This window comes from Nelumbo nucifera, chromosome 5, assembly GCF_055504915.1.
Source record: "Nelumbo nucifera cultivar China Antique chromosome 5, China Antique-T2T, whole genome shotgun sequence".
Lineage (NCBI taxonomy): Eukaryota > Viridiplantae > Streptophyta > Magnoliopsida > Proteales > Nelumbonaceae > Nelumbo > Nelumbo nucifera.
In genome coordinates, this window is record NC_142653.1 from 25,574,700 (window position 1) to 25,646,788 (window position 72,089).

The 72,089-nt window shown below is 37.8% G+C and overlaps 2 protein-coding genes and 1 long non-coding RNA gene across 4 annotated transcripts; 1 reads left to right on the top strand and 2 right to left on the bottom strand.

Annotated features, from left to right (window-relative positions):
- Positions 1-7,091: 7,091 nt before the first annotated feature.
- On the bottom strand, positions 7,092-16,197 carry LOC104607470 (filament-like plant protein 4). 2 transcript variants are annotated; one of them, XM_010273106.3, is made up of 6 exons: positions 15,862-16,197; positions 13,659-13,781; positions 12,529-12,727; positions 9,922-12,334; positions 9,707-9,770; positions 7,092-8,148 (listed from the first exon to the last, which is right to left on the bottom strand). In XM_010273106.3, exons 2-6 carry the CDS (start codon positions 13,764-13,766, stop codon positions 7,684-7,686), a joined length of 3,249 nt encoding a protein of 1,082 aa, XP_010271408.1. In that variant the 5' UTR covers positions 13,767-13,781; positions 15,862-16,197; the 3' UTR covers positions 7,092-7,683. The 2 variants fall into 2 exon arrangements, with proteins under 2 accessions (XP_010271408.1, XP_010271409.1); XM_010273107.3 differs by lacking the exon at positions 15,862-16,197 and adding an exon at positions 15,050-15,240.
- A 26,040-nt stretch (positions 16,198-42,237) lies between these two features.
- On the top strand, positions 42,238-46,792 carry LOC104607472 (uncharacterized). The gene is made up of 4 exons (XR_736970.3): positions 42,238-43,223; positions 45,349-45,453; positions 45,642-45,838; positions 46,552-46,792. It is a non-coding gene; the product is annotated as an uncharacterized LOC104607472 (long non-coding RNA).
- Positions 46,793-53,270: 6,478 nt separating this feature from the next.
- On the bottom strand, positions 53,271-54,503 carry LOC104607473 (auxin-induced protein 6B-like). The gene has a single exon (XM_010273108.3). The coding sequence runs from the start codon at positions 54,382-54,384 to the stop codon at positions 53,908-53,910; it is 477 nt and encodes a 158-aa protein (XP_010271410.1). The 5' UTR covers positions 54,385-54,503; the 3' UTR covers positions 53,271-53,907.
- Between the last annotated feature and the right edge of the window lie 17,586 nt (positions 54,504-72,089).

The following is a 72,089-nucleotide window of genomic DNA, read 5'->3' on the forward strand; positions in this document are numbered from 1 at the left end:
ATTCGATCTAAATTGAGCTTCAAATCAAATTCAACCCTAATATAGTGACATGCCAAACCAATAGGGTTAAAATGGTCATTTTCCTCTCGCGGTTAATACCAATTACATGTGAATGTTTGGGAGGGTATCTGCAACTTCACATAGTTTAAGTAGTGGCACATCCCCCATTCTTTACCCTTATAATTATTTCAAACAAGTTCAAAGATTAATTAATTAATATAATTCATTATTAGGTATTAATAAATAATTAACATTAATTTAATAATAATAATAATTATTATTATTATTATTATTATTAAATTAATTAATTAATTAATTACAAGGTACCTCGATTTATAGAAAGAGAGACGGAAGAGGAGGAGAGAAATTTAGAAAAAAAAAATTAAAAGATTATGTTTTCTTACGGGTAAAGTTCGTATGTTAAGTTTGAATATTTACTTTGAGCGGATTAATCTAAAGAGCTTTGAAAATGTAGGTACGGGAGATTTTTAGCTTTCAGAAATAAAAGGTATCAAACGAGGCCTGTGGTTGTTATAGTAATGTTTTAATGAGGCTGCTTGGTTGCAGAATTGGCATGAAACTTTAAACTTAATTAAGTAGAAGCCTTACGGGTTATGGACGTAATTTGTCCTTGTTTAGCATGAACATAGGAGAAGTAAATTATATATATCTATATATATATAGAGAGAGAGAGAGAGGCATTTTGTGGTTTATTAATTATTGTAAGGTAATGGATTTGGACTCTGACGAAATAGGGCTGTAAGACACAATTCTATAGAGATTCCAAAATAGTTAGTTTTGACATCAATTTCATGTATAAATTCAAATACAAGAAAAATGAAGACAAATTCAAATAAAATTGATTTTTTTGTATATTTGAAACAAAAGGAATTCAAACTCTTTGTATTTGAAACTCTTACAAAAGAGATAAAACCTCACATTCTCTCTTGATTGTGCTTCTTGAAATTTAAGGATTTGAATTGAGTTAAAACCGATGGTCAAATGATGTGTTCCCGTATTTTAAAAAATGACGAAGATTGCTTCCTCCAATTGGGCTTTGAAGCTTGATCAAAAGAAGGATTCTACAAAAACTTTGAATGTATTATAGCTTTGCTTTTCAGAAAGTTGTGGATGTATTTCCTCCTTTTCCAAGAGTTTTCTAACTTCACTTAGTTTCTTCTTGACTCCCCAAAAAGTACCCTCCCTTTTGATGGGACCCCTTATTTATAGATTTCTTGGTCTCTTCTCTCAGTCCCTTTGATTAAGAATTTGATTAGCTCTCTTTACCTTTTTGGAGAGTGAAAGGTTGTAATTATTGCCATTATTGGAGAGAATAATTTATCATACATTATTCTCTCTTCAATCATTAACTAGTTTCCATCTATAAGAAGATGCGTTTTGATTGTCTAGAGATTTGATTGGCTCTAGTTATCTTTCATAAAGAAAAAGAATTGGTAATTTATCATTTATAGAGAGAATGGTTTTTAATCAATTATTCTCTCTTTAATTATTGACTAGATTTTTCATCTTTTGGACTTGAGATGGGTTCTAATTGGATTATTTCCATAAACCAATAGGATTTATAATTTATATTTGAATTTGAACTCGACTTCATAGTGGGTTCCAGATAGACCATTCCATTATACTAATGAATTTACGAAGGCAAAACCCAAGTATTAAGGCCCATGCACATATTTGAGAGTATGAGACATAGTCCAAATAGAAAAACTCATATTAGGGCCCATAAGCAAATTTGAGTTTATGGGGGTAGGGCCCATTTAATGTCTATAGGTAGTGAACAGAACGTGTAGAAGTGAGAGAATGTGAAGAATGAATGGTGGGGAACAATTGATAGGTATTATCTAATACAACTCCTAGCTTATAAAGATAGGTACTATAGTGTATTCTTCTTCTTCTTCCTCTTCTCTTTAACCATTTGTTATTAGAATTCTGGTAATTTATTATGTGATAGCTTTTAAAAAAATATCATACCATAATATGGCTTTGATCTCAAAATTAAATATATATATATATATATATATATATATATTTCAATTCATGCAATTATTGTTTTGCTTTTTTGCTCAATTTGTTGGACACAATTGCATCGTATAGGACAATAATCAAATGAAGGGAGAATATCTGCTTGAAAGTGATTTTCTTGTCATTATTTTGATATTTATGCTTAGCTAGTAATAATTTAATATGCCAGGAGTAAGTTATGTACTAATATTGAATCATTGATTAGGAGAGGACTTACATTTTGGCAGGATATGTTTCCAGAAGTATATGTTTTACGGTGTCCTTCCCATACTAGGACAAACTTAAAAGAAAATTGTAAACTTATTTTGTGTTTTACTAAGTAGCTTGTGATTAGCTTGATTGGCTTTTCTCTGGAGAAAGTTGGTGATTGGTGAATGCCGGTTATGGGCCAGAGTGGACCCATTTGAAATATAATACTAAATCAAGCAAATCCAGAACAGGCGGGGAGCTTTGAATGATTCACAATCCACCATTACCCATGAAGGACTGTTCTAGCCAGTGTAAATGGGCCGGTCCACCTTTGCCCCCACCCATATACACTCTCTCCATCTATATATTATGAATTAATAAGAGTAACAGCCTATTGGTAGTCACCAATCACCATGACAATGGATCATCTAGTAAAGCTACAAACTATGACATGAAAATCCCTGTCTATATATGCTCTTAACCAGTGTTTTGGTTGTCACTATCAACGGCGGTTTGAAAACAATGCTCTGCTCTCAGTATGTAATTAATTATCTTGAAAAAAACAAAAAGACACTTAGCACTGGGTGATAAAGGCTTGTTTGGGAGTTCTTCAACATTGATTGGGCTGTGTTGACTGAAGGTCCCAGAAGCTACAGAAAATAGTTTTTCTAGCTCATGTAAACTTATTTTTGGGTTTCTGTGTGAGGCCTACCTACCTTATAATGCTAAAAGCCACTGCATTAAAGCCCTCCTAAACGGGCATTCCAAATGCGATGCAGCAATAGTAATTAGATGTTAATTAGATTAGCATTCCATAACCTGTATAGGTATAAATATTTTTTCTAGTATTTTTTATGATCACCATGTTGTTATTGATAGATTCATGAGACAATAACATCCAGCTGCACACTGAAACAGTGAAATTCAGAGATTTCTGCTTGATGAATAGTTTATCCCAACCTTTCCACATGGTATGCTAATATAACCAATCAATAACAAAACCAGCTGTGATTGATTAAATTTATTCATTATAGGTGAATCCATCAATCAAATCAAGGGAATTCAAGAAGACTTATCCCAACTAATTCTTCTCCATGCAAGGCCGCCGGGCCACTCTTTCATCTTTATCATCAAGCAAAAGAAAAAAAAAAAAAATAGTGCAAATCAGGAGGATGCTGAAGTGTGAAAGAAACATAGAGGAGACACTGCGAGGCTGGGAAAGCAAGTAAGGCAATTAATTAGATGATGAAGGATAGAAACAGCAACCACCGAAAGACCAGTTCGTAGATTAATTTAATTAGTAATATTATTATAGATAAAAAGAGGGAGGGGTTGAAGAGAAGAAGACATTGGCCTGGTCGGGCGTTGGGGCCCTTGGAACTTGGAAGGCAGAGACAACCTCTCGTGAAGAGGTCGGGTTCTTTTACATATACATCCAACCACAGGTCCTAGTTTCAATTTACATGCATTGAGCCGGTTGATTAATTAATACGTAGCAGTTGGATTTGGTCTCATTCCTTGTTCCCACCCTAACTAACCCCCACTACTCTTTATTATTATTCCCAAACTCTCAACCATTACTTTATATCAAAGCTTTTGTATCTTCTAATTAAACCAAAAGCAATAGCAATAGTGACAATTTGAATGTAGGAATAAATTAATAAATACATAATCAAACCCAGTGGCATGAAGAACAGTCTTTGTTTATAGTTATGTTCCTTTCTATTTGGGTAAGTACATTTATCTATTTGGGCAAGTATTTTTAATAAAATTTGTCTAAATAAATGAGACTAGGGTATTATTTATTTGGGTAAATACATTTACCACCTTATAATAGGGTATCAGTTATCCAAATTGTTTACCCACCTTCTCGTATATTTACTTATCGTGAGACCCAATATAATACTAAATGAACGCATGGATCATTATCTATCCAGTGTTTTGGCACTTTTTTCGGACCATCTTCTTTTAGTGGGGACGTGGCCTTTTTCTTGTCGCATGCTTTGGAAGGAGTTTACTTTTGCAAGATGACTGTTATGTTCAAGCCTGGGTGAGACAATGGTTGGCTTTGCCATGGAAGGGGTGAGACAACTTTCAAATCTGAAATTTTTAGTTGCATTTGCCATGAAAGGGGTGATTTTGGCAATTTTTTCTGTGTATCCCCGTTTTTGAGAGTTTCTTGTGGAGTTTTGACTCTGTTAGAGGTTGGTCCTCCTTTATTGGTGTTTCCTTCTTTTTGCGCTGTTTGCAGAGCGCTTACAAGAATTTCCTGGTGCTCAGGATTTGTTGCAATCTGTATTGGGTTTATCTTTTATTTTTTTTGTTTGTTGATTGTACACTCTCATGGATTGTATTTGAGATTCTGAGTATTGTTAATGAAATTAGCCTTCCGGCTCCGCTAAATATTACAAAACAAACAGGGCCTAAATGTCACAGAATTCCTGGTTCCAGTCTTTTACTGGTCTTTGAAAGGATGGGAATGAACTTGGTTCAATATAAACATGAACATATGCGGACTTAAAAATGAATAAAGAAGCTAGTGTCCAATTTTCAAATCAAAGCAATAGGTGAAGCTTTAATATAATTGGGGGGGATTTGTGATTTATCCACTAACTAAAACCAATGAGGATATATATGGAGTGCTGATAATGCATGTCCCTCACGGAAATGCAATTTAAGCTTTCGTTTCGTGTTTATATATGTTATCACCTAAACATATATATATATATATATATAAGTAGTAAAGACTAAAATACATACAGTTGACAACAGCAATAGCAATGATTTCCAAACATTGAAAACCAAACACGAGTAGTGTTGCAGCTGCATGCACACAGACAAGGGAGTCTGAATTTATTCATATATATCAAAGTAAACAACATGACTCAAAAAAATAAAATGAAGATGAACTCACATATGCATTAATTTATACTATTAAAATAGTCTTTTTAATTTTTCTTTGAATTCTATACAATATTTGATACGAAAAATAATATGCATCTTAGCTTGTATATTAGTTGTTCATTTATGTCAACTAAACCAAGAAATAAAAAGAAAATATTACGTGCAAGTGTCATTCAACAGTCCAGAATCCAACGCATGTCTGATGCGAATATTTTATTTTTTATATATGTTTAATATGACTTAAAAAAGAAAAAAAGAAGAAGAAAATGGGGAAGGGGTTTACAAACTCCTAGGCTCGATTTCCAAGAAGTATAAATACAAATATTTAAAGTGCAAAATCTTGTATTTTATGTTATTTTATATATACTTGTATTATACATATTTGTATTTGCATTCTTTTCAAATTGAGCCTTAGGCTCAGTTTGGAAGGAGTACAATTACAAATATATAAAGTATAAAACCTTGTATTTTATATGTATTTATACTTTACACATCTGTATTTGTATTCCTTCCAAACTGAGCTTTTAATTCTTCCTTTTCTCACCAAAAAATAAGGCCATTACAAGATGTGGAAATGATCGAACAAAGCATTCCCATTCGCAAACATGGGCTTCAAAATTAGACGAGATGCTGTTAGAACAAGCCCAAGATCCGTTGTTGATGAGATGATACATAGTAAACTAATAAGAAATCGGGATTCAACTAATATAGTATAGATATTGATTTCTTTTATTTTACTAGTAAAGTGAAAATGTGAAAATGTTAATAATTCTATTACCACCAGTTCCTACATGCACGATACAACCTCTGTGCGTACATATACATAAATAAGTAGAACCACAGAAAAGAAGCACTACTTTAATCAAAGTTCTGCTTGCAATTTTCTTTGAACACAATAATAAACGGCAATTTTACAAAGTATACTATCATGGAAATGGAGAATACATAAATTCCAACAGGAGAAAAACCTGAAACGAAGACAAAAGTCTAGCCAAAGAAACACAAACAAACAAAAAAAAAGGGTATAATACCCTATCTGGTTGGTTCTACATAGAATGAAGTGAACTGAACAACTTCCTGAAATTGCTATTTTATGATGCACATAAAATGACTGGAAAATGAACATTTTGCAAAAAGTGGTAACTAATTGTAGGAGAATGGTGGAAACTGGAAAGACAGTTCACCAAGTCCCTATTGATATTAGCACCAGTGTAAATTAGATTCATCAATGACAGACAGCGAATTCGATACAGCAATGATTCAGCTGGTAATACCCAATGTATAAAATATTCACCGAGCAAGAAAAAAGATGTATTAATTTCCAAAATTTGCGAGGAAACTACTGTAGCAAAATGGCCTTGGGATAGAAGAAACTTTCTCAATGCAGTAAACTAGCATAAAAAATTTTCAGTTGCTGAATTCTCCCGACATTTCTCTTGCAGCCTTTACAGCGGATCGATACTCGCTTTAACATTGAACTAAAGAGATATTCTCACTGGCACATAGTTGCATACAACTGTTTCTGTTTGAACACTGAACAAAGACAATCTTTTTAGTTCTTGGATACAGAAAAAGAAATTCCTCTACACATTTCTGGCCTGATTCTTTATAAAAACCGCAATGAAAACTGAAAAGAGAATAGCCACCCTGTTCATAGTTTATACTTTATACTTTATGATGATGATAAAGGTTAAGGTACCTTTTGGTAAAACTATGTACTTCTCTTTGTATCAAAAAAAAAAAAACTATGTACTTCTCCAAGGGTACCAACTTTAATTTAATTATGAAAATTGGGGATGTGCCCAAATCAACCTCCTACCTCCCAAATCCCAATTGGTTTCATAGAAACAGCATAGCATAATATATACATAGCGGAAATACCAAACCAGAGGGTAGTTTGCAGTTGGCACACTCGCATCTGCGTTCATCTCCCAGTGAAAACTGAAAAGTCGGCCTTGAACAAAGAACAAATTCGGTAAATAGATTTAGATCTTAATATCTTATGTCAAATAGAACAAACCATTACACCAAAAAGAAAAAAGAAAACCCAATGGAATGATATGGTGATCAAGTGAAAACCATTCCTAAAACAAAAAAAGAACACCCTAACCTTAACCCTATGGCTATGAAACGTCATCGTCTATGCTACTAGTACACGACCGACTTCCGAGGTTGGTTGGCCTCACCATCCTCAAAACAAAGTGAGAAAACCCAAGAGTTTTTACGAGATACCATGAATGATTTTTAATGTCACAAATCCCACCTCCCAATGGAAGTACAGTAAAAAGTGATGAGGAATGCTTTACATGCAAATAATTAAACTATACATCTCCCACATGTAACTGTGTATCAAAGATGATTGATCAATGATCAGCCAATGTCATCTTATGTCTGTGCACCCATATATCTACTTCCAGGATAAAAAGCATCAAAACTTAGACCAGGTTGATCCGTCAGTAGGTTTGTCAAAAACGGCACAAATCCCCTATCTACAAAAATCTCCACCACTGTTTGCCATGAGGACCTATTAATTGGCCTTGTTGCTGGCTAATGGTTGTTCTTTGGTTTTGAGGAAAAAAATCTGCTGAATCCACGTGAATGTCTCTCTGGCGTCAGGGCAGATGAAGAAGAGGAAGCTGACCTGGTAGGCCTGTGCTTTGGACGCCTGGAGCTGATTGGCGATCTCATGAGCATATTAGCTTCAGTGTCAGATGGACTAAATATGGAATTATATGCATCTGATGGGGACTCTCCACCCAATCTGCTTATGTTAGAAACAGATGTTTCCATTTCAGTGTGATCAAAGTCTTGTGAACTATGCATGCCTCGCCGGTTCAAGCCACTAGAAATTGACCCATCTTCAATGAAACCTTCATCTCTCTGATGCATTTCGTTGTATGGAGAACCTGCAAATTCCACTGAAGGCCGCATAGATTTCAGCTGCCTGCCTAGGAGAAATATGGTCTCTTGACACTCTGCTAGCTTTTCTGCTGCAGCTGCTATCTCTCTCTCCTATGATGACAAAGCAAAAGAATAGTTCAAGTTCATACATCTCTTTATCAGCCTTAAGGATAGAATCGAGATGCAAAAGTGTGCAACAACAATGAACACAAGAAAAAAACCATAGTTGCATGCGAGCATCTGTGCATGTTATTTTTCATAGCTTTCTTTTTATTTTTTACCAATTGTTGGGTAAACATTAACCCCGGCAAACCTTCCAGAAAACAAAAACCCTAATACAAACAATCACATTGTGGAATACAAGCAATAGTGCAGTAAATACAATGTGCAGTCATGTACCTTGGTAGTTTTCCTACAGCAGCACTCAGATTGATAACCAACCAAATAGTTCCTTATATATTAATGTTAAACAATTCCAAAAAAAAAAAAATCAACAACAAGAAACCCATAATATGCTCTGAACAGAAAGAATTGGTTCCAACCAAAAGCTAATTTGATGGTCCCAACTAACAAGTGCATACATCAATGGGGAAAAATGTAAGATAAAAAAATGTGTTAGAAGTGGAAAAATAAATGATAAAAAAGGGGCATGGAGGAACCCTAGTAGAACTTAGAATTCATGCCATCTCATTTGTCCTCTATCAGTATTTACCATGGTGATTAAAGAGTGTCAATTTCCTAATCCTAATTAGGCTCAATTAATCTAATTTATTAGATTCACCACAGCTATATCTGTTTGCATTCCATATGCATAACCCTATTAAGATGCTAATTGTTATTTGCAGCAGTGCTTTCAGAAAACTGCATCAAACAGTTGAATTGTTCAATGCATCAACTCTTCCCAAGAAAGGTTCAGTTTAAACCAGGTCAATCACCAATAATTTTATGTCAAAACCATCTAGAATTGAGGAAACTTATTCATACTGATTTTTTTAATTGCATTTATGTCTATTTAAATATGTCTCTCATTTTATTTTTACTTTTTAATGTTCATTTCTGTCCATAGTTTTGTATAGTTGAAACAAGAACATTAGATCAGATGATCATGTCTACCAGTCCCAGCAGTTTGACATATGACCAGATTTATAAAATATTGACTTTAACATGACTTCATGGAAAATCCAACACAACACATGTCAAATTTAGGCATATGGGCATAGAAAGAAAATGACTACAACAGGCTCTAATTGGCACGTTAGGATGTCAGTAATATGATGCCCATATGTGGTCAACCAGATTTATAGACAAAGCTTAATATCCACCAAGAAAATGTGTATTGCGTGGGACAAAGAATTTTTCCATGCTTGCACTCACTTATGGTTCATGAAATGTACAATTCTGAAGTATGGACAATCTATGACCTTCATTGCATGAATTAATTTTCTATGAATTGAAGTATAATGGTCAGGTAAATAGATTTCCTAATGACTAGTACATGTGGAATCAATATGGATTGATAACTAAGAAGCGAGTGCATCACCAGTCCAGATGGTTTCCTCTCTGATCAATAGTCTGGATTGGGCAGTTCACCCATCTATGTGTATGCAATAGCCATTTCAAACACTCAGATGCACTACTACAAATATGTGTGATACATTATACTCCATACCTGTTTGGTCTTGATATCAATATCAACAGCAGAATTTGATGAACACTTGGAGCAGGTCTCATTCCTTAAAGAAATAGAATAGAGTATGTCAGAAACAAAACAAAATGAATCAAGCATCAGCTAGCTATTATATAGAGGAAACATGGCCAAAGCCTAGTTGAATTGGCTAGAATAAGACAAAAGAAAATGCTCCAAGAAGCAATTCTGTGACTCACCGTTTTAATTGCTCTTCAAGATCCTTGCATTTAGCCAAAGCATCCTGATGATTCATCTTTTCTTCTTGAAGTTCATTTTCTAAAGTCTCTGCTTTGGCATGCAGAAGATTAACTTCAGCTTCTAACTCCTCTGCACGTGTTTCAAGTGACTTGTAAGATTCAGCCATACATTTCAACTGTGTATCTGCCAAACTGTTCATTTTTTGAGAAGAAGCCAATTGTGATTTAAGTTCAGCAAGAAGTTGTTCTGTTTCCTGCAACTGGAATTTTGTATGTTCCAGATTCTCAGTACACCTCTGGAGATCCATTCTCATACTGTCTTTTTCTGATTTCAATTGTTCCAACTCCTCAAATGAGCATTTGCATGATGTGGACCTCAATCCAAAGCCTGGGATAAAGCTTCCTTCTTGAAGAACCTCAGGATCAGAAGTAGAGTGAGGAATGTCAGAACAACCATTAGGAAGCCTCTCTCTCACTGTGTCATCCTGAACTACCTTGTTTTCTAGTAAAGTTACCTTGTCTATACAATCAGAGTTGTTGCTTTCTCCTTCATTTCCCTTGTAACCCAGGACACTAAAGCTTAATTCACTTGCTTTGGCTAAAACATGAGAAAGATCAAGAATGAAGTTGACCAAACTCAATTTGTTGCATAGAACCTTGTCAACAGAGGCAGAGAATTCCTCAATTTTTTGACACAATCCTTGCCCATCAGGAGACCTGTCCTGCACGGCCATAATAGCTTCTTTGCCCAGTGATGTTACAAAATCATGAATCTTAGAAACAGCAGTTGCCAATTCATGTTCTATAGTATGCTCAGTATCTTTGACCAGTTCTTTGTCTTCAATAAGAGAGATCTCACTCTCCACACTTTCCCCAATATCTTGAGGGCAGGGCTCTTTGTTGCAAATACAATCTGCAGACTGGGATTCCTTCAATCTACAACTAAGAGATTTCTGAGGTAGAGACTCTTGAATATCCTGCACAACATTCTTTATATCCTCTAAAATCTTCTTGACATTTGCATCCTTAGGTTGAGACTCAAGAATCATCAAAATTCTTGATTGGAGCTGTGAAAATGGAACTTGAACGGCAGAAGATTCAATCTCCACTACTGGCATTTCCACATTAGATGAATCCTGATCTCCTGATGCATCAGCACCTGTCTGCTGTTCCGTGTTAAGATCCCCACCCTTCATACTATCAACAATAGCATTATCCTCTGTGTTTTCAGCCTTCTTATCAGTAAAACCATCACGAATGGAGATGCCACCATTGGACTCAGTTGATAGACATGCTAACCTCTCCATCTCAAGAAAGTCATCCATAAGCTCCAAGTGATTTGTACTGTCAGCCTTGTTAATCTTGTCAACATTCCTTTCCTTCTTGAAATGGGAGAGTTCAGAAATCAGTGCTGTAGCCCAAGACTCAGCACAACTTCCATCCTCATCAATTCCATCTTCGGACATGGATGTCAAACTAGGAGGGTTGCTTGCATTTTGACATAAGGAGCCTTCGATAGGAATTTTGGCTACCTGCAACTGTGCTTCTAAGCTTCGAAGCCGGCTGGTGGTTTTAGCACACGTGTTTCTTGAAGCTTGCAACTCACTGTTACGCTTGGCAAGAGCTTCTTTCAGCATCTTTGTCTCTTCCTCCATTGCCAATAAACGTGCTGTGAGAAATTCAGTCTCTTTCTGGGATTGATGAACATTGTCCAGGGAAAACTCGGAGAGTTGGCTAGGACTTTTTACAGGAGATCTCCGTAATCGGGTTTCCCCATGGTCCCTGCCCAAATTCTCAACTTCCAGCTTCATTTGAGCTAATGCAGCAGGGCCAGGCAACTTCTTTCGAACAAGGCCACGCAATCTTTGGCATTCTGCTTCGAGCTTAGCAATTTTCTTCACACCTTCTAAATGCTGCTTGTTAGCTACCTCTGCAGACCTCATACTCATATTCTTTTCTTCATTCCGAATTTCAAGCTCCTTGGAAACTATATGGTGCTCATACTTAAGTGAACTTATCTCTTTTTCACATGACTGTATGTTGGCCTTTAAAAGTTCAATCTCAGCCTCCGCTTGGGATTTTTCCTCACTGATCTTCATCAGCATGTTGGAACGCTCTTGCAGTGACCTTGAAATTGCAGCATTCTCAGCAGAGGACCTACGAAGTTCTTGCTCTAAATCCACAATCTTTGATTCAAGATCAAGCTTGATCTTGTCCCACAACTTTGTTTTTGCAAGAACAACATCATGTAATTTCTGCTCATGTTCTTCCTTCAAATTTCTTATCTGCCTCATGCACTCTTTGAGAGCGCCATCTAGATGAGATGCTTTATCTTCAGCAGTAAGCTTCAGAAGGGTAACAGATTCAAGTTGATGTTTCAATGCTGAAGCTTCAGCTTCAGCCTTTTCCCAGCCTGCATTAACCAGAGAGGCTCAGTTTTGGAAACCATTAAGAGGTAAACATGACATGAAAATAGTAAGACCAATTGAATACTACCAAGTAAAAAAAAAGGTATCCAATTGCAGGAACTTTTCCCCAAAGAAAAGCTGCATACATTCAGGCAATAAGCATTTTCTACATTGCAAAAAGCATGTTTGTAGTTCGTACCTGAGACAGCTTCTTCAGCAACTTTGGCATGCTGCTTGACCAGATTGTCCTTGGTAGTCATCTCTGATTGTGCTGAGGACAGATTCTCATTCAATATCTTAATTTGACCCTCCATCACCTTAACTTGATTCTCCAATCCAGTCAGATGATTATATGACTCCACAGGAAGTTGGACATAATTTACTTTCTTGGGATTATCCTGACAACAGAGAAAAAAAAACCATTAATCCTAAAAAGGCACAAAAGGTGACAGTTTACAGCAACGATTAACAACCAGCATTACACTTGCAGCAAAAGACCTAGTTCAAAGCATCATATTTCATCATAGATAACAAAGATCTGAAGAAAAACAATTACAACCTAGAAAAATAGGAAAACAGCAAGAGAAAGAAATAGAACTCAAATTCAACTCATAACAGCAGAACGTTAGAACTCAAGCATCATATGTAAGATGAGCATGAACTCTTCAAGACTTTATTGCCATGTAGATCATACTTCTAGAATCAACGGAACAAATAGATAGATGTCTACCATGCAAAGAAAATAAGAATCAAAAAGAGGTTGGACCATACATCCCAGATAGGTAAACCATACAAAAGCTTGGGAAATATGAGCAAGCTACCAAACCATAAGAGAGGATTAACATTTTCATTTCCCAAAAGCAGGACATTTGATAGTTCTATCAAAATGCAACATACAAATCCTGCAAAATTATAACTTATAAGGCTCCTCAAAAAACCATAACATCATAGTACAATCTACTATTAACCATGTGTTTACATCATCAAACTCCGAAATTTTTAATTAAGACCTTTTGCTGCCTCCTAAGGCTTGTATTAACAGGATATGAGTAAAACATGAAGAGGGAGATCAATTTCAAAATTAGGGCCATTCCAAAGGCTCGCAGGTCTGATCAATGGTCTGGAATTCACCCAACATTGTGCAACAAAAATGCCAAAGGTTAGGACCATATCCAGTCCACCCCACCCAAGACCACAGATAGCTGGGGACTAAGATAGGGTAATGGCCTTTTATAAATATTTTTGCAAAAACAACAAAAAAGAAGTAAAAAGTGCAACCCAAAGCATACTCCATAAATGAATAAAATTATAGCTTCAATTTTAGCAAACCTGCTCTGCTTGAGATCCAGCTGAAGCACCAGCAGTATCTGATACAGTAGCTGCTTTTTCAGTTTTGTCTGATGATTTTTTCTTCCAGGGCCAACTGCGGCGGTCCATCTCAAATTATAAAGCCTGCATGTAGATGGAATTAGCAATGCTACCAAGCCTTCTTTTGAGGGAGGCAATATGGAAAGAATATGATAAAAATGGAAGAACAAAAAAGGCATTCAAAAAATGAAAAAAAAAATTAATGCAGAACAAGGCAGCATTTCATAGAACTGTAGTTTGCTAAAAATGCCATCTCCATTCAGAACAAGGCAAAAAAAATAATAATAATAATGCAGTAATAATTTGTCAAACCATATGACAAGGCAACATTTCATAGAACTGTAGTCGTGAAAAACCCATCAAATGTTGCAAAAGTCTTTGAAAATTCTAGCACCACTACCATAAGCTTCTAACTCCCATCGATGTTGCAACAAAAAAAAATGTGGAAATACACCATCCCTGATCAGATTGCAGCTGATTTCTAGACTGGAACCCCAATCCCCCTATTTTCCACCCACTGTTTGTTAGCTAAAAATGGTCTGCAACCAGAACTGAGGAACTGAAGTCCATGTATCTGTACAAGCAACATCATCTGCATGACCATGCAACTTAGAGGGCCATGATGCAAGTCTTCTTCAAATTCTTTATGCCTGGTAAGAACATGGGTATACTTTTCCTGTCTATGAAATTTATGGCCACACATAATCAGTCCTCATGGCTCACGGTAGTGTATCCTAACCCCAACTTATCAATCAGAGTCCGCTTTGGTAACAAAGACCAAAGAATGAATTCCTAAAAGGTAAGACAACTAGACTGAATTGAGATGCAATCCAACAGCCATTCACCCTTCATGTCAACATAAAAATACACTGAAAATGTTACCTAGATGTCTAAGCCCTTTGGATTCTTCTAGTGTAATTTTCTTTTTTCCCCTTTATTTCAGGCAGCAGTGCGGCCAATAACAGCATTCTTCACCTTATTACTGCTTGTCAAATATCAACCGTGCAACATGATAACCAGGCCAAACACTGGCGGTGGAAAGAAAATAAACCCAAAACATATTTGCAGGAAATGCGGGCAAGAGAAGAACTCAAACAAATAAAAATGAAGCATAAAATCTCTGTTATAAAAGAATAAAAAAAGGTATAAACATATCAAGAGAATCTGAAGCTCAAACAACCAAGAAAATTCACAAATAACAAGCTACCGACACCCTTCCCCTGGATGACGGGATAAGCATAGATAAAGACATGCATTACCAGGAAAAATATTCTCCCACTAAAATTCTTGTTATGCAGACACTAATCTTTTGTCTGCAGATTGCATGATACTTTTTTTATCAATTGAGATACCTGAATCAAACGTCTGTGCATGTTAATGAAATGAGAAAGTCCAGCCAATGCCGGGCAGAAATATCCACGGATCTAATCTGACTATCTAAGAGCCTCTCAAACTATAAAGGATCTCTATTTTGAATGACTATTAGAAATCCAATCGATACTTCAGACCAGGAAAAAAAACAACATAACCACATAAATATATTTATAGGCATGTAAAAGAAATAATCATACACATATAAAGAATTAGAAAAAGTAATGTTTTTATCTGAAAATCACCTAATGTCTCTGATTAATGTAAAAAGAAAAGGTATAAATTGGCTTGTCATAAATGAAATGCAAAATAAAATCCTCAAATAAGTAGAGACACACTGTAAGCAACAGTACTAGAGTACAACGGTTGAAAAGGATTTCATACAATAAAAATAAAACAGAAGCTAAATCCCGGCTTCAGACTCCAAATCAGGGGAAAACCAGGAAAAGGAGGAAAAAAAACATTTCTTTCATCCGCATTTACGGCCAACCTCCTCCTTCATCCGCTAATTCGAACAAAAAAGCAAAGAGGATACAGAATAAAATCTATATTGCTGAGGCTTAAAACAAAGCAACCAATGTGGACTGGAGAACCAAAAGGATATCTTCATAAGATAAGCAAGAAATGCCAAAGAACGAAAAACATCACCCTCAAAACAAACTCGAAACACAAACAAAAGCAAAGAAAAAGAGTCGAGCTAGGATGATTAACCATAGAACAACATTGACGAACCAGATTAGAAAGAGTGAAAAAGAAGTGCAAGGCGAGACGATGGACTAAAAATCCACCATACCTGAAGAAATGGCGCTTTAACAGAGAGAAAGGTAGAGGAACGGAGAAAATTTGGAAGTTCAAAGCAGATCTGAAGAACAAATTCTATAGTTGCAGAGAGGAAGTTCTTAGAGATTCAAAGAAGAAAAAATTTTCAAGTCGAAAACTTAGAAGCTCTTTTTAATTTCATTTTTTTTTTTACTTTCTGCTTTCTTCTTCTTCGGTTGCAGAGAGAGAGAGAGAGAGAGTAGGAGATGGTGGTGGGTGGTGGGTGTTGGGTGCGCTAAAATATTCGCGGTAGGTGCCACTCGAAGCAAGACGTTGCAAAAGCCTCCAAAATATGGTTCTTTTGATTCTTATTATTATTATGTTATCACAAAATATTAATAACTAAAAACCATTTCCAATTTTTTATTTTAATATGACCAAAGTACCCCCAATAACAGAGAAATGTACGATAAACTCCTGCTACTTAGTGGCAGTGACTGGATCTGAGCTGTACGCTACTCTACACTGTATTCTTTGTATACACACAAACAAGACACAGGCGTTATCCGTTATGTAAAGCTCATAGTCCCATAAAAGAAAGGAAGATATACATGCATTAACTACCATAAAAAAATGGGGGAGGGCTGGACCAGGACCACAGCACCACTCGATGGGTGAGTGTACTCACTTTAGTTTTGGGTAGTTTTCTTGTATGAGCCGTTTCCTAAATGAACTTCTTTAATTGGACTGCCTTCAACCTATTTTGCTTGATTGGGTGTTGAGATGGCATGCTTGATTGATTATGGTGTCTGTACCTTCCTTCATCTCATGACTCGTCTACGCTCCTGATTTAAAGCTGGCCCTTTTATCTTATTCTTGCCTACCTAAAATATGCTTTTTTTTCCTATTCATTCACTCCTTCCCCACTTTTATTAAACAAACAAAAATAAATAATAGATTAGAAAATGACATATTGACATTATTGTTTTTTTTTTTTAATGTCAATTTAATACAGAGGAAGAAGATTATAAGGGTCGGATGCTTGCTTGGTCGAAACTCTATATATGGATCTGACTTTATTATTATTATTATTAAATTAACCCAAAAAGCGTGTGCATGGGTCAGAGTTAACATCAAAGTAAGAAGAGAGGTGTGAGGAGGGGCAGGTCAATCCCAGTGACAGCCGGTTTAATGGATAAAATCATTAACGTAATATAGGGAAAATGGTATGTTTGGATGGGTCAAGGTAAGGGGCTTCTTATTGCACAACCAACCCTTATTTATACCACATCAAAGCAAGGAATGAAGCGCCCCAATCCAGGCTGTCCCCCTTTGGGCTTTGGGTGAGAAACCCCTGCTGTCCATGTCCATGTCCCTCTCTAGTCTCTACCCAATTTTCTTTTCTTCTTTTCTCTAACTTCGAGTCCAAACTCACAAAGTTTAATGTGTTTAAAGAAAAAAGAAAAAGAAAAATAATAATGGAACTCACTCCACCCACCGACCCAACACATGGAGACGTCTATGTGTCGAATCAAGTGGTTGAACCACTGAACCCGTCCAAATTCCAAACAGGCTGCTTAATTTCCGGGTCAGTCATGAAACGGGTCGAGAGGATCAATTTCCTCAACTCTTCTACCAGGTACATATGTTTTAAATAAACTCCAAGCGACTACAAAACATGTGGAATGGGAAATTGGTTCTTATTTGTAGACATTTACCCTCTTTTTATATATGCTTTTTCATGTGGTAATTCTAAATGATGATAATGATAATAATAATAATGTATTTAATTTTTTTATATATTTTTATTTTTTTACTTTTATATTTTTATATTTTTTTATTATTAATCGAATGTGAATTGAAAATCTAAATCTGATTAGTGATTATAGAAATACCTCATCCAAATATGTGATAATCGGAATGAGTTTTGAAGTTTCAAGTATCATTGTTACGCCTACTTGCTTGACTAGATTATTCTTTTTGTAATATTTAATCTTTTGTGTATTATTTTGTTCATATATTATAAAAAATGTAAGATTTAAATAAAGGAAATTGAATAGGGTGAAAAGTAGTAGTTCAATATATAATTTAAACCTCATAATTAAATAGAGACTAAATTCAAAAATGAGTATTTTAGTCAAAATAAAGTTTTACAATCTTATTCATATTTTTAATATTAGTGTAAATATAGAATTATAGAAGTGTTCACTTTTTTTACAACTTTTTTGTATTATTGTGTGTAAAAATAATTTTAATATGTCACACTTACTTTTTGTTTAAAATGATAAATATATGACATTATACATGTGCCTAAATGTTTTGTTTTGGCAAAATTTATATATTTTTATATTTTATTCTTTTATTATTTATATATGACATTAAAGGTAGGAATGGCAATTTTCCCCATTTCCCCGATCCCCATGGGGATCTATCCTGAATGGGGCAGGGGATGGGGATGGGAAAATTTTCATCCCTATTAGCGGGACAGGGCAAGGATGAGGACGATGAGAGCACTCCTCGCCTCGTGGGGACCCCGATCCCCATCCCGTGGGATCCCCACTAATATATATGTATGTATGCATACGTTATATATGTATATATGTACACATACATCTATATATTAATATTTTAAAAATATGGTTTAATATGTTTGAATCTTTTCTAATAGGATTGTAAATTTTAATTATTTTGTTTTTATTTTTAAATAAAATAAAAAACAAAAACAAAATGGTTAACATTATAAAAAATCACAGGGAATGGGGATCCCCGTGGAGATGGGGATGGGGATAAACTGGTCCACGTTAGTTGGGACGGTCCCCACCCCACCCCGTTGCCATTCCTAATTAAAGGTTAACATGTTTGACCAAAAATTTGAACTATTGATTTTTGCCAAATAGTAAAATAATTTTATTTTTGGTCAATTCTAAATTATGTATTTCATTTTCTTTACCAATAAAAATAATTTTTGTTTATCACACTTATTTTTTTTAATTTGATTAACAAAAATATCATAAATGTGCTAATTTTTTATACATTTTTTTGTAAGTTTCTATATTTATTTCTTATTTTAAAAAGTTTATTACCTAACTATGGCTTGGAACTAATCAAGTTGATTTGAATGGTTGAATTGCTTAGCCACTACGTGGATTAAAAATGGTTTTGTTTTTCAGTCAATTTTAAAATATATAGATTTATCTTGCTAAAAATATTGACACAAATCTAATTTAATAATAAAAAATGGGAATTAATAATTCAAGTATAAGATTTAATGAAAGAGTATTAAATGAGGTGAAAAGTAATAATTGAAGTTATATTTTCAACTGAAATTAAAACTATAATAAAATTTGAAGGACATCTATTGAATGTTCACCATCTGAAGCAGAGGTATGTTAATAAATAAACAAGAAAACAATTTTAGAATTTTAAGTAATCAATTTCCAATGCTCTGCAGCAATTAGGGTATGTGGGCATATTCGTTTTCATTAATTTGTTCTTATTATTAGTACAAAATAAAACAAGAGCTTCCAATGGTCCTAGAAAGATAATGCACACCTGGTGTTCAACACTCGATCCCAATGGCCATGTGAACTAAACTCAACAGCATAGGTTGGCCGGTTCTAAGAAATGAAAGTGACCAGATCAGTCCGTTTGACTGTATTTGTGCAGATTTTACACAAGTCCTTCCACCAACTCAACACTTGTTCTTTTTGCCGTCAGTCCGAATCATCCTAGTGTGACAATTTACCTATCGTAATTCACCAGCCAATCAGAAAGATATGGCTTGATCTGACGATCTTAACCGTCCAATGGATTAGTTTTGGGTCGTGTTCTTTGCCATTTTTGTTAATCCAACGACCTACCCTACAACAATCCGCTTGGCCCTTTGTTTGTTTAATTATTTGCTAACTAATAATCTATTGGGCATATATATTATACGTCAGAGAGAAAGATTCGGGTCCGGGTACCAAAGTCCAAAGAGGTGAGGGGGCATTTTGGTCGTTTTAGACATTTACGATTGCCGAAATTGTGAAGTCATCATTTCACCTTTTTTCTTTTCTTTTTTATCCTGTTCTGTTCTGGGTAAAGCCGTTATTTTACCTTGCATCGCAAACATTCTACCTTGGATTCCAGTTGAATACGAACAAGAGAAGTAATAAAGAGCACTGGGCATTTTCGTCATCTGGAAAAGGCGCATGCGTGTATTCTCAGGTTTCGGTTCCCCATGGCCCAGTAAAGAAACCGATAAATGGGACCCACAGATTTCGGATTTCAAAAAGGTTAATTGATAAAATTCTCGAAACTTTCCAAACCCAAATGACGAAGTTACCCCCCCCCCAATAACATTAAACATCATGAATGAAAACCCAGTGACAGTTAAACATTAAAAGTGACCACCTTTGTATACTTTTTCTTCAAATGACGAAAATAACCTCAAATTTTACCAAACTCCTCATCATCCCTCGCCTTTTCGCTTCGGTCATTCGGTGTCAAGTGTGAACTGTGAAGTGACCGGAGAAAAAGGTTGCCCACCTAAAATTTCTTTCGCTTACAGAATAACCCCTATTGTCTACCTTAATAGCTGCCACCGATAATTGTACCATCTTCCCGTTTCAAGGGCAAATAAGGGCATTCCTGATCCCGACATTTAAAAATCTTGACTTTGTGAATGTGATGTCAGAGAGCAACGACTATTCCAACGCTCGAGAGAGAGAGTACGCTCTCTGTAGAACCAGACAGCGGTGACCGTATTTCGCAACCCAACGTCGCAAAACGCAAAACACACAGCGAGATAAGATAGGTAGTAGCTACATCTTTTAAGTTAAAAGTCAATTTCATCTGAGGATCTGACCCTTTAATTTGACTTTTGTAGGTTTCTTCATATTATTGCGTGCCGTATTGGACGGTTTTGATCATCAGAAAAAGGCAAGTGTCTGGTCATGGTCGTAGGCATGGGATCAAAGAGTGAGAATAACCCTGTAACCGTAAGGCAAGGCAGCAAGTATTTCATCGGATGAATGTTGACGGTTAACCATTCGATAAGCATATATATTATTAGCTTTAATAGAGTTTTAACTTTTAATCCTGTCGCTAATCCTGTTTAAGTTTAACCATCCGATGATCAGAAACGGAAAGGAAGAAAGAATACGATAGAATTACTTGGAAGTTGGAGGGAGTGGTCACATGATCGATGTTTTGTTTTTGCCACGTCAGGCTACCTATGTTCACTTTATGTGTAGTACAGGTGGACCGCATCAGCAAGTATGCTTTTAGTGGTGAGACTAATCATCGTGCACGTGATCTCTCAGTGACCGAGGCCTGAGGGTGAACCGTGCACTGAGTGTAGTACTGGGCCTTTTGTTCGCACTTGACACCCAAACGAATTACATGTTTTCTCGCAGGCCATAAGGGTGTTTTGGTAATTCTAAGAACCTGTAATCACAGTAATGCTTTTCGCAACATTCGAGGGTTTGAACTTTGAAATCCGGATCCTCTTATTCAGCTCTGTTTTTATGCGGGTGGGAGTGAGACCCACAGCCCACGGCCCCCAGGCCACAGATAAGTGACAGAGTGAGTCATGACATGAATAAGCGAGTCTGCTTTCAGGACAGAGTAAGAATTTGGAGCTCGCCTTATTCGAGAACATGACTGTGGACGGTAGAGGGGGAGAGAGAGAGAGAGGATCCAAGGAGGTGGAGACACGTGGTCCCCAGTTATGCTCCACGTTCGTGTTACCCACTTTCTTTTATGGGATGGGTCATGGGGACCACAACGCTTCCCCGACTCAACGCACATCAGCCAGGTGCTACGTGTCATGCGAAAAAGATCATTTTGCTAAAACACGGGATCCTTCTGATTTTTAATTAGATACACGACAAATGAAGCCACCGTCGGCAGAGAGAACACTATATACTTATAGAACAGAAAGCCTGCTAGTAGTGTTAAAAAGAAAGGGACAAATTCGGAAAGCAAGTCATAATATAATATCACCAGGTAGAAAACCATCAGATTGGCATCTTTAAATTCTGCCCGAAGCCGATCGACAACTACTACCGAATGGGCGAATACCTCGATTTAGAGCCTCTTTAGGAAGTGATCTTGTTACTAATTAACATGACGACTGTTTGTCTTTATCGAAGGTAGCAAAAGATGTCAATCAAACGGTTTCATCACGCTGTCGTGTCTTGATGGTGGGCCCAGATCAATGACATCAAACTCGAACGTGGAAAGGAGTTCAACGAGGTTTTCGGACGTGTGATCCAAGGTTGAACGTGGCATGTATGCCACACGGGTTTAATTTTTATTTATTCATTTTTTCCAAGAATTGGCTGAGAATGGGATATCAGACAGACAGTTGGGTCGGGATTCAGGACTCAGGACTCAGGGTGTGCGTCTCTGCGAAGCCCAGAGCAGAGAGCATCTCCTTCTCCCAGTTTTTTATTTATTTGTTTTTTCACTTTTTTAACTAACTAATTATAATAGTGGGTATATGAGAATTGAATTATCCGATTATGTGGGGATCGGACTCTGATGAGATTAGAGGCCCACGGTGAGATTCAAGCAAGGCAAAGAAGAGTACTAATTGAGCTAGTCAGTTGGAATCTAGCTTCATGACTACTACTACTACAAAAGAACAAGACTGAAGCTCATAAAATTATTGAACAAAAATGGCGTCTATGAATATAGGATCTGTGAAGTGTAGGGCCCCAAATTTAGGCTTCCAAGTTTCTGTGGGTCACGTACATCATCGCATACTTAGTGTTGTCCGGGTCAGGGTAGACCCGCTACTAACCCAATAAATAAATGTGCATAATCAGCTCCGAAAACAGACCACCTACGATCTGTAATAATAAACTCATAATGACTTTCAAAAAACAAACCCAGAACCCACCTAATTATCAATCAAGGTATCGGGTTGACCCAAGAAGGCCCAATTATAATCATGGTTCAAAATACCGTTATATTTCGTTTTTTTTTTTTTTTTTTTTTTTTACTTTGCCAATACACTAAATGCAAAAAATTACCAAGTATACTCAATTTTATACGATAATTAATTAATTATCAGCGCTAAGTATCAACTTTTGTAATAGAAGTTGACACATGTTGTGTAAAAACAATGAGTATATATATTGACGATTTTTTTTATTAGGCTGAGTTTGGAAGGAGTATAAATGTAAATATGTAGACTGCAAAACCTTATATTTTATATATATTTATGCTGTATATATTTGCATTTGTATTCTATTAAGCTCAGTTTGGAACAAGTATAAATACAAATATGTATTGTATAAATACATATTAATATAAAATACAAAGTTTTGCGCTCATACACATTTGTATTTGTACTCTTCCAAATGGAGCCTTTGGTACATAAAAAAATGATATCAACTATGTAGTGATTATAATTGGCAGTTATACTTTTAACATGTAATTTAAAAAATAAACCCGTTTAAAACCTGACCCAATTATAACTTGGACATGTAATGCAGACCCAGATCCTATATAGCTGGGTGAAATCAATTTGATACTGTTGTATCTGCCCAACCCATTAACAGCCTTATTCATACTAGGATAAATAAATGGGCATTTAATTGTAAATAAAAAAAGTTTATGTGCTATAATAATAATAATTTCCTTTTACTCTTATTAATATAAGATCCAAATTGTGAAAAAAAAAGAAAGATTCCGACCAATTTCATGTGACAAACCATGTATAGGGTCGGGATATTTGAAAAATTTTCAAGAGAAAGGGTGAGATAGGATTTCGCTTTCAGAGTGCGACATAGGAATTGGAATATATATTACTCCACAATTCGTGAGATCAAGAGTTTTAAAAGAATCAAGTGCCAAACAGTGAGCAGTTGAAATAAAGTGTCGGTATTGCAGCTAAAAAAAAAGGAATAGAGTGTCGGTAAGATGCAAGATTGAGATTAATAAGTACCCAAACATTAATACATGTGAATTACCAATCAGAAATCAGAACCATGGCATGTTACGTACAGCAACTAATTGTTTAGCTTAAAGTCAAACTCTGTTAATGTAGCAATCAAGATCCCAACTGATGATGTACCCCTCGCACTTGCAACGTGACAAATACTTAATTTGTAATTAACTAAGACAGACAATGACCACAACTATGCTTCGAAAGAAGGTCAGGTAGCTGAAACGCTTATAATCTAGACACCAAGTAGTGACACTGTATATAAATGCATTGCGTTAAATAGATGATGGGAGTCTTATATTCTGTATATACATATTGATCCAATTGCATAGAGAAATGGGTTTGAGCTGAATTCGGCTCAGTTTGGAAGGAGTATAAATAAAAATATATATAGAGTGTAAAACCTTGTATTTTATATTATTTTGTTTGTATTTGCACTGTACATATTTGTATTTGTACTCCTTCCAAACTGAGCCAAAATGACAAATGTGATAAATTTATTGATCAGAGCTGGCCCCGAATTCCTTTAGACTTAAGATCAATTGCCCCTTTGAACAATATATAGTTAGACTGTTAGAGTAAAACCACAGAACCCAGATAATGCAAAGATGGAATTAATCATTTAATTGGTTCCAAGGGATACTGGCCGATGTCAGCAATGGGCCTTGTTTGTTGAAGCCCAATTGATCCTGTTGTATGTAATTAAATATATCTGCATCTACATATGTGTGTTGTGTGTTGTTGTACGTACATTAACCGAAGACGGATGCTAACAATAGATGGTGATTGGTGACTGGTGACTGGTGAGTGAGTTGGTTTGTTTTTGGCCTGAAAACTCAAATCTTGTTGGGGGTTAAAACTTAGAAATTAATCCGGTCTAAAGTTTAATTAAGCTGGGCAGATTATTGTGTCAACGGATCAGTAAACCATAAATCTAGCTAGTTGGGGGTCGTATAGCATCAGTCGCAGATAGAGACAGTTGCATTAAACACACATACTTAAATATGTAGCAAAGTTGTAAAGAAAGCATCAAATGGGCAAAAAAGCCCACGTCGCAAATCCCATAGGTTTGTCCGTTTCTCAATCAGCCCAAAGCCCAAAAACCCCCCACTCCATCAATTCATGCTGATGTATTACTAATACCTAATAAGTAACATAAAAGAAATAATATTCAAATATAAATGAAGGATAGTAGCTAGCTTAGCTAGGGTGTAAAGACAATATAATAAGAGAGGAAATGGGGGTAGGGTACAAAGAAGGTTCTCCCATGTGTCTAACTGTTGTAAAGAGAAATTCCATTGCCAGCTTGTACCATGGCACCTCCTATTATTTAACATGATTTTGACGGAATAACTGGACCACATTCTGGAGGTCACCATGTGTCTGGCCTGCCTCTCTAAAGAGAGAGAGAGAGAGGATATTAAAAAGACAGTGAGGTTCTTGTGAGCAGAATCCACCTCGTAAGTAAGAACCAGGTTAAAAAAAGGTAAAAACTTATATATATATATATATATATATATATACCTTCGATCCCTCTCTATCTCTCTCTCACACTTTTGAGGGGTGGGTGAGTGACTGGGTCTAGCCGTCTGGGTGGGTAAGAATGATTGCTTCATGAATTCCCATTCTATTATTTATTATATTAAATGCTCTGAACTGCTTCCTCTTCCCCTTTTAGTATTTCTTTTTAGCTTTTTAGCTTTTATTATTAACCTTTGCTTTGCTTTCCTGGTACGAAAGCATTTACAGGGACAGAGAAGATATTGAAAATATTATTAATTTAAAAATGAGGGTAGCCAAATGGGTCCCTCCCACAATACCATGCTTTATTATTTCTTCTCTCTTTTGTCTCTCACCCTTTGGCCTTTTTTCCTTTCCGGGCTAAACCGCAAACCTAGGCGTTCTTTGGGAATCTTGATTCCAATACAATAGCCATGGTTTTTTCATCTCATCTTAACATCTTTTGGGCTGGTTAGAAGTTAGAACCCAAACTAATTAACCAAGTAAAAATGGTCCAGCCCATTTCCTATTTTGTTCCGCTCAAAGGCCAAAGCCTCATACTTCAACCCTATAGGCTATAGCAGCTTTTGGTTTGTGTCGGTGCGGTTTATGTTCGCCCTCTCATCGCTGGACCACTCATTTTAAGAAGCAGAGTGAATGGTGAGTGGTTACCATTTTATCTTGTTTGATGGCTCATGGTCTAGGGTTGCCGTTGTCGTTGTGACTCGTTACAAACAATAAATGTTAGCCGGGGGCATACAACAAAAGATTTTATGTTTGGGTCGGTTTGGTCCCTCCATGTCCATGGACCTTAGTTTGATCCCTGGCCCGACCTCGTGATTGATTTTGATTAGTTAGGGAGAAGAGAAGGGTTCCCATTAAAATTTAGTTTTAAGTGAACAAACCCGCGGCCCAGTCCCACAAAACATTAACGAGGTTTATTGATTTTCTCTCCTCATCGGATCCACCAACTTCTATTTTAATCATTTGTGAATTGTTGTGTTATGTGGGGGGGTTAACTAAAGTTTGATTTCATAGGGCTGCAAGCACATATATCATATACGTCACCAGATCTAAATTTTGACTCATATCTATTGGATTGAACTTGACCCGCCAAACCGATCCCTTATCCGAACCTTGCCTGGGTTACTAATTCCAACGCAATATAGAATTGATTTGAGCGAGATTGGATTGGATTGGCTTCAGTGGACCTGACGCACCGGCACCACGTTATCTAAGTCAAAGTACAGCTAATGGCTCAACCCCATGTATGATGTATGATTTATGAATCCTTATGAAGTCCAAGTTGTAGCACTAGGCACTAGAAGCCATGATCATGATCGGCCCACCTTCCCTTACTTTCAAGTCTAGACTCTGGAGACTCTGTAGAGTGTAGACGGTGCAAATTGGTGGAGTGCGTCACATGCGTCCAACTGATTCCAAGGTTACCTTACCTGTCATATAGAAATCACTGTTTTTTAAATCGGACCAGACAGGATGGTCGGACTGGAAAAACCAGGAACTGGTCATTTGATCAGTTTCGTTTTCCTTCAAAACTGCTTTTTCTTTTAAAATCGTTGATTTTGATTAGTAAATTGCTAAATCGGCTGGTTAACCGTTCGAACGGTTTTGACCGTTTTCCAAATTTTTTATTTTTTTTTTAAATTTTTTATCAGAACGGGCCGGCTGTTCGGGTTGAACGGTTAGACCATTCAAACAGGTAACCGGACCCCTGACCGATTCGATCACTGGTTCGTTTTTAAAAACCATGATAGAAATAGAACAACCTCACCCATTACAGAGCATTAAAAATTCATCATTTCCTCAGCTTAGCTCAGGAGGAAGAAAGACAAACTGCAATGGGACACTAGTCTTCTCTTTTTGCTTTGCTTTTCTCCTACAAGCATAAATGATAAACGTATCCTTCCTTAATCCAACCCGACCTTGATCCTCTTTCAACTTGGGAATAATTGGGTTAGCACTGGCTTGGGTTGGATACATCGATTCAGTATTCTGTTCACACTTCACACACACCTTAACATAACCTGACGAAGCTCATCAAGCATTTAGAATTTTCAGGACCAAATCCAAACGCAAACCCAATTACACCAAGCAACCATATGTTATGTTTGTTTGGTGAGTGGTGAGCCCACTGGTTTGTTCAACTTGGGTTAGAGTGTTAGACCCCTATTCAATTCGTATAGTCGAATCGAACATAATAGCACATAAATTCCCATAAAGCGGTTTTCATTCTATCTATTTGAATTAATGCAGTCAGTCGCCCCTTACTTGTTACAGATCAAGGTGCCTGCTGAGTTTGTTTTCTTTTTTCGGCAACTGAGCCAGCTATCGTTACCTTCATAATCCTCTCCTGTCACTCTCCACCTGTTAAGCAGCTGAGCTGCTGCCTCCAACCCAGTTAATCATGAATTGGGCCGAAAGCCCACAGTTCACCAAGATCTGTCCCCCATTGCGCCATGCATCATCGATCAGGAATCAGGATTCAGGAGACCCACAAATCTCATGGGCAGAGGTCTACATTGTTGTGGATCAATATATAGATCCTAAATAGGAACAGGTGCCCATTGTCTGTGGGTTAAAAAATTCCATTGATTTTAGGAACACCATTGTTCTGCAGACTCACAGATCCTATGGGCAATGGCCTTCACCATTGTGGACCAATAGATCTTAAACTGACCAGGTGTCCATCGACTATTTTAACCCTAAACTTTACTCCAGGTGTAGTGTAGGGGCCGTCACCTTAGAATTTTAGTAGTCAACCAACATTAAAAGATATCCTACCTTGCCCTGAGCCCCTGAGAAAAGGATATATAGCCCAACAGCAGTACATAAAACAAAAAAGATCGCAAACATCACCAGTCTATATTCTCAGGATTGGAAGAAGCATGTCATCCTCTATCAAATAGGTCAAAGAGGTCTCAGGGGAAAATCAGTCGAGGAGTTGAATACATGATATCTCCTTTCTTCGATGCCCAAATTTGCAAAATAATCTGCACACCTGTTTCCTTCATGAAGAATATGAGAGAATTTAACCCACATCAGTGGAGGTGTCCATCAATGTGGATTTAAGAAATCCATTGATTTCATAAACACCCATGACAATTCTTATGCTACCCATTAGTTTTGCAGATGATGCTATGTCCGTTTATCAAATGAAAATCGAATTCTGTCATTCTATTTGACCCAGTGGAGTGGACTATCATATCCAGTTTCTTTGGACAATACACGTTATCTTGTGTAAATGTAGAGTCATCAAAATTTTGGGCCAGGATCTATAACTTTGTGGTTTCAAAAGCCCATTTTCTTGTGGATAGTAGACTCAAGTCAACTGCTTTCACTGGACCAATTGACCTCTTGATTTGGACTAAGGTCCATCAATGAGGCTCGAAGACTGAATTGATGTTATGAATGTATGGTCCCTTTGGCCAACACTTGGCTTTCCACAGGAGCCCGAGAACCGGACAACAGAAGTATGTTTACCTAAGCATTTGTTATGTTAAAATTTTTACAACAGTTTGGAAGAAAATCATCAAAATGAAAATTTACCACACAGTAGGCTCTTCAGCATCTATTCCCGTTGAACAAATTGGCTCATGTTTTATGATTTATGGGCTATGGGCCCAAAGTTGTATCAAGCTTGAAGGGGGATGAAAAAAAACAACGAAACACACATACACAACCTTAATCGTTGTAGAACCACTCAGTGTGAAACCTTGGACCAATTTGGTTGCTCCGGCCGAATATGGTTTGAATTTGATAGTCATAACCGAAAAATCATCAATTTGAAAAAATATTAAATGTGAACTTCAACGTCACCTCCATCGTTGAGGTTATTGAGTACTCCTCCCAAAGAGATTCAGTGATTCGCTAAAAAATTGATTACGTACTGAATCCAAGGACCAGAGTACACGAATCATGTCAGCTCCGGACTTAAGCTTGAGTCTGGAACTGGAACTTAATAAATTCAAATTCTGGTGTGAAGTGGTGGTTAAAAATTGTTGAATATTTTGAGGCACTTGGGCTTCGGATCTCCTGCCCACGTCTACCCACAACACACTATTCATGTGTGGCTGCGATGTTATGTGGGTAGACGTGGGCAGGAGACTCGGCCTCATTTTCCATATCAACCAGATTTCAGTTGTTGAATATTTTGTGTTTCCAAGTGCACGTTGTAGAAAATCAAAACATTTACCAAGTGTTAAAACATAGAATCACGAGTCCAGAAAAAACCCTGATACATGCATTCAGATTCAGCTTATTATTTTTAGAATATCATGTGAGAACGCAAGCAAATAGACAAGTTTATAATTCCATTCCATAAGCTTCAGTAGACCAAACTCAATAAACTATATTGTATCCTAAGTATGAAAAGTCATGCGTTCTGGTTTCAGAGTCAAAGACAAGAATTAAGTCGTTTTGAGCTTCAAATCTCTTTCACCAACTAAAATATGTAGTCAATTCCTTTCCCAGTTTCCTACACATGGCCGGTCCATTTATGTCAGTTTTAGGGGTGAGAAAATGGGTGTAAGCCTACTTCCTACATTCCTACACTGATGTAGCCCATTGCCATTATTTATTCTAGCTCGGTCCTTCAGTTCTCACCCTTTTCAGCAAATCCATGTATATGTATTTTGTTCCTTTTGCACCCGGCGGCTCCTTGCTTGATTAAGAGTTAAGACCAGGCCACAAGTTCCATAAAAGGAAATTAGTTAGGTATAATTTAGGGAGGGGGGTGATAGATAAAATTAATTCATGGGTAGCCATACCATATCAATCAATTGGGTCAGGTGTTATTTATAAAAATTTTATGGACAGAGGCTTTGATTGGTCAAAACTTTTTCTATACTGCATCATAGATTTTCTCTGACTATATACCAACAAATTAAGGTCATAGTTTGGAGTTGGTGCCCTCCTCCAAACCTCAAAAACTAATTATTTTCTTGCATGCAAGAACTATTCATCCATGCATTATAAGCTGACCATCACATCCATGATCCATCCTCGTCTCCTAATAATAAAATGCATGCAGTGCATTGAATTGAATTGAATTTACGCTATACATATATAGACTTGTCCTCTTCACCTTCTAATTAATTAACTGCTAACTGCAAACATGCTTACTTGGCTAGCTTTAAGTGATCTATGGGATTCCAAAACTTCTTATGCGTATTTGCTCATTCTGAACGAATCTACGAGAGTGTAGACTAAACAAAAACTTTCTGAGTCATCTGCTGATTTGCTATTATTTAAATATACATTTCAAGAATTGATGATACTGAAGCTACAATTTATGTATGGACATACTGTGTTTTTCAATTTAAAAAGCGAAGAAAGAGAGTTTTAATTTCTTCAGATCTACTATGGAAGAAATATCTATATTTTAATTATTAAGTATATAAAACGTGTCAGTGAAGGGCTTATAGCTATAAGAAGTGGCAAATTTTGAATTTTGAGAGAAATCAAAATGTAGGTAAAGGTTCGTCCATGGATGAAGGCAAAAATCATCAAGCTTTTTAAAATTGAATTGGACAACGAATTGTTCAGGGTCTGGTGGTCTGACAGTTTGGACCGAATGGACAATTTGTTCTGACAAAAGAAATTTAAAAAATAAATAAAAAAATAAAAAAAAATGGTTCAAACGGTTTAACTGCCCAGGTTAATGATTTATCGACCAAATCAATAGTTTTTAGCCAAAGACAGTTCTGGGGTAAAATGTAACTGATTCCTGGTTTTTTCTACAGCTCACCCTCTCAATCAAATTCTAAGGTTGATAATTATTGGTGAAAATTGTACTTGTGAGCAGTGACAGGCTGACAGCCAGGAATTTTCTCTTGCCGGCCAAGAGATGAAAATTTTCTATAGTGCACCTATCAAAAGTATTGTCCATCTCAAGTCCAACCCAAAAGTTGGGTTTGAAATTTATCTTAAGGTTGGGGTTGAAAAATGTAAACCCTAATTAACTTCAAACTGGCTTAAAATTGAGGTATTCTCTAATCTAATCCTAGAGGTGTAAATTGGGCTATACCGCCTATGGCCCATCATGATGGTCCGTGAGTCATGCTAGGTTTGACATGATTGTGTGGGCCATGCTAACTTTGGGGTTTTAGGTCTGTGGGTCAGGCTAGCACGACACAATTGAGCGGGTTGTGCCGCTTGCAGCCCGCGTGCTGGCATGGCCCATATATATTATTTATATATATTTATATAATATATATATAATATTAATAAAATAAACAATTATTTTTCAATTTTATTATACTAATTTATTTAACTATTGTATATATAAGCAATTGTATACATCAAATTTCATGTAAAATTAATATTTTGTTCTTTTTCAAATTTTTTAAATAAATAGCTTCGGCCCGGCTTGGCCCACGGCACCGCATGGGACTGCACGGGCTTGGGCCGTGTTGGGCAGACCCCCCAATTTATCCCAGGAGAGTGTAGCACGGACCGAAATAGCCTACGAGCCAGCACGACACGGCTGACACTATGCGCAAGTTAAAGTTAGAATTGGGATTCAAAAATCAAATTGGGTTCGGATTGTGAGAAAATGTATTCAATTATTATCATGAGCACCATCTTCTCATTAGACAATTGGTATCCAAGATGCCCTATCATGGGACATGGACTTAGAATAAAAAAAGGCAGATTTATAGGCCTTTCTTTTATTACATACTAGCGTGTACCCATGCAATGCACATGTTTTGTTAAGCGAAAGTTAAATAATAGAAATACATAATAGTATATAATTATTTTATATTTTAACTTTTTAATAATTAATCTAATCAAATTCAATCAGAGTTGGTCGGTTTTCTAGTATTTCTGATTGGCTTTAGCTTAGCAACTTTAGAATCCAACCAAGTTAAGTCAGTTTCGATTTGGCCATTTTGTAAACCGACCAAAACTAAACCAACCTGACCATAAATATATATTAATCTTTTATATTTTAAATTTAATTTTTTAATACGGAAAAGTGGGAAAATTCCCATATTTTTTAGTTTGAAATATTTTATATCATGAATTTAAGTTTTTAATTTATTTTTAATAATATCACTGTAATTCATTAAATTTAAATTTAAGTTTTAAGTTTAGATATTTTGAACAAACAAACCATAATGAAAATAGACCCTAACCGATACAACCCGAGCTGGAGGGTTTTCAATATTGGTCAATCGGATCCGGGTGACAAACTCCCGACTTGACCATGTCAATTTGGTTATCGAAACAACCGGCAACTAAACTGAACTAAACATTGAACACTTCTAATATCAACTAAATTAATAGTCTAATCTCTAATAAATAACAATAGTTTAATCTCTAATAATTATTGAAAATTTATAGAAAAAGTACACAATCATTGAAAATAAATTTATAATGAAAATATATTAGATATCTAATAAAAATACAATAATTAAAAAAATACAATAAATACTGAAAATATATTAAATTAGTCAATAAATAATGTAATCTCAAATAGTAGTTTAATCTCTAATAAATATTAATCTATAAATTATAAAATATATATAATTACTACAAATAAATTTATAACAAAAATAAAATAAATATGATAAATTAAATTTCAAATGTTAAATAGTGATGAAGGAAGATTTGGCCCGACCTCGTAACGACTCAACACGTGGCAAAGCCAACAGCTCGGCACGACAGTACGCCCAAGGCGCGAGCTCCGAAAGGAGGAACCAGCGGTCTGAGCTCCCCAAAAGGAGCCCGAACTCCCCCGTTGATCCCGAGCCTTACGAGAAGCGCAAAAGGCAATGACCCGAACTGGCCCGTCCCAGGGCAGTTCGGGTCACACCTCTATCCGAACTCAAGACTTCACCTCGCACCACTCCAGCACTTCGTCTCCAAGACGCCGAACTAAACAACCGTACCGTACCTGACACCAAAGGAGTTCGTATCCTGAGGCGGCGCACCTGACTGACTTAGGATCTGACGCTTGACAACCGCACTTCAACGGCCACCTGCCACCGCCACCTCTAGTTACAGAGACGGCTCCGACAAGGAAAGCAGTGGCGGTTCTGCCCCAGCAGAGGTGATGACACCCGAACTGGTAGAAGTGCAGAGGTAATGATACCCAACCTGACGAGAGCTTGGGAGTGAGTGCGCGAAGTGGTTATAAAAGGCCCCCTTCCCCCCAAGACGAGAGGTATCTGATAACTTTGCGCCATTTGGTTTTTTATCTTGCCTTTGAGGAAATACTAACTTGAGCTTCGGTGCACTCTCACCGGGTTCCTCCCTAGAGACTCCTCACCTTCTTCCCCGTTTCAGGCACTCGTTGCTCTAGTCAGAGGCAAGGTCATTGACAACTAGGACCGACCGAATTGCGCACCATCAATTGGCGCCGCCTGTGGGAATCGCTTCTAAAAGCCTCCCTCTGAAACTCTCATAACCTCTTTTTTCCAAGAAACCCCAACACTCATGGCTTCTTCCAGAAATGCCGGACGTAGCACAGAGATGAACGCCACCGGGGAACAACTTCAAGTCCCCGTGGTGTGCATCGGATAGTTCACCATCCCCCTTCCCGTGGAAGGGATCCCCGGCCTAAATGCGCCACGAGCAGTGGCGCCCGTGAACCTTCCCGCCATGAACATCCCTTTTCCTCTCTCTGTTGAAACAACCTTTACTGAACCAACTGTTGTTCCCCTGGCGACCAGCTAGAACCAGTTTGATGACTTGATGCAATGCATGCGAGCAATGCAAGCCCAAATGCAACAGTTCCAGCAGCACCAGCTCCAGCAGCACCAAGTACAGCACCACATCTCTCAGTATCACTATCAGCAGCAGTTCCCCCAACTGCCTCTGAACCAACCACAGCTTCCACCTCGGCACCTTGCTCCAAAGCCGGTTAAGCCCTCCCCCCAGGGTGGACGCCATCACCGAGGAGAAGCCTCCCAACTTCAGAACCCCCCTAACAGCCAGGCCTCATCCTCGGGCCGGGGGAAAGAAAAATCACCCCCGCCTCGCAGCTCGCCGGCGGGTCGGGAACCTCGCCTGCCAAATCAGCACCTTGGCGCTAAAAGCCTGAGCTCCCGCCCATAGAGAACCGATTTAGCATCCTAGCAGCGGACTACCAACTGTCCGGGCCCATCGAGCTCGGCTACACAGAGGCCAGCGGCGCCAGTACCAGGCCCACTCAGCAACGAAGACGCCTGCGAAGTCGTCGAACTGCCACCCATGTCCTGCCCGAGCTCCGAGGTAAAGAAGAGACAAGCTCGGTCGAGGTAAAACTGCCCCCATTCTCTCAGTCCCCATGCCTAGAGATTTCAAACTCCCCCCTTTAGACAAGTATGACGGGTCCTTCGACCCCAACGACCACGTCGATGCCTTCCAGTTCCAAATGCACCTCGCAAGGGCCAGCGAATCATGCATGTGCGTGGCCTTCACTACCACCTTCAGGGGGGTGGCCCGCACCTGGTACAGGAACCTGGCCCCCGGGTCAATAAGAAGCTGGACCCAGTTCGTGCAGGTCTTCACCGCACACTTCGTTACCAGCAAGCGGTGCCCCAGAACCGAGGAAAGCATCTTCGGAGTAGTCCTGAGGGAAGGAGAGTCCATCCGGGGCTACATCAAATGGTTCAATGATGCGTGTTTGCAGATACCGCGACTGGACCCCGTGGTGTAGCTTGCGGCGGCCAAGAGAGGAGTGACACACAAGGAGTTAAAGTGGCACATGGTAGCTAGCTAGCCCGCGGCCATAGCTGAATTCCTCAAGCTCGCGGATAAATTCATGAGAACAGAGGAGGAGATCTACCAAAGGACCGAAAGCGGGATCGAGAAAAGGAAGAGGGAAGGCGAGCCCTCCAACCCAGATGACAGAAGAAGGAATGATCCAGCCTGGGAGGCGAAGCCGAGCCAGCCGTTCCGAGCTCCCTTAGCAACTCGGACGGACTACACACCCTTGAACACGGAGCGGGCCGAGATCTTGATGACGATTAAAGATGCCCCGTACGTAAAATGGCCACCTCGCCTAAAAGGGAAACCAAATGAGAGGAACAAAAACTTGTACTGCAGTTTCCATAGGGATCACGGTCATAGTACCGAGCATTGTAATAATCTCCGGGACGAGATAGAGGTACTCATCCGTCGCGGGTACTTGAGAAATTTTGTATAGCATAATAATAATAATAATAATAATAATAATAATAATAATAATAATAATAATAATAATAATAATAATAATAATAATAATAATAATAATAATAATAATAAGGTAGGTCGACAAGGGGAGCATGGTAGGGATGCCCCCGAGTTCAGCAGCAGGCCGACCGAACCTTCCTCGAGTCCAGTTCGGGGAACCATCCACGTAATAGTGGGAGGTTCGGTGGTAGCAGGTTGTACTTCGGCAGCGGCCCGGGCGTCAGTTCACGAAGCTGCCCGAGAAGAGCAAAACCCTCCGAAGAGGTTGAAGACGGAGGAACCGATTTCCTTCACGGAAAACGATGCACGAGGGGTCCACTACCCCCACGATGATGCGCTTGTCATAAAACTGAGAATCAGCGACTTCGAAGTCAGGCGCATACTTTATGATTCAGACAGCTCGGCAGACATTCTCTTCAATTCGGCGTTTGACCAGCTTCAGCTGCAGAAAAGTGAGTTGAACCCCGCGAACACTCCTCTGGTGGGATTCAGCAGAGAGGAAGTTAGGCCCCTCGGGAAAATAATAGTACCTGTGGAAGTCGGCACATGGCCCTGTGCGGTCAGACTCAACCACGATTTCCTGGTGGCCGCAACCCCCTCCCCATACAATGCCATAATAGGGCGGCCAATCACTCATGTCCTACGGGCAGTGGTCCCCACCTACTACTTGGCAATGAAGTTTCCTACAGACTTGGGTGTGGGAGTAGCACGGGGCGACCAGCTTGATTCTCGCAAGTGCTATGTTGCCGCCCTGAAGGGAAAAACCAAGGTGGCCAACGACCTCGATTTGGAGCGGCCTATGGAGCAAGGCGAAGAACGAGCTGCGCCCACAGAAGAAATGGTCGTGATCCCAACCTCAGCTACGGACCCAGCTCGGACGCTACAAATCGGTGCTTCCGTCCAGGAACCTCTACGATCCGAACTGGTAAGTTTCTTACTTCAAAATTTAGATATTTTTGCGTGGTCCGCGGCCGACCCGGTATTGACCCCAACCTTATAACTCACAAACTTAATACTGACCCTGTAGTCAGACCCATAAGACAGAAGAAACGCAACTTAGCCCCAGATTGAAGAATTCTGGGGCTACAAGGTCATGCCCTTCGGATTGAAGAATTCTGGGGCGACCTTCCAAAGACTTGTGAATAAGCTGTTTCAGCCCTTAATTGGCGCGAAGATAGAATGTTATGTAGACGACATGGTCGTCAAAACACAGTTTTCGCATGAATTAATACAAGACTTAGATTCTGTCTTCCAAATTCTGCGTCAATTTAGCATGAAACTGAACCCAAACAAATGTGTCTTCGGTGTCTCCTCGGGTAAGTTCCTAGGGTACACCGTCAACCGACGCGACATTGAGGCCAACCTGGACAAGATAAAGGCCATCCTAGATATGAGACCACCCTAAAAAGTAAAAGAGGTTCAGAGGCTAAATGGCCACATAGCTGCTCTGAGCCGCTTCATGTCCAAATGAGCAGACCGCTGCCTGCCTTTCTTTAAAGCAATCAAAGGCAAAGGGTTCGAATGGACCCGAGACTGCCAGCTCGTGTTTGATGAGATAAAAAACTACCTCGCTATTGTGCCGATCTTAACCAGGCCGAGGAGGGCGAGGTCTTAGAACTGTACCTCTCGGCAAGCGACGAGGTGTTCAGTTCAGTACTAATAAAAGAAGTAGATTGGGTCCAACGACCCATCTACTATGTTAGTAAAATTCTGCAGGGAGTAGAGACGAGATACCCACAGATAGAAAAACTGGCATACGCACTGATAATTGCAGCTCGGAAACTCCGCCCATATTTCTAGGCTCACACTGTTATCGTCTTGACTCACAAACCTCTGAGGCAAGTCTTATTCAAACCCGAGGTTTCCGGTCGGCTAACGAAGTGGGTCATCGAGCTCAGTGAGTACGACCTCCAGTATAAGCCACGAACTGCAATTAAGGCCCAAGCCTTGGCAGATTTTATCGCTGGGCCGGTTGAGCCCGAGATCCCCAGTTCGGGTGAGCCCGGAGCTCCCAAGCCAATAGAGTCCGAACCCTGTGAAGTAGCAGCCAGGGTGGCATCTCTCCTAGTTAGGCCAAGCGCGAACTAGGATGAGGAGCCCTGGATCCTTCACGTAGATGGCTCCTCGAACTAACAGGGCAGCGGGGCTGGAATAGTCCTACACGGCCCGGGTGGCACGGAATTGGAATACGCGCTACGCTTTGAGTTCACGACATCCAACAACGAGGCGGAATATGAAGCATTGATAGCCGGGTTGGCCGTAGCGCAAAAGGTAAGAGCGAAACACATAGTTATCTGCAGCGATTCCCAACTTGTGGTCAACCAGGTTACGGGCGAATACGAAGCACGCGAGCTAACTATGATCGCCACTTGGCAAAAGTAAAGGAGGCTTTGCTCAACTTCCAGTCACACTTCATCAAGCAAATCCCGAGGTCAGAGAACACTGAGGCCGACGCCCTGTCCCGGTTAGCTAGCATTAGTCACAATGCCATGAGAACCGTGTACATAGAGAACTTACCTCGGCCTAGCATTCTCGGTGGGGCAGAGGAGGTCGCTCCCGTCCTTGAAGCAGAGCCGATCTGGATCGACCCACTCACGAGATTCTTTGTAGATGGAACCTTCCCTGCGAACCGCAATGCAGCCAGAAGGGTGCAGCGCCAGGCAACCAAATATGTCATAATAGACGAACGGCTATACCGACGGTCCTACACGCTCCCCTACCTGCGTTGCTTGCGACCTGCCGAAGCCGAGCTCGTACTCCGTGACACTCATGAAGGTCTGTGTGGCGGACACTTGGGGGGCAGAGCACTCACCCAAAAGGCACTTCGACAAGGGTACTACTGGCCAACAATGAAGGCAGCGGCCGTTGAGCTCGTTAGAAAATGCGACAAATGTCAGAAGCATGCCAATATCCACCATCAGCCTGCCGCCGACCTCAAGTATCTCACCAGCCCATGGCCCTTTGCGCAATCGGGCATCAACCTCCTGGGGCCATTCCCGCCAGCAACAGGAGGGAGAAAGTTCTTAGTGGTGGTGGTAGATTACTTCACAAAGTGGATAGAAGCTGAACCTCTTGCAACAGTTATAGCTCGAAACGTACAGACTTCTTTTGGAAGAATATAGTATGTCGCTTCGGGTTACCTCGGGTACTGATCTCCGACAATGGCAAGCAGTTCGAGGACATCATGTTTCAGGAATGGTGCCAAGATATGGGGATTCGGTAGAACTTCACATCGGTCGCGCACCCGCAAGCAAACGTTCAAACAGAAGTAATGAACAGAGCTATCCTACGCGGACTGAAAGCGCGACTAGACCGAGCTAAAGAGTTGTGGGAGGATGAGCTACCAAGTGTTCTATGGGCTCATCGAACTACGGAAAAAACTGCCACAGGAGAGACCCCCTTTAACCTCACCTACGGCACTGAAGCGGTAATCCCGGCGGAGATCGAAGTACCTACACTACGACTAGAAGCATATGACGATCAGACAAATGGAGACGAGCTATGTACCAACCTCGACCTACTAGACGAGGTAAGAGACCTCGCATACATTCGAACCGTAGCTTACCAGCAAAGAGTAGCACGGTACTACAATGCCAGAGTAAAAAAGCGGAACTTCCGTGTCGGCAACCTGGTTCTCCATAGGATCATGGCACCCGAGCCCGGCGTAGGCAAACTTGGACCGAATTGGGAAGGGCCCTACCGAGTAAATAGAGCGCTCATGGGGGCATACGAGCTCGAAACTTTAGAGGGCGAACAAGTACACCGAGCGTGGAACGTCGTTAACTTGAGACGATACTACCTATAGATCACCAAGTGAAGTGGACTAAGTCGCTACTAGAGCCTAAGGGCTAAAATGCCGAACTAACAAGGACCTCGGCATGGGCAAGCAAAGTACTAACAACGAACTAATAGGGACATCGGCAATACGGTCAGTTCGGAAGAAAGAGTGACCAACACTTAGCCAAAAGAGTCATTCCATTGCAAAATACTTTGTTTACATTTCCAAAAAAAAAAAAAACAACAGAAGCGAGCTCACAGGCCCAGAGGTACTTCTTCACCATCAGAAGGCACTTCAACGATACCCGAAGGTCCTGCCTCGTCCTCAGAATCCGGTTCACCGTAAGCAGCGTTGGCCATCTCATGAGTATTGCGCGAAGTGGTTATGGCGCTAATATCGAGCTCGGGGTACGTATTCCAGATCATCCACCGGTTCAGTTTAAAGCCCCTTCTGTACAAGCCCACCATCAGGTCGTCAAAACGCGACGAGGCGAACTCAAGACTTCGCCTCTATCCGAACTGGCCCGTCCCAGGGCAGTTCGGGCCACACCTCTATCTGAACTCAAGACTTCACATCGCACCACTCCAACACTTCGTCTCCAGGACGCCGAACTAAACAACCATACCGTACCTGACACCAAAGGAGTCCGTATCCTGAGGCGGCGCACCTAACTGACTTAGGATAAGACGCTTGACAGCCGCACTTCAACAGCCACCTGCCACCGCCACCTCCAGTTACAGAGACGGCTCCGACAAGGAGAGCAGTGGCGGTTCTGCCCCAGCAGAGGTGATGACACCCGAACTAGCAGAAGTGCAGAGGTAATGATATCCGACCTGACAGGAGCTTGGGAGTGAGTGCGCGAAGTGGTTATAAAAGGCCCCCTTCCCCCCAAGACGAGAAGTATGTGATAACTTTGCGCCATCTGGTTTTTTATCTTGCCGTTGAGGAAATACTAACTTGAGCTTCGGAGCACTTTCACCGGGTTCCTCCTCGGAGACTCCTCGCCTTCTTCCCTGTTTCAAGCACCCGTTGCTCCAGTCAGAGGCAAGGTCGTTGACAACTAGGACCGATCGGATTGCACACCATCAAATAGTAATTGTTTAATATCCAATAATGATTGGCAATTTCTATTAAGTAATAAAATAAAAATATATTTATAAATAATTATTGAAAATATATTTATAAAAAAATACAATAAATAATTACTGAAAATAAAATAAATATGAATTTTAGTATATTCAAATATATAATGAATACACACTATTATTGTAAAATTATTACTAATAAGTATTTTTTTTTTGAAAATATTGTCTATAATTATTAGATAGATAGATAGAACGACCTAATTTCCTAATTATTAGATAGATAGATAGATTGATTACACATTATAGAGAGACAAGCTAAAAAAAATTACAAAGGAACAAAGGGATGAGGACAATTATGTTGGTTTGATCCACGCCTCTGTATTTGGTGGAATGCTAGGAGACCAACTGATCATTTCGGATACTAGGTCATTGGCATGGATTTGTTTGATAATAATTGAAATGGATGAACTGAATAATTTATTGTTTTGTTTTTTGTGAATACTAGCGGGGACCCATGCGATGCACGGTATTTATTAAGTGAAAGCTAAATAATAGAAATGGTCATTTACTAAAATACCCCTTATGATTTTATGGGTTTACTAAAATCTACCCTATAGTTAGCATTTTACTAAAACACCGCTTATAATTTGCAATGGATTTAATCAATCTTCCATCAGATGACTATGGAAAATGATAGTGTTGACCCTATTGTTCATTTAAATAAGTTTAATCAAAATCAAAATACCATTTTTGCCCTTAATAAGACACGGGCAACCACTCTATTCGCTATATTTGGCCAATTTTATTTTTTGTACAAAAAAGTGGTAAGGGTGTTTTTGGAAAAAAAACATGGGCCTAATGGCAAAACAAACACTCAATGATATGTTGATTAAGTAAATAAATTGTAAAATCTATTGGATGTTTTAGTAAAATGAAAACTATAAAGGTAGGTTTAAGTAAATATGTAAAACTATAAGGTTGTTCTAATAAATGACCCTAATGGAAACACATAAGAGTACAAAATTGTTTTATATTTTCAACTTTTAAAATAATTAATAATTATTCATATTTTATATACTACTTTTGATAAATTTTTTATTATACAAAAATAACAATAATTAATTTCAGTTAGGTTTATTCATCAAATTGATGAAACCGACCAACTTGATTAACTCGACCCGAGTTGGTCGGTTTTCTAGTATTTTAGGTCGGCTTTGGTTCAAAATTTTCTCAATTCGACCAAGTTGGATCAGTTTCACTTTGGCCATTTGTAACTCGACCAAAACCGAATGACTTAACGATGGATATATATTAATATTTTATATTTTAAATATAAATTTTAATATAGAAAAGGAAATTTCTCACTATTATTACATTATTTCATTATTAATTTTTGTAATATATTAAACTTTTATTAATTTCAATATTATTTTATAATTATTTTTCTACTTTGAAGAAATTTTTTAAATTTATTACATAATTTCGTTATCTTAACTATTTAAAATCTAGTTATGATAGATATTTAGTTACTTAAATATTTAAATAATCTATAAAATATTTATTTATTTTTTGTTATTTGAATTTTATTTATTTAAAGCTACTACATATTATTAAATATTTGATAATCCAAAAAAACATAATTCAAATTGTTAGTACATAATTTTGTGATATATTTTGCAAAAATATAAAATTATTTATTTATGTTTTTAATAAATATTTTAAAGTTATTATATAATTTTGTTAAAGTATTTAAATAATTCTTAAATTTTTGAGTAAATTACAAAGACCCCCCTGTAATTTGTTTTGCGACAAAAACCCCCTACTATGACCATGAGGCAAAGGCCCCTTCCGTTAGTCTTCGGTCAAGGCTGTTATAATATTTTTTAATCCCCATACTATCCTTGTAATAACTTACGAGAAAAATAATGTTCATCTTTCCCAACCACACTCTCCCTCTCTCTTTCCGATCTCTCTTTTTCCCCTTCCCGGGATTGAACCCATTGAACTCATTTTCACGAGTTTGGTGCAATTGCACTGAACGAGTGCGAGGTGATATAAAGCTAGCGCCGAATCGTGTCTAGCCCGCTCGGTCTCGGACCCGAGCAGGTGCAGAAGCGGTGGCAACGACCCTATTGCCGTTTGGTTTCTGTAATTCCGTTCCCTCTACGGGTCTTATTCCTCGGTACCAGCAGGGCGGAAGACATAAGAGAACTCGCTCTAGTGAACACCAACCCATCGAGAGCGGGGCAGCAACTGATTCGGCGGAAGTACAGAGGGAGGCAACAACTGGTTCGGCGATGACAGAGGTCGCGACAACTGTGGGAAGGAGCTGAAATAGAAAAAGAAAACGAACCTGCCGCCGTGGAAATCGGTGACGGGTTTGAAGGCGGAGGCGGCGGTGGAAGTGGAGGAGGACATCTTCAAAAGAGGGACGCCGCTGCAATTCATGTTGAACGTTGAGGAAGTCGAGAGCTCACTGCTCACATGCTCTGGCCTCGGAGCTCAGAATATCATATCTCTCTGTGTCACAGTCTTGTTTTTTCCTTTCTTCTTGTTTGGGAACCCTTCTTTTTCAAATCTTCTACGATCCTGACTTTTTTTGTACACTCGTGGTTCTGAAACCAGCTTTCTTCGGATGGCGGATCGTTCTATTGAAGTTCCTCTTCCTGTCTCTGTATAAGAAATGCTAAGAACTATATGTGAGCAACAGTCACTGCCACCTGCTGAAATGAGCGCAAGGAGAGAGCTGGCTTTGCTTGGAGACGAGGCGTCTCTGCAGCTTCTTTGGCGAATTTCCGGTCAAAGAATCTGATCCCTGACAAGATTTATCATTTATATGGCGAGAAGTGTGTGTACAGCCGTGTGCTTCTCCGGGCCACGTAGTTCTGAAAGTTCAACTTTTGTTTCTATGCAAGGTAGCTTCATATGTGCATAATCCTCTGTTTTGGGTTCCTCGTGAATACCGTCGTCGTCGTTGTTTTCATTTCAACATTTCTTTATGCCTATTTTAGTTAATTATGCACTAATAGATTTCATTTGTCGTGCTATGATCTTACTAAAGTTGTAATTGCAACTTATAAATTATCTCCCTTTAAAATGTCATTGGTTTCGTTCAGCATTTGGCAAACGCCCCATTCCACCTTCCCGATTTAGGTATTCTGTGTATCATGCCTTGGACGGCTTCCGAACTTTTAAGAAAATAGGAGCCGTATAAGTTGTCTCGGCAATCTTCACTGAATTTGTAGTTTCTGATTTGGGTTCCCCCTTAACTCACCGTTTCTTGTAGGCTATGATGATGCTACCTCTCACTTTTCGAGGTTAGAGTGTCTCTATAAGCAGAAGAGCGCGTGGCTTGGGTTTGGAGGGTATGAGCAGAGAATCCCTTTTCATGGCGTTGGGTGAGAGTTGGGAGAGATAAATAATGAGAGAGGATGGTGAGGGAGGGGAAAAGAAGAGAAGAAAGGGAAAATAATAGGTTAAATATAGGTTTTAAGAGAAAAAAGGGCAAAAAGGAAAATAAAAAAAGTTTAGTGGGGTATTTTGATAATTTAACGCATTCCGTCATCTGACTTAATGGTTAAGGGGGGGCTTTGTCTCACGGTCATAGTACAGGGGTTTGTGTCATAGACCCCATAGTACGGGGGTTTTTGTAATTTATCCTAAATCTTTTAATCTAAAATTTCTTTAGATAGATATAAATTAAAACTAGGGGAGAGGATAAATAGGAATTAGAGATAATTTTGGGAAAAGTGACTAAGTGAAGGATAGTGGGGGAGGTAGTTTAGGAAAAGAGATTATTTAGGTTATTGGGAACTCATTGGTTGTTTCAAAAATGACATGAAATTAAAAAAATGAGAAAATTTATAGACTTCCTTGTTTTATGGCTAAAAATGTAGTTGAGATGATTATTATATAAGGAAAATTCCACTTCAATACTCTCAACTTTGGGGGTAATGTTAAGTTAGTACCCAAACTTTCAAATGTATCACTGCAGTACCTAAACTTTTACAAAGTGTCAAATTAGTCTCTACAACAGTTCATCAGTTATCTTATCATGTGATGACATGTACAACTTAAAATTTTTCAAAATATCAAAACTATCCTTAAAAACAAAATATTGTTCAATGTCTTCTACCTTAAGATTGAACCATAATAAGACTGAGACATAATTAGATTGGCCGCCCTATTATGGCATTGTATGGGGAGGGGGTTGCGACCACCAGGAAATCGTGGTTGAGTCTGACCGCACAGGGCCATGTGCCGACTTCCACAGGTACTGTTATTTTCCCGAGGGGCCTAACTTCCTCTCTGCTAAATCCCACCAGAGGAGTGTTCGCGGGGTTCAACTCACTTTTCTGCAGCTGAAGCTGGTCAAACGCCGAATTGAAGAGAATGTCTGTCGAGCTGCCTGAATCATAAAGTATGCGCATGACTTCGAAGTCGCTGATTCTCAGTTTTATGACAAGCGCATCATCGTGGGGGTAGTGGACCCCTCGTGCATCGTTTTCCGTGAAGGAAATCGGTTCCTCCGTCTTCAACCTCTTCAGAGGGTTTTGCTCTTCTCGGGCAGCTTCGCGAACTGACGCCCGGGCCGCTACCGAAGTACAACTTGCTACCACCGAACCTCCCACTATTACATGGATAGTTCCCCAAACTGGACTCGGGGAAGGTTCGGCCGACCTGCTGCTGAACTTGGGGGCATCCCTACCATGCTCCCCTTGTCGACCTACCTTATTATTATTATTATTTCAAAAATAAATTGCTTTAGTAAACTGGTCAACATATCAAGAATTCAGTTTACTGTTTTCGGATAAAACATTGGTGACTTTGATGATAAAGTATTTATAAAAATATTTGATGTTAAAATTCCATTATTATTTGTACAGTTTTTTTTAATGATTGTAGCTGCAATATTTTTGGTACCTTTTTTGCTATCTGCTTTTTAATCATTCTGATCTAGCTTAGTTTCCTGAATTCAATGAAGCTTTGAAATTTCATTTTTAGTAGTAATTTGGCATGACTCTTTTTCCATCGTGGTAGCTTTGATGAAGAAATACTCCATATATCTGGATCCCTTATTCCAGAAAACACTGGAAGCACCAAATGGTTGCATAAACACGTGGAAGAAGGTTCAATAGTAGAAAGGTTTGACACTCTTACGCCTATTTCAATGTATTCTGTTTTTGATTTTATATTTTATATTTTTACTGTGTATGTTGAACTGAAGGCCCTAGACATTGGAGAGCTCCTTGTTGAATGTAGCAAAATATAAATTCACCATGCTGCAGTTCATGAATTTTTTACTGTTATACTAACAAACAAAATGTCTGCAGGAGTATCAAGAAGCAGAAACAAAAGGATGATAGAAGCAAAATGCAGGAGCATTGTACTGGGATACTTGATAATGCAGGATTATCTTTGAACGCTGAAGATCAACCAAAGAAGACAAAAAGTCAGAGAATTATTTAAGAGTCTTGAATCAATCTGCTGGAGGGTCCTGAATTTGTTAAAGGAGCCTACTTGCAACCTGGTAGCTTATATTGCTCTTTTTGGGCTTGCTGTATGTTCACCACTGTAAAATTTTTCTGTAGAATTCCTAGTGCCAATATCTTTGACCAATTAGATGCCCCCATGAATTTTGATGGATACCATCTGATTGGTTACCATTTTTATCATGCGGGTTGATTGTTTATTAGTTTTTTGGGTATCATGCTTTTTTTTGGTATCGTAGTTGCTATATTATGCTATTACATATGGTTAACTAGAAATGAAATAATTTTTGAAAAAACAACTGAATTGGTTCTTTAGCACATATCATTATTATTATAGTGTAGTTAAATCTGCTAATCTATGATAATAAAATGGTTAATGGGGAGCCAAGTGAGTCATGTGCAGGATAACCTTTGGGAGTTGCCTTCAAAAGATTTCATGTAAATAAATTACTAAGGAGGTAGTTATGGTTCAAGGTATTGATATCATGAGTTTTTAAACAGCAAAACTCACATTTTTTTAATAATTTTTCAGTTCAGTATTTCAAAAATAAATGTCTTGGGAGTTCTTATGTTTGAATTATAGAAGCCCCCAGCCCCTATATCCTAGTATATAGCATATCCGTTATGGTATGATATGTATCAGATACTTTGAACCCTGGGAGCTAGGAGGTACTGTAAGTTTGTAACAAGTAAAATAGGATCATATGGTTTTGTAGTCAGAACTGATATGGACTATTTTCTTTGGCTGCAGGTGGACTAGGTAACATTGTCGAAGGAGCCAGAGAAACAGAACTCTTAGAAATTTGTTTTGCTGTTTTTTTGTGCTAAGAGTGAAGGTTCGAAGAGTGCTGGAGTGGGACTCTCAATTCCCCCCCCACCCCCCCCAAAAAGAAAACGAAAAAAATGAGAATCGGACACTCGTAACTATTAAGGAATTAAGGTATGGAATCGGATACTCACGAAAAAAGATATGTTCCTTGGTTTTCTAGGTATTTTGGATCGTATGGACTCTTGTTTATATGTTGATCATATTGTGTTTAAACACGTTAATAGACGGGTTAATCGCATGGTTTTTAAAAACGAACCGGTCAAGGGTCTGGTTACCGGTTCAACGGTCCGACTGTTTGACCCAAATGGCCGGCCTGTTCTGACAAAAAATTAAAAAAAATTGGAAAACGGTCAAAACCGTTTGAACAGTTAACCAGCTGGTTCAGCGGTTTGCTGACCAAAATGAATGGTTTTGGGGGAAAATGGAACTGGTTAGGTGGCCGGTTCTTGGTTTTTCTGGTCTGACCATCCGGTCTGGTCCAATTTTGAAAGCCGTGGTTAATCAAACAGCTCAAGAGGATGAGGTATACTGGTTGCTCGGACTCAGAGTTAGGTCGTATAAGGATGTACTAGCCTCAAACTCAAAACCATTCGAACGGTTAACCGGCCGGTTCAGCGGTTTGCTGACCAAAATGAATGATTTTGGGGGAAAAAGTGGGTTTGGGGGAAAACGGAACCGATCAGGTGACCGGTTCCTGGTTTTTCTGGTGTGACCGTCTGGTCCGGTCCAGTTTTGAAAACCATGGTTAATCGAACAGCTCAAGAGGATGAGGTATACTGGTTGCTCGGACTCAGAGTTAGGTCGTATAAGGATGTACTGGCCTCAAACTCAATAGCTAGAATTTAGAAAAAAAAAAAAAAGATATTATGTTTACACCATATCTATTAAATTGGTTATACAAGTCTTGTTTTCTTGACACGCATTCCTGGTAATAGGGATGCTAATTGATAAAAATTCCGTATGATCTGAGTCGATTTGATAAGAAATTACATGATTTCCAAAATCCAAATACATTTATGTTATGTATTCAAATTCGATTCAATTCTTTAAGGATATCCAGTTAAAATTAGGGCTGCAAGTTGGGCCAGGCTAGGTCAGGTTGAGGCCAACCCTAGTCCAATCCTAAGTTCTAAACCCCAACCTTAACCTTAACTCAATCCGACTTTTAACCCGATCGACCTAACCCTTACTTTAATCCTAACTAAATTCCTTCGACCCTAACCCAACTCAACCCAACCCGAAGTCAACTTTGGGCTGGGTTGGACTCGGGTTGGGCCCAACCCAACTTTCTTTCCATCCTTTAAAATCTCATAGAATTTTTCGATTTTAGATCTTTATTCAACTTTCACTACGTGTTTCATTAGTATTTGTTTGTTGACATTATTTTTTTGTTCTTTTAGTACAAAATTCAGAAAAATAAGTGTTAGAAATGATTATACTTTATTTTGAGTTATGGATTACGATAGATCTTTCTTGGGCGGCAAACAACATAGAGGAGATGAAGAATAAAATTTTCAAAAAACATAAAATAATGTTATTATGGTTTTAGTCTTTTTGATTAGGATTAAGTCAAGTGATTATCTTAAAAGAAATACATAATACTATGTGGTGGGGGCTATACAAATATGAAATATCATGCATCTAAACAAATCAATGTATGTTATATATTACATATAACATATATTTATATAGGACATGTACTATAGAGTCAGGTTCGGGTTGGGTCAGGTTGGCTAAGGGGTCAACCCTAACTCAACCCGAAGTAAAGTCACATTCATGAATTTCAACCCTAACCCTAACCCGAACATCAACTCGACCCAATCCAATCTAACATTTTCGGGTTGGGTTCGGGCCAACCCGGCCCAAGTTGCAGCCTTAGTTAAAATTGATTTGACAAGGAAATAAAAAATTAGGGGCGGACTGAACCCTAAATTTCACTAAAGAAATCAACTCAACAGGTGTGAACAAATTGCACAGATGACTAAATACATGTTCAATTTTACATAAATTTAAACCTCAAAAAAAATGGTGCCATTGAAACAAAAATAAAGCAAATTGATTAATCAATTTCATATCAATCCACCCATTGAAAAAGAAACAAAAGAAAAAAAAAACTTTAACAATGACCCTAAACCCTTTGAAGAACAAAACTACAGAAGGGCTTGCTCTCATATCTGTCTCAACACAGGAATTTCAACTCTTCAAGCATAGATTGAGATTTGTCCTTGGTGATCTGATGCCGATGACAATATATGCACAAGGTTTTAAAAGGCCAAAGGCATAGTTAAGGCATAATGCTATAATGGCCCAAAAAGGTAAGGCATAAGACTCATAGCTTGAGAATAAAATTAATTAAAGTATATAAATTGATAAAAATAACATGAGTGGAGACCACTGCCCGTAGGACATGAGTGATTGGCCGCCCTATTATGGCATTGTATGGGGAGGGGGTTGCAACCACCAGGAAATCGTGGTTGAGTCTGACCGCATAGGGCCATGTGCCGACTTCCACATGTACTGTTATTTTCCCGAGGGGCCTAACTTCCTCTCTGCTGAATCCCACCAGAGGAGTGTTCGCGGGGTTCAACTCACTTTTCTGCAGCTGAAGCTGGTCAAACGCCGAATTAAAGATAATGTCTGCCGAGCTGCCTGAATCATAAAGTATGCGCCTGACTTCGAAGTCGCTGATTCTCAGTTTTATGACAAGCGCATCATCGTGGGGGTAGTGGACCCCTCGTGCATCGTTTTCCGTGAAGGAAATCGGTTCCTCCGTCTTCAACCTCTTCGGAGGGTTTTGCTCTTCTCGGGCAGCTTCGCGAACTAACGCCCGGGCCGCTGCCGAAGTACAACCTGCTACCACCGAACCTCCCACTATTACGTGGATGGTTCCCCGAACTGGACTCGGGGAAGGTTCGGCCAGCCTGTTGCTGAACTCGGGGGCATCCCTACCATGCTCCCCTTGTCGACCTACCTTATTATTATTATTATTATTATTATTATTATTATTATTATTATTATTATTATTATTATTATTATTAGGTGGAGACCACTGACCGTAGCTTTATTCTCGACTTCTTTATCATTCCGATGCGCATGCCTTACACTTTGTTTTTTGCTGCCTAATCTTTATTTATTTATTTTTACCGTGGAAAAATAAAATGAGAAAGGAAGTTTTCTGGATTTGAAAGTGAGAGTAATAAGAAAGAAGAATAAAAGAATAAAAGAGATGGAAGATGCAATAATTGCAACTACAGAGTCGCTGAATGGAGAGGGTGGTTAGAGATTTGATACAAAACAGTAGAAAATTAGATGATAGGTAAAGGATATGGGCATTCTTATCCTTTTATATGATACTTAACGTCGGTTAATGGTTTTGGACAAATTTGATACTTTTTAAAAGTTTAGATATTACAATAATACGTTTGAACCGATACTAAATTGATACTATTCTCAAAGTTGAGGGTATTAAAATGAAAATTTTCCTATTATATACCTCAAAATATGTTACTGTTTATACGCGAAGGAATAGGTCAATTCAATTTAGTTCATCCATACGGTTCGTTAAGAAAAGGCCCCTAGATTCTAATTAATAACAATTCATCATGACGAACAAGAATAATCTCATCACTTATGAGAGGAATTTGATCATGAGTAACATTTCGCCATTAATTGAAGGGCAATCCCAGCTCACATTTAGCTGGTTGGACAGTTAAAACCGTCACCCAACCATAATTCTGCTTCGCGGCATTCTCAAATCCATAAGCAGCTTAAAAGCTGTTGGCTTAGTGAAAAAAAAAAAAGCCATTGATCCTGGTGTATGAACTGTCAACCCGTTTGACCTAAACAATGGGTCACGGCCTCACGGGTTACAAACTATTTTATACATAAATAATTTTCAAAGACCATAACTTCTCATTGAGTTATTGGATTGTGTTTTTTTCTTTAAATTTTTGCGATCTATGTATTTTAAGGCACTGCTCATTATTTTTGTCAAAAAAAAACAACTCATTTTTTAGCTTCAAATTTTAATCTTTAACTTTTGTATATATACAAAATAAAAATTAAACGTACAATAGAACATACATATAAATATAGAAAAACAACTCAGCATCTTGGTCGGATTTGACAGAGAGAGAAAGATTTAAAACAAGGACCAGAGTCATATTAATTAGCTAGACTGCATTGATTATAAGCTTAATAATAGTTAAGTTGTTGAGAAAGTGGGGAAAAACATGGAAGAGTTTTTCCCTACGAAAAATAAATCTTGTATAAGTTTCCTTACTTTTCTAAATCCAAAATCGTTATATTGAATGTTTGTTTGACCAATCAAAACCACCCCGGCTCCTAATTAATTTTGAATTTTGATGAATATAATTCTCATTGATTAGGTAGTATACAACTTGTCTCATAGCTTTAAATTCTCATTCGATGCAATCTACATGGCCTGCTCTCAGAGATAGACACAGAAATGTAGTTGCAGGGGGTCTGGGGTCCATGACCATGGATATCCATTGGTCAAAGTCAAGACAATCGCATGGTCTATAAGTTCCCAGAGGTGCATATAGAAGAATATGTCTTCATGTCTGCTCTCATTCGTGTTTTAATCTATTAGCAACCGTAAAACAAGTCGAGATTACAATTAACCTAAACTAATAGTAATAGGGGCCCAGAACTCAAAAATTGATTATTCTTCAGATGGACTTGATAATTTGTTGGAATGCCCAGCCCAAAGAATGATAGATTCCGAGAAAAAGGCCAAGAATGATATTCTTTGCCGGTTGAAACGTCAACATAGGGGTTGTAACGTAGCAATCCACGACTCGACCCAAACCCATCAGCTCTTGTCTTTTTATTTATTTATTTTTATTCTACTTATTTTCTGAGCTAGAGTAAGAGAGTTGGCCAAACGCTCAATTCTCGACCTGGTTTATGAATTGGTCTGCTAGTCAAGTCGTCTACAGAAAAAGAAGTCTTGACGACCCAGCTATCTTCGACATGGAAACATGGTTGGGGGCCCAAAAGGCCTCGCTTGCCCCCCGCCCCTTTATCAATTCTCTATTACTATTAATGAGTTTTAGCTTAAAAAATAAAAATAAACTTCACTATATATAAACAATGAATCCTTTTTGGTTGGGTTCTTTTTGGTGTTGCAAATGAATTAAGTTGATAATATCAATAGACAGAAACTGCAATGGAGTTGTAGCTTGGGTTAGACATGTGATATCAGGACGTGGAAGCAAACAAAGGGGACCTTCATGTCTAAAGAAGAAGCTTAATTGAGAGTTGTAGCTTGTAGGAGGGTGGCTAATTGAGCTACCCTTTTCATTTCAAATATTGATCGATGAATTATAAGGTGTTCTTCGCTTCACAAACCAAAAGTCAGATGGACTTCACCTATAACCCTGGTGTCTTAGGGGTAAGGTTGGCAGTTGGCAAATTGAAACCCAGGCCCTTGGCATTGGAAAAGTAGCATCAGGCATCAGGAAATGCGAGGCGGATCCGGATTCGGTCCTATATATATGAAATCAAACTGACAGTACTCTCTATAGGCTATAGGCTATAGGCTATTGGTAGCGGCCAGGTCTTACCATTAGGGGTCGTCACAAGACTCAAAAGAAAAAGAAAACTTTTTTGAGTAATGACTGACTAATGGGAGAGAGAGGGGGAGGGAGCTCCTACCGAATACCGATGCATGCAAAATTGCAAATTCAATGCAGTGCACGCACATGCATTGCCCTTTTTCTTAAGATGATGAATCCATACAAAGTTCACCCTCAGTCCTCCCCATTTAACTTTTATTCTTGAAAAAGATGTTAATGAAGCAGCTCCAGGCCTTGTTGTTCCATGTCTATGGCCCCCACTTGGGAGTTGGGTCTCTGAATAGTGAATACACACACACCATGTGATGGTCTCTGATAATGCTCTGCTCATAACATAACTGAAGCATTGGTTCCATCTCCTTACAGGCTACAGGCTACAGGCTACAGCAACTGAGATAGTGGGCACACCCTGATTGAATAAAAGGTATCAAATTATGGGCTTTGCCTCATAATTCAGTCAGTCCATGGTACGTGGGGTGGAGCCCGGTTTTTTGTATGCAGCATCCTTTGCAAATGACAAATCACAAATCAGATCTCTCTCTTTTTCTCTCTGTTGGATCCTCATGTTCACACATCCTGACCGTTGATCATATCTGGTTCTAGAAACCGCTAGCCCATGTCATCGTCCATTCATAATAGCGAAGAATGCTTTTGTATACACTGTACGCCTACTATGTACCAGTGCCTTCCGCTCTGCTTGGGTGTAATGAGGGAGCCACCAACGCCCTATCAACCAGGCAGGCCTACCCCCCTCTTCTATACTTCAAAGTTCCAAGGGCTGAATATCATAATATATATAATCTCAGCTGAGGACTGAAGACTGAAATGAAATCTACAGGACGTACGCGGTTCGGAGAGAGAAAGAAAAGAAGCCGAGAGAGGTTGCTTGACGTGGATTGCATATTTGGATGGGAGTTGAAGAGGAGATCCAATATGGAAAATTGGAAATGCTCCCTCAGTCTTCCATCTGTGGCTCACGGATTCTCTCCCCCAGAAAACAAAAGTTATATCGCAATAAGCAAAATTAAACTGTAAAATTTACACATAGAAAATAATCAATTTTTTTTTTCTATAACTTGGGCTTGGATTCCTTAATTAATTAAATATATCACATAATTTACAACATAGGGAGGGAAACAATAAATTTACAGCCAACGCTTCTCCCTCCCTCGCTCCTACTAATCTACTATGTTTTGATACGCAACTCTCATTTCCTTCTTTTCTCTGAAAAATGATAAACCTCTCATTTTCATCTCCTTTCATCCTAATTATTCCTTCCCCCGGTTCGAACTCGGGACGACTCGGAGGAAAACCTTAAACCTCCCTCACTTTGCCATCTCCATACATTCTCAGGAGCAAAACACAATTTACTCAACCCCCCCCCCCCCCCCCCCCCCCCCTCCCCCATTCACATAAGAAAAAGAAACAAATTACCAGCTCCTCCTCCATCACTCACTTGATCAAAAAGAAGCAGACAGCCCAACTGGGTAAAACCTGTGCAGCTTGGGAGATTCGTACCCACATGTCCTCCTTCTGTTAATCGCCGTTGTCACTTGAGTTTATGTTGTCCGGTCGAGTAATAATTGGTTGAATTCAATTGCTTGGAGGGTACGCCGGCCGTAATAGTCCGATTGAGAGCCGGAGCTCTCTAACAACTTAGGAATGGGACGGTTTTTAACTACCAGATGGATTTGTCAGCAAAGCCGTGAAGGAGCGGACGAGATTCGGGCCAGAGGTCGAGAGAAGTGGTCCTGATCCCCCCCGCGTGGCAGGATCTTTGGAAGTCCTCTAGGTTGCTGTACCGAGTAGAGTTAGCAGCAGACTCGGACCGAGAGAGGTAGAGGAGAATTTCTTCGAAGAGCGACTCGTCGCATGGGATCGCCAGCGGACCTTGATTGGTGAAGCCGTACTCTTCCTCGGCTTGAACCAGAAGTTTCTTGAAGACGGGATGGTTCAGGTACGTCGCCCGCACCACGAATCTTCTGTAGTTGCGGCCCACGCATACGGCCACGTGTCCGGCGGGGACGTCGGATGGGATACGAGCACGGGAAGAGATGCGCGCGGCCAATGCGGCTTTCTGGCGCCATTTCCGGAGCATTTGCCTGAGTCTGACGATGTGCCGGATTTTGCTGCATTTTCCGATGCCGGCAGGCATTTTCCTTCCAAGAATACAAAAGAAGGCGAGAGAAGGAAAGGAGGAATGGTTTTTGGTTTGGCAGCGGGTGAGGCTGAGGGAGTAGTGACCAGTGAGGGAAAATGGGGAGTAGTAGAGGACTTGGGAGGGATGGTTTTATAAATAGAGGAATACCAAAATGCCCTCCGTGTTGAAGATAATCACAGCATTGCATTGTATCCTTCACTCACTGCTCACTGGCAGTGGCAATGCATGGTGCCAAATACCAGTTTCCCTCTATACTTCAAAGGAGTATCTTGATATTTTGGTCCAAATAAAATACACAATTTTAAAATAAGGAAGGGTAAATTTATTAAGAAAGAGAGAGGCAGAGCATTGGATTTAATTCAGAGAGTACTTTGGTAGAGTACTTAATGATACGTACAATGTACGACGAAGCTGTACCTTGTTTTTATGAACGGGGCAGGCCGGGTATCCATCCTCTTATCCAATTAAACACAAATGACTGGTTGGTCCCAATTCTCAACCTTTCTCTCCCCCCCCCCCCCCCCAAAAAAAAAACAATTATATGAATAATATGGACTAAAAATTTTTGGTGAAAAAAACTTGGAATAGAAGGAAAGAGAAAAAGTCATCACAGTTGTGTTGAATATATCTCTTTCATTTTTTTTTTTAATTTAATAGAGACTAGTAATATGTGTTTGTTTACTTTGTTATCTATCTGACTATCTCATTCTAAATCTCTAATATAACTTCATGGCAAGAGTGTTGTAATCTTAATTAATTACAACTTCAACCATACAAAGCATGAGATACCTGTAGCTCTAATGGTTTTAGACTTCTGGTTCGGTTTCATTTAATTTAGAGGGCGTTTGGTAAATCTTTTTGTATGGTCTTTGAGGTTTTTCAAAGTTTAGAAGGCCAAAATTTGATATTTCTTTATTTGGCAATAAGAAACAGAGGTCAAAAAAACCTATGCCCTAAAAAGTTTACATAAGTTTTTAAAATGGCCAGAAATCTGAAATGAAACTTCTTGTTTTTTTTGCAACTAAAATCTTTTATTCAACAACTTTTCATGCCATGGTAAATTAGGATACTCACCAGATAACCTAAACCTTTAAAGACATGACTCAAAAAGCTCATTACATTTTTTGCCATTGAAATTATATATATATAGAGAGAGAGAGACAGTAATCTCTCAATATATGCATATACGTGACTCCTATTGCAAAACCACAATGAAATGGAATTTTGGTGAAAGGTGGGTGTTGGTGGAATTGGGTGAATGAAACCGTGAACGTGGGGCACGCAACAAACATATACATGCAAATTGGAAACGTACGTAGGTCAAGAAATGTTGAGTCGGGAGCCACAGAAAGCACCTTTCAAGTTGTTTGGTGCCGTATAGTTTATGACATGTCCTTTTTTTCTCATAGGAGATAGGACATCCCAATGCACCATTCAATCAGTTCCATCAGCCCAAAATTTATATATACATTTGCAGCTTTCTCTTTTAATAAGGTGGCTAAAAATTATCGGTGGAAATTATCACTGGAAGAAATGTAGGGAAACCTATTCAAGTTTTATAAACCTTATCTTTCTCTTCTTTTTCCTACTTTTTCCTTTAACTCTAACACAGTTTAAGGCTTAATTTGAAGAGAATATAAATATAAAATGTGTATATATAGAATGTAAAACCTTATATTTTGTATTATTTTATATAGATTTGTATTTAGTCCTTAGTCCAAAGTGAGAATATGATGAAAAGAATACAGGGGTGATAGTCTTTACTCCTTTTTCTATAAATATGCCATAACAAATTAAGTGCCTCTCTCTCTCTCTCTCTCTCTCTCTTTCTCAGGTTCCCACTCTGCAAGCTATATATCCTCCGTCCGCAAACCCACGTCATTCCCCCTAATTGCTCACTTTTTGTTTGATTTTCTTTCTCCTTTAATTAAGAAAGAAAAAAGAGTACTACTCATTTGCTACCAAATGCAAATTAAAACCCAAATTAAATGAAGAGAACATAATGGATATAAAGTCATGAACAAGAGAGCAAGAATTTTTTACTAAAAAGCAGACACAAGCATAAAACAATGGAAAAATAAGAAGGACGAGAGATGAGACGCCCATGGGTAAAACCATATCTGTGCAGTCCGTGCGGGTGTCTGTACACACCAAGGAGGAGGTTGTAACTTGGAACCCCACCACATGTGAAGTTGGAAAAGTACTCTATCTCTCTCTCCATGTGTAACTGTTGTACATTTATCCTTTTTTTCCTGCTGTTAGAAAAAGGAAAGCAGGTAGTTGAAAGGTAGGCCATTAACAGTTACAAGAGCGAGAGCGAGATGCCTCTTCCCCATTTCTTTTTCTCGGTAACAGTCTTCTAAATGGAGAGATGCCTCTTCCTTTCAACTCAAACATGAAACACCAATTAATAATTTTTGTTCAATAATTTTTGTTTTTGTTTTTGTTGTGGGTGGGAAGGGGGGGTTGAGTAACAATTTTACATGTCACATTGTCACACTCCATGCTCCTCAGTCCTGACCACACCCCATGTGCCAAGATCCCTCTTTCCCTCCTTTTTAATTCCCAATACGAACTGCCAAAACGTCCAATATATACGTTTATTTATTTATTTCCTTTTCTTTTTAAAAAAAAGGAACTATGTTATCACCATCTTACCATTTACCAACTGTCCTCTTCATGGTAAAACCACCAAATTCTCTCTTCTCTACATTTTTTACTGAATATATGTATTGCGCCCATTATCATGTGTATGTAATTGATACCATTACCATAACAAGGTGAAGAACTGAAGGGCCACAAATCTATACGGGTTCGATCTGATCACACTGACCCTACCCATTCGCTTAGGTGGGACCCCATCCGACAATGACTCTTTTATACTCTTACGCATACTACACGTAGCTAGCTATCAAGGTCCTGAACCATAATTAAAGGAATTTGCATCCTCTGCTTCCCCTACAACACATCTCAATCGTGTATGGTGACCATCTTCCAATGACAATTACGGGAGATGTTTCAAATCCACGCTGAGATTTGCTTGTGGTGCGTCAACATGAACTCTATTTAGACTTTAGAGCCCTGTCACCCCCCATACAGGAAGACCACGCCACCAAAGACAAAGAAGCCAGTTTGGGTTGGATCGTGGGGTTGAACAGTCTGTGATTTGTAGTCTTGTAATACATAATTTATTTATAAGATAAAACAAGCTTGAGAATTGGGATCCAATTTGGCATTTGGTAGCTCAATTCTTAATTTGCCAAAATATAAAAAAAAAAGAAAAATGATAGCTCGATCAATTTGGATCTATGTGTTTTGGTATAACAAACGCCTTCAATTTGCATATTTGGGCCCGACAATCCTCATCCAAGTGGCAATAAGTCAGCCATCTCCTCCCTGCTTGTTCAATGGTTCCCTTTTGGCAGTAACAAAGAGAACTCCAGCGCTGTCTCATTATAGTTGAAGTGATACTGACAATTAAGAAAAGCCACAAGTGGCTGATTCTAAAGTATTCCCGCTCCACCCAATGAAAGCTATGTCCACGTGGCAAAACTGACTATCCCCATGGATTTTGAGGACACCCACAAGGATAATATACTGTGGCAGTGGCAATATTATTGGGAATGGGGGTGGAGTTGATTACTTGATTTGGCTCTATATAGTAAGGTAACACACTGGCATCCGACCCACATTCGGGCAATAGGGATCAAATACGTGATGGATCTTCTTGCTTTTGTGAATGTACTCTGGTGGGTAGAGTCTTCCTTATATTTTTGAACAACAGTTCAGGTGTCTGGCCCCATTTTAGAGGGCTGAGATTAACAATGGGATGGGATATGGGCCCCGCTTTTATGTTGTGGGACCTTGAGGCAATCCCCACTGTGAGTTGTTAGGGTTCATAGCTGCAATGGAGGAATATTTTGTTCTTTTTCTTTTTGAAGCCGATTAATGGAGGGATTCGTAAGAGTGGATTCATCACTCATGAAATTACTTGTTTAACTTTGTTATTTTGTTCGCGTTCATCATTTGTAAGATTTGTTGTCTTCCCAATATCTTCTTCCTTGTCGTTCATTAAATGTATCTTCATCTTTCTCTTCCTCTTAATATTATTATCAAAATATAATAAAACCATAATTACAGATTTAGGGAATATATGTTCGGCGGGATTCAGTAGCCAATTAGAGATCTAATCGAAAACAGTAAAAAAAAAAACCGTCAATTGATGAGTAATAAGCTTCGTTTATTTGTAATGCAGTTTTCATTTGCATGAGAATGCAAATTGGGCTGGTTTATTTTTGCTATTTGTGTGTATGGCTCAATATAGAAGAAGTATAAATATAAATATGTAGAGTATAAAATCTTGTATTTTGTATTATTTTATATGTTTTTCTACTTTTTTCAAACTGAACCTAAGAAGTAAAATTGAAAATAAAATGATGGGATAAAAGAAAACGGAGAATCCGGATCTGTTCTATTCCTCAAAGAGCACTCCTCATACCAACCTCACAACACATTCCATCTGCACAGCAGGAACATCTCCTAGATTTATGTATTATTATTCATGGGGAGTTATTCTTAATACACGATGGTATGTGTTGAGGTTGGTGTGAGATGCACTTTATGAGGAGCAAATCCCAAACACTCTAGTATTTTACTTTTGTATCTAGTAGAACTATTCATGGGCCGGGTTCAGGCTTGACTTTTGCTAAAATTTGAATGGGTCCAACCCAAAGCCCGATCCCAACAAAATGTAAAGTCAGGCCTGAAGCCTAATTTGGTAAGAGTGCAAATACAAATATATGTAGCGTAAAGCCTTATATATTATATTTATAAATCTTGTTTTGCATGGTAGATATTTATATTTGTACTCTTCTCAAATTGAACCTAAACACAAAAAATGAATTCAAAATTGACCCGAATGCAAAATTTATATGTGATTCTGACTTGCATTGGTAGGAGATGGGCGTTATGCAATTTTCTTTCTTGCTATCAGTTTAGACAGAGTACAAATATATATATATATATATATATTAAAACAAAGCGGCCAGGAAATTTTCTCCTTTTTTTGTATTTTTTATTTTCTTTATTCCATGTAATTTTTTAAAGAAACAATGAGATGCTCTCATTCCTTATGAAAAATTATCTAAAATCTCTCTCTTATCCATACATTCCCAACAATATCCTCTCCTAAAATTATTCCTAAGCTACCTCCCCCACTTTCTCCTAAATCATCTCTAATTCCTATTTATCTCCTAACTTATCTATAATTTACCACAACATTTCTTTCCAAATTATCTATAATTCCTATTTATCCTCTTTTCCACTTTTTATCTATATCTATCTAAAGAGAGTTTAAATTATAAAATTTCTCTCCAAATTATCTCTAATAAACTTTAAAATATTTTTTATAAAATTTCTTTCCAAATTATCTCTACATAATTAATCATGAAAATACGTACTAACAATATAAATTATGATTTTCCAAATTACCCAAATTAAATGTTATCCAAATAATAGAAATTTAACATTAAAAAATAAAATAATCTATTATAATTACTTTGAATATTATGTTATGATTTTTTATCTTAATATTTTTATTTTATTGATAATTTCATTATTTTAACTATTTAAAATATAGTTATGTTAAATATTTTGTTATTTAAATATGTAAATAATATATAAAATATTTAGAAAAACTTGTTATTTGAATTTAAGATATTTAGTTATTGAAATATTTAAATAATTAAAAATTTTTCTATATAATTATTTCGTTGTTTTTAGTATTTTATTATTTAAGATATTTAGTAATTGAAATATTGAAATAATATTCATATTATTAATAGTTCTAAAATTTAACAAAATTCATCACGATATCATGTACTGACAATATAAATTATGATTTTCCAGATTATTCAAATTAAATGCTATTCAAATAATAGAAGTTAACATTAAAAAGTAAAATATTATTTCAATATTTCATTAACTAAATATCTTAAATAATAGAATACTAAAAATATCTAAATAATTACATAGAAAAATATTTAATTATTTAAATATTTGAATAACTAAATATCTTAAATTCAAATAATGAGTATTTTAAATAATTTATATAGTATTTAAATATTTAAATAACTAAATATTTTAAATAACAAAATATTTAACATAACTATATTTTAAATAGTTAAAATAACAAAATTATGCAATAAAATAGAAAAATCTTAAAATAAAAAAAAAATCATAACATAATGTTCAAATTACTTATAATTTAATATTTTAGAAAATTAATAACGAAATTATATAACAATAGAATAAATTATAATTTTATAGATTGTTAAATTCAATGAATAGTTAAAAGTATAGAACCTAAATAATTTTTAAACAACCAATGAGGTGCACTTTCCCAATAACCTAAATAATCTCTTCTCCTAAAATTTCTCCTAAACAACCTCCCCCACTTTCTCCAAAATTATCTTTAATTCCTATTTATCTTCTAAATTATCTCTAATTCCTATTTATCTCCAAAATTATCTCTAAATCCAATTTATCCTCTCCCCTACTTTTCATCTATATCTATCTAAAGAATTTAGATTAAAAAATTTAAGAATTATTTAAATATTCTAACAAAATTATATAATAACTTTGAAATATTTTTTAAAAATACAAAAAATAATTTTATATTTTTACAAAATATATCATGAAATTATGTACTAAAAATTTAAATTATGTTTTTCGGGATTACCAATTTAAATGTTTTTCAAATATTTAATAATAAGTAATAGCTTTAAATAAATAAAATTCAAATAACAAAAAAATTAAATATTTATCATAATTAGATTTTAAATAGTTAAAATAACAAAATTATGTAATAAGTTTAAAAAATTTCTTCAAAGTAGAAAAGTAATTATAACATAATATTGACATTACGAATAATTTAATATATTACAAAATTAATAATGAAATTATGTAATAATAGCACAAATTATGATTTTATGGATAATTAAATTCAATAAAAAATAATATTTAAAATTTAAATATTTTACATATTATTTAAGTATTTAAATAACTAAATATTTTAAAGAACAAAATATTTAACATAACTAGATTTTAAATAGTTAAAATAAAGAAAGTATGTAATAAATTTAAAAAAAAAATGAAAAGTAGAAAAATAATTATAACATAATATTGAAATTAATAATAATTTAATATTTTTACATAATATTGTAAATAACAAATTTCACTTATATCAAGTAATAATTCGAGAAAAGAACTTTCAAAAAAATTAATATATATTAATAAGAATTTTAAACTCTTAATCTGTGTTTAGTATATAGTTATATATACTAAATTTAAAATTTATTGTATTTCAGTAATAATTTATCATCTTTTGTGATAAATATATTTTCAATGATTATGTATAAATTTATTTTGTTTTGTTATTTAACAGAAAACTTTCAATAATTATTGGAGATTAAACTACTATTATTGAAATTTTTAAATTTAATTTATTGTATTTTTGTTATAAATTATTGATTAATAGTTATTAGAGATTAAACTATTATTTGAGATTATACTATTTATTGACTAAGTTAATATATTTTTAGTACTTATTGTATTTTTTCATTATCAATATATTTTCAATAATTATGTATTTTTGCTATAAATTCTCAATAATTATTGGAGATTAAACTATTGTTATTTATCAGAGATGAGACTATTAATTTAGCAAAAATTATGAGTGTTCATGAGTTGGTTCGGTTCTGCCGTTAGCTATTTGGCCAACCAAACTAACCTGGTCAGGTTGGGGAGTTGGTCAATTGGAACTGACTGACCTTTTGTGAAAATCGACCCACTCAAGTTGCACTCATTTGGTTGACTTTTTTGGTTTGGTCAGTCGGTTCAAAAGATCTAAACTTAAAAATTTAATTTAATTTTAAAAATTATAGTGCAATTATTAAAAAATTAGATTTATGATATAAAATATTTAGATTAAGAAATATGGGAAATTTCTTACTTTTCCATATTAAAAACTATATTTAAAATATAAAATATCAATATATATCCATGGTTAGGTCATTCAATTTTGGTCGTTTACAAATGGATAAAGTGAAACTGATCCAAGTTGGTCGAATTGGGAAATTCTTGAAGCAAAGCCAACCTAAAATACTAGAAAACCGACCAACTCGGGTCGAGTTGATCGGGTTGGTCGGTTTTATCAGTTTGATGGATAAACCTAACTGAAATTAATTATTATTATTATTTTTATATTATAAAAAATTTATTAAAAGTAGTATATAAAATATGAATAATTATTAATGGCCATTATGACCGTTATTACCTATCATCATCCTATTTTAACGTGGCACCGCCTTGAAAAAAAGAGCAGAACAGGGTGCTATTTGCTTCACAAATCAGCATCGGTTTCAGTCAGAACAAAATCCGTTCGAACACTGTTCGAACAGCCTTTATAGCCTTCCATCGGGAATATCTCCGTACTTTTATGTTTTATGTTATGGAGAAATATTCCCAATGCAAGGCTATGATGGCTGTTCGAATGGACTTTGCTTGCTCTGACTGAATCCTGTTTCGAAGGAATCCGGATGTTTCCGACCGAGTCGTTCAAACTCGCTGATGCTGGTAGATATCTCTTGCGATCGAATAATTGTCAATGGTGGACCCAAGTTCCTCCTACACCTGAAACGAATGGCTGCAGAGAAGCACGGGGAACCCCTACATATAGATAGATATTCGGTTATCAGGTAGGTATTCCTCAGGGTAGCACTTCTCAAAGTTGCAAGGATGGTGTAAGGGAGGAGAAGGCAGAAAGGGAGGGTCTCTCCCTAGTCCGGTAGTCCGGTAGTCCCTCCCTCGTCATCGTAGGGTCTGGGTGGGACCTAATGACCTATGGCCCTCTCCGGGGGATCCTGAATCCTGAATCCTCTCCCGACAAAATAAGGTTGGGACATGGAAAAGCCGTCCAGGTTCGAAGCCAGCTTAGTTGTACAGCATATTGCGTTGTAGCCGCTATAAAATTAGAAAGTAGAAACCATAGGGATGGAGTATCCGATACGAATCATGGATCAAAATCAAATCACATCAAGATATGGGTGTAAAGTTCCACAATCCACATCCGGAGTTAGTGATCCGTGAAGCTATGGATCCTATCCAGATTTAGATCCACTTACAGTGAGACTGTGAGAGAAGAGAGGAGGAAAAGGCAAAATAGGAATAAAGAAAATGGAGAAGTCACGACTCACGAGTCGCGATGTGTGTATGTGTGTTATATATCTTATCATAGCAGATTAGCAGGCAATGTAGTTGTTGATTTTGAGCAGATAACGGACGGCCGCAAAAATAAAGTTGGTAATGGCTACATAGCTGGCACAAGCCATGATCGTTTAATTCGGTGATTATATTTCTTAGAGGAATCTTTCTTGAAAGATAGGGCCCACCACATTCTGGGTTTATTCTTCTTTTTTTCAAACTTTGGGCATCAAATTTGCATATTATGGGCGCAATCCAAACTTAGTGAATTAATAATAAATCATGCATAGTAATTAGAAGCAAGTTAGGTAATCAAGTCCAAACAACCCAACTACACACACTTGACTTCAAATCTTTTCTCATTCTTCTTCTTCTTCTTCATTATTAGTAAAAGAGACATGGTACCGGTGACCTAATTTCTAGTGACCACCTCCTTTTGCACAGAAACGATAGAGATCTAGATGTGACAACCCCCCCCCCCCCCCCCCCCCCCCCCCCCCCCCCCCCCCCCCCCCCCCCCCCCCACCCCATCCTTTCCCTTCCGGTTTGTGCTCTGAACAAACCGGACCAGCCTGTCGGGTATATAATTATGGACGCAGTCAACCTGTGGTTTGGTCTTCTGCTGAAAACAAAACAGAAAACACCACTTGATTGAATTGATTCAACCCTTGATTGACCAGCAGCCAAACGGCCCAAACCCCCACTGGCCAGTGCTGAGCCAGAGACCTGTCATAGAATATTCTAAGACCTATTATTAATTAATTAATCTCTTATCACAAGACGATATGATTGAACTACTACCTAACTTGAACCATATCCTGGTTGGACCACCCCAGCTACTGGTTTTCCGGTCTGGCTTTTTAGGATATACCTAGGGAGTAGGGAGTAGGGTGCGTATTTCTGATAAATGAAATACACAAGTTTCAGTCGATACCGTACATCATGTCCATGCCTTGGTTAAAGCAAGAGGAGATGCTTAAACAGCGTAATTAAATTATGCTCACTTTAATAGATTATGGCCTTGTGGGAGGAAAGCTAGAATTGTACCTCGAAGCAGGGGAAAACACACAATCTTACTCATCTGAATCATTTTTAGTTGTCACCCATGCCCCAGAAATGATGCAAGAAATGGGAGCTAAGAATAAGGTTTAATACAATTAACAGATATCCTCTAATTGATGGACTCGCTACTAATTAATCTTGAACACAATTCCTCAGCTTCTATGTGTTCATCATAAGTCAGAATGCCCTAGTATATTGTTTCAGATGCATTTCTGTAAATAATCATTATCCACATAATTTCTTCTGGTTTAATGTTAATTGTGTTTTATATATACTAGGATCAATATTCAAAAATAGATTCTATCAATGGGTATTCTTACTTTCAGTATGATTAAAATTAGATTTAATTAGAACAGCACCATTAATGCTCTTTTGTCATATTGGCCTCGAGTTAGAAGGATTCAGAAATTCTTAATTTGTATTTGAATTCCATGGTTTATGGGGAGAGAGTTTAGCCTTCTTCACGTTAAGGGCTCGTTTGGGGTTTACAGAAATAAGGGTTTGGAATTACAATTAGAATAGGCCATTCTGATTATAACTGTCCGGTTGTGTGAATTGGAACTTTATTGCCATTCCTGGTGGAATTATATTCTCCCATTTAAGGGAATGGTCATTCCCTCTTTCTTACTTGAAAATAAAATCCCATTCCAACTGATTCTAATTATTGTATTATCTAAATATACTGTGAATAAAGCATTCTGATTCCAATTTTGAAGAATTTCGATTCCAATTCTATTTCTCATTCTAACTATAAATCAAACAGACCCTAAGATATAATCAGGAATATGTGTGACCAATGACTCATAATTATTGAGGGCCTAGCTAGGCGTTCCCAATAATTTACATTGCTGGATGATCATCCCATGGTCGAATGAATACCTATAGAGCAAGATTTATCAGAGACAAGTCTGCATGCCTAGCCTCCTAGCTATACGCACTGCGGTTGTCTTTTACAATTGAAACAACACAAACTCAACACCGATCGAGCAGCAAAGATGTAAATGTGATTCAACGCATCCCAGTTCCCAAACACGTTAGGCTAGAAAAACGAAAAAATGTCGCTCCTTCCTCAAAGCACTTTTCACGGTGAATGACAAGTCCACGTATATTTGGTTTGTCATTGATTGAAGTGCATCCACCCTAAAAATAAACCTTCTTAGGCTATGGTGTGCCCAATTATCTGACTACTCCTTCAGTGAATGAGGAAAGAATCCATGTAAAAATACTCCGGGTTCAACAGATGGAACCATCAATATAACCAATGCGTTTAAATCCAATCCTCTCACAAATAAAATTAATGATAATAAATCACCATATGTAGGAGATAATTGACATTGGTTGTGATAGTTTTTGAGATGATGAACATCTCACACAACTCATTAAAAACATGCATTTTAATCAGAGAGATTAATAAAGTTGATTTATCATTTAAGGATAGTTTGGTCATATAAAATAAGTTAAATGCTTATGATGACTTTTCTTAATGATCACTAAGAGTGATCTAATACAAACCTTTAAGGGAAGGTGGGTTTTGAAAAATAAAAAGTATAAAACTCACTCGTGAGGGGTTTCTCTATAGGTTTTGAAAAGTAATAGTGAGTTTTAGATAATATGTGGAAAATATTGTTTCTTTCCAAAAAGAAAAAAAATATAATTATTTGTTTAAACTTGTTAAGATAGCGAATTACAAATAAAAAGCTACTTATATATCAACCAACGTAGAACCATAGGATAGATTATGGAGGCAACAATTCTGACAAAGTTGCCAGTGGCAGGTCATCACCATCAGGGTGTTTATTTCCAAGTTGTCTGATCCCAATTCAGAAACCCATTTCAATTGTACTAGGTAGGGATCAATCAGTAGCACTCACCATACAAGTAGGAGCAAATTCTGAAGTTGGTGATTTTAATTTGGGTTAATTAAGATGTGTTTGACCGGATGGTGAGTTAGATTGGGGGTTGTGTGGTTTTGGCCTGTTGGGATCTTGGGTTGAAGTTGAACAATTATTCCCAAGTGGCCAGACAAATTTAAAAATGGATTCGACTTCCGTCCTAATGGCTTGGCTTGTCTGGACCCAGTCCTTGTCCTGGAATTAATGGGGCAAGGAGGGATATGGGTCACAAACTGGTAAACTCAATTCATTGATTAGTGGACCATCAGTAGGGAAGAACCTTACGGATATATATATATATTGGACAATTCTATTTCTAACCACCTAGCTAGCATATAATTTACATATATTCCTTCCACACGTTAAAGATTTCAACTTTAGTCATCCAGTGTCTCTATCTCTTTGTCTCTAAATCAACTCCCATATCATATCAGTCTTCTGATGGCGGTGGCGCGCGGTGGGCCATCTGTTTGATTTGGCCATTTGGGGTAGGTCCCCCATTATCAATATACGTATTGTCAGAGTGATCAATCAAGTGTTGTGTTCCGTTTTAACTAAGTTTAAACTTTTAACAACCCCCGGCCCACTCGTACGTAGAGGCTTTCAGCTGGGAGTTGCATTTCTTTCTTTTAATTTCCTCTTCTATGTATATTATGCTACAATATTTGACTTTTTCTTTTTAATTTCTTGATAGCCTAGAGATTAAAGCTAAATAAAGAGATGGAAAGAGCTTCGTCAAACAGATCATTTCTTAGCAAATTAAATTAAGCTAGATTGAGGTCAGGAGGTGCTGATACGATCCCCAGTGAATGGTATGACAAGTTTCCTTAATTTGCTTTTCCCAGTTCGTTGGACACATCTTCTATGCTATGTCATTTTCAATATCATATAAAGGAATTAATAGAGAGAGAGAGAGAGAGAGAGGCTCCCCTATTATATTATATATATCCTTGATCCTTGTATATGTAATATGTATGCATGCTAGGCTGCTAGCTAATAATTTAAGCCCTACATTGATCATGTACAGCGGCTGGGCAAGGCATGTGAACGGCCTCTTGACCTTCTTTTCTGTTATTATTCTTTGTTTTGAAAACTCATCAGTCATATCTATCTATCGCCATTCGCCAATTTTATAATAATATTCGATCATCAAATGGATGCATTTAGGTTTCTTATCTTCAACTCATGAACAGAAGCTACGCTACGTACAGGAATAGCAGAGATGTTATATATCTTTTCTGTCACGTTTCATTCCTGTAACATATTGATAAAACTGTATTATTTTGATTTCTTAAAGTTGAAGATAATTTCTTAAGGAGTTTCACAAAACGCTACCTAAGCTCTAACCTAGCTCCTTAAAACTTTATGATTATCATAAAAAGTGAAAATAGTACTCTAATTTCATAGGGGTGGGTTATATATCTATTGATGCATGCATGCGGGGTCTAATTCTCTGGAGACCGGCCGTGGCAGATGATTTTCTGCTAGACCCAGCCGGGTTTGATCATTTTATATACCTTGTAAAAACCTGGCCCGGCCCAGCCCGACCTGTGAGTTTCCCTACTTAAAGAAGATATGTTGGTTCTGACTGACATCTAATTATCCTCAGCTCGCTACGTACACAATGAGATATCGAAATTTTTGTTCAGTATTCATTCTCCGCCACCTTATAGCAAGGCTGGAAAGGTACAGAAGACAGAGAGAGAGAGAGAGAGAGAGAGTGTGCAGTTTGAGGTATAAGGTAGTGAGAATTTTCATAAAACATTCACTCATCACCACTGGACCATCTTGTCTAAAAGCAACTGACGTGTTGATTTCTCATATGGTGTAGCAGCAGCAGATCTGGGAACCACTTTTTTATTGCTTTTGTGTTAACGTCTGACGTTGGAATAGTGTTGGTCGGTGGAAAGAATCTCTTCAGTCCAGTCCACGTAACTAAAGGAAGAAGAAAGATTTCATATATTGGATATCCACATGGGTGGTTTATACAGGGACATGCCCAGCTCAGTCAGCCACCTTCATCTGCTTATCCTTTTGTCAGTCTATACACTTAGACTCTAGAGTCTAAATATATATATATATATAGATGGAATGAAGTGAGAGAGCATACACCAACCTCTTTTTAATTTCAATTTTTCTTCTACTAAAAATAAAAAAAAGAAGCCTAGCTTTAATTAAATATGACAAAAACACATGCATCCTTTAATATGATTGGAAAGCCTTGTGATCTGTGGGGTTTTTAACATTTAGGTTTTAGAAAATTTGAAGAGTGAATATATGCTCCATCTCATTTAAGTCAATAGAAATATGTAAACAGCCGGGCCGGAGATGCATTTCATTTCATGTCAAAGCATGTGATTTCTGCAATTCCATGCATTAACCTATACAACCAGCTGCAGAAAACAAATTTAATTAATACCAAATTTAAATCCCAACTAGTTTTCCGCCAATAAATTCTCAAGTGCCAAATAAGCAACCACTGATTTCATAATCTTTCAGATACCCATCATCATCCCTTATTCAGAAAGGTTATATATTAAACCAATTAATGTTACTAATACAACAATATAGTAAACACTGCTTGAACAGTTGATAAACCACTAAAGACCTAAACATAGGCTTTGTTTTGGAGTGTAGAGAGATAGAATATCGTTATCCTCTCATGCATGGTAGCATATACATATATTGTAAGCCAGATTAGAGGAGGGGAAGTTCATTGTCGCAACTTTAATTTCACTGTAGTTTTCTGATTAAAATAATCAAAGTTGCACATGGGGTAGAATTGATGAGATGAGAGAAGACATCATCATTCACCAACCTGAAAACTTCATACTCTTCCACTTATATATACAGCCCTCCTCTTTAACTTTTATGGCTTCCAACTTCTCACAACATCCCCCACCCCCCAGATTGGTCCTGCTGGCAAAAGATGCTATATCAATTATATTATATTATTTTGCTAATTTTGGGCAAACCCAATTTGGCACTTTGCCCTAATCTGCATAAAATTAAATTATATATGTTGATGATCAGTAGACAGTAGTAGATGATGAAATGGAATGAATTAATGCTACACAGATTCGGCCTCCTATTATATTCTTCTTTTCTTCAAATATTTCACAACTCTAATAACCATTCAACAGTTGTCCCATATCCAGCTAGCTGTGGCTCAACTCAACGTATGAAACGTACCAAACCGGTTCAGAATCGTCCCCCTCCCATTCAAAAGGGTCCTACACCAAAGGTCTCCCTCTCCCGTCAACTGGTAGTGAGTGAGTTGTTTGGATCAGATCCACACACACATGTACACCACATTATAAAGCTGTATGAACAACTATGGTCCAAAAGAATCATATCAACACCAGCTTACGAGATTCTCTTGTCGGGAGGGACCCATTAATTCGTGGGCCCATTTATGGTACATCTAGCGTACTGCACAACAGCACAAGTAAGTCCATTAAATGAGGACTCCCTGACAACTGTTTTAGTTTAGATGTCGAATATCAGATGATTGCCAGACTTGAATTCCCCTACCTTTTCCTTCAAACCAAACACAGCTCTATAGTCTCTTGACGAACCTATGTTTTTAAATTATTACCCATTGGCGTTAATATTTACTCACTAACTGATTTCCGAATTCCGGTTCATTCTTTATTTTCCTTCAGGAAAAATAGATTAGTTAAAAGGAGGAAAAGTTTATGTCTGCACGTTGGTCAGATCGTTCTCTGCTTTTCAAGCTTTTTTTTTTTCTTTTCTCTTTTCAGTCTCAATTTGAAAGGAGTATAAATACAAATACAAAAACCTTGTATTTTATATCATTTTATATAAATTTATGTTATATATTTTTATATTTGTAGAGCTTTACAATAGTTTTTTTTTTTCTCTTTGTCACATTTGGAGTGTCATTCTTTGAATGGTAAAATTGAAGTTTCCTTTTCTACGAAGAAAATTGAAATTTCAACATAGCAGTGAAGGTGAAAGCCTGACCAACGTCTTAAAACCCAAGCCAGAAGAGGTGGACCCAAATTTTTTTTGTCGGGGTGACAGTTCACCATTGTTGTTGTGAACTTGTAAGTGAAGGACGACCTTAATATGAGAAATTACCATGTTGAGTTTTTGCCGCCGGCCCTTTGGATGAAAATATGAGGTTGAATTGTAAGAGCTTTTCATCGGAAAAATAGAAAAACAAAATGGATGACTTATGACTGTTGTTATATGATAAAATTGATGGCGTGTAAAATTGTTTATTAGAAGTAAAATATTTACGGCTACTTTGATCTCTATTTTCTCTTAGTTAAATATCTTTTATATTATTTAACAAATAATACTATTGATACTCAATATTCTTTTAATTGGGCTTCTAAAAAAGAAAAATATTCTTTTAATTTATTTGAACCACATGAATGGTTTAAACGGTTAATCATTTTAATCTTTTGGATCAATCATTACTAAAGTTAATGGGTTCGTGCGAGTCTGAATCACCTACCAACAAAATTCATTCCAATAACCTACCAACATGATCTCACACCACACATCTCATACATGGCGAGTCCAACTTTTATACCGGGTCCCAGTTTGATAACGAGATGTGCGGTGTTGGCATGTGTTTTGTTAACTGAAAATCCCAATTCGATTCATACATGTTGCAAGGCTGCAATTTGGATAGGATCGGATCGGATTGACTTTCGGATTAAGGATAGGGTTGATTAACTCTATTATTACTAATGTTTATATTTATTATGGTCATACTAAATATATCACAATCCATTTATCTCAACTATTAAGGCCTAACCCTAATAATGAATTATCATTAGTAATTTCTTTCTGATGATGCACAATCTGGCCGGTCTTAGCTGTCGATGATCTTGCCTCTGAACTGAGTAACAGGGACCTGAAACGGAAGGAGAAGAGAAGCTCCGGGGAGAACCCGGCGTAAGGGCTCCGAAGCTCAAGTTAGAATCCTTCAAAGGCAAGATAAACCAGATAGCGCGAAAGTTAGCATACCTCGTTCCTGGGGGGGTAGAAGCCTTTTATAACCACCTCGCGCACTCACTTCCAGGCCTCCGTCAGGTCGGGCATGATTACTTCTGAACGCCTGCCAGTTCGGGTGTCATTTCCTCTGGCCGGACAGAACCGCCACTGTTCCTTTTGTCGGAGCCGTCTCTGCGGCTAGTGACGACGGTTGCAGGTGGCGGTGGCAGGAAGCCGTTTGAAATGCGGCTGTCAGGCGTCAGATCCCAAATCAGTCAGGCGCGTCGCCCTTGGATACGGACGTCCTTGGTGTCGGGTACGTTTGGCTGGCCTGGTGCTTTGGAAGTGAAGTGTTGGAGTGGCGAGCGAGGTGTCTTGAGTTCGGTTTGGAGTGTTCCGAGCTGCCGTGGGCCAGCTCGGGTCAGCTTTGCGAGGCTTGGGGCCCAGTATAGTTCGGGCTCCTTGCAGGGAGCTCGGGTTCTCAGTAGGGAGCTCGCTCTTAATAGGGAGCTT

Coding starts and splice junctions, on each gene's coding strand:
- LOC104607470 (XM_010273106.3), bottom strand. CDS start 13,766: ATGGACCGCCGCAGTTGGCCCTGGAAGAAAAAATCATCAGACAAAACT. Junction 12,335..12,528: donor TGCTGAAGAAGCTGTCTCAG/GTACGAACTACA, acceptor TGGTTAATGCAG/GCTGGGAAAAGGCTGAAGCT. Junction 8,149..9,706: donor TTGATATCAAGACCAAACAG/GTATGGAGTATA, acceptor TTGTCATCATAG/GAGAGAGAGATAGCAGCTGC.
- LOC104607473 (XM_010273108.3), bottom strand. CDS start 54,384: ATGCCTGCCGGCATCGGAAAATGCAGCAAAATCCGGCACATCGTCAGA.